The following is a 59,855-nucleotide window of genomic DNA, read 5'->3' on the forward strand; positions in this document are numbered from 1 at the left end:
ACAAGACGAAGATGATTAAGTAAAGAACGTACTCCTCTCGGCTGGGTGCTGAGGAGAGGCTTGCTTCGGGCTCTAACGCGTGAAGTCACTGCAGTGAAATCGGAAGCAGGGCCCAGGGCAGGGCAGGCGCAGCGCCTGCTGTGCCCAAACAGCATCCGTTCAACTACACAAAAGATACACCCGACAGCTGAGGTTGAAGTTGGTCGTTTATTTACGAGTCTACACATTTTGTTGGCATCTTAAACGAGGTTGAAGGTGTCGAGACAGGTGCCGTCAGCTCTGAGTGACTGAGTCACCGGAAGCAGATGCCGGTAACCGTGCAAACTAACAGAGTATGTAAAGCATGTTTTTATTTTAAAAAACCTCAGCATTAAGGGTGAATTCAACCTTCTTTGAAGCCAGTCGCTTTCCTGTTAAAAACGACAGTCGAAAGAGCAGACACTGCACTCTTCACACAGAGAAGCTATGTTTTTACAGAATTCAAACAAACCTGTTCTCTCATCAGCCAGTGAACAAAACAAAGATGCTTCGGTAAATTCTATCAAGAAAAAATATCTTTCCCCCAAAGCATACCAATAAATATTTATATTAAAACCCACATAGTTATCTTCGTTTAATCAGATACAACAGAAGAAAAATTCATTTTTACGTTAATCTTTGTAGGTAAGTGTGATTTATGTGCATATTCCAACCCCGGTCTGGTTTTGAGGAACAATGGTATGAAGGGCTGTCCTGCCGGCTGTGCACCACGGGTGTGTCACAGGCACTGAGCGTCACAGCACACGGGCACAGGCTCCCCACGGCGGGGACGCTGTCCCCATCCCCACACCGAGCTCCCTGCCCAGAGCCTCGGACCTGAGGTCTGCGTCCCTGCACCTCAACACAGGATTAGCCCAAGGCAAGCCCGTGGCTCCTGCTTCAAAATCCTCGCGTGAACGACGGTCTGGAGCTCGTCTGCAGCCACGGCAAGCGTCTCTTTAGGGAGAAGGACTACAGTCTATGTACTGAACTGTTTACCTGAGGAAACGCGGTTTTCAGTTCCAGTATTAACCATTTCAAGGTTCTAACGCAAACTGGATTTTACCACCACTTACATGTCCCCCTTTCAAGGCTCAGTGAAGTAAACTTCTTGTCTCAGAAAAAGATGGACATAGATGACTGATGGACGCTATGTAGACAGAGAGAGAGAGATGGTTAGAGGACAGGTATACATTGTACATAGATGGCTGGAGATGACAGAGTGTAGACAGATGACTGATTGAGAAATGACAGATGACAGGCAGACAGTGTCACCCCCCGGAGTCCACAGAAATGCTAAATGACACCCCCTTACGTGGAACAGCACAGAACTGCTCACTGAACACTGAGGACAGTGGCTTTTAAAGAGAGGAATGCACAGTGTAACTGGAGGTTTTCGTTTTTAACCAAAAAACCCCTATACCTTCTCTGTGAAGCCACCATGACCTGAGATAGACACGTACTCCTGGGGATCGGAGGTGTCCTGCTGAGGACACACGTGCACGGGTACCCGACTAAGGGGCCAGTCTATCAGGGAGACAGAAAGCAAGTCTGGAGACACACGAGACGCCTCAGTGACGTGCCCAAACCAGCCAGTCTCTCATTTGGGAAAACAAAACCCTGGGTGTTAAAGAAGAGAGGCACTTTCATCATTTTACATACAGTTTTAACTCTTAACGAGCGAGTTATTATTTTCCAAACAAAATTAAGTGTCAAGTTACTAAAACTGATCCATGCTTTATAGCATTCTTTAATCTGCAATCAAAAACGGAGAACAAAGTTTTAGAAGAAAATAAGATCAATATTTAAAAGTTCAGGAGAAGTAAAAATAAAACCTCAAGGTAAGAACCACTGTCACCATCTAATGGGCTCACGGGAGGCTGGAGATGAAGATGCGTTTGCAGACAGTGTGTTCACACTGATCAGATACAGCCTTCGCTTCTCCAGGATTTATTCTGCTTGCATATTTTAAAATTTAGTACAAAAGAAGAGTTAACACAATGTAACACCACCTTTGGAAGATTCATTTTACACCTGGATTGCAGGTTTCTGGCAACAGAAGAGAATTGTGCAGCTGCTACATTCTTGCGTCATAGACTACACGTATGTGCTACATGCAGAGAAAGGGATCAAGCCACGGAACAAAGAACTGCAACCGAGGACACAGGAAGACGGTTTTGTGGCAAAATGCAAATTACCACTGCGCTTCTCCCAGACAGCAGAAACCTCACGCCCTCCAGTCTCAGCAACACGTGGACGACAGGAGGACGTTTCCACATAAGGCAGTCGACGTGTGGTCCCTGTTTGTGTCCACTGAGGAATTTCCTAAGTAAGCATTTGAAGAGGAGAGTCCAAATAAAACGGCACAGGGCAGATTCTCTGCACTTTTCATCTGGGAAGGACCAAACTTGATACTCTACTAAAAAAACACCATGATACAGCAAACTCTAGGAATCTGAATGAAATGAGATACGAAGGTGCAAAATTAGGCAGATTTTGGTTTGCGAACACGCGGGAGTTGGGGCCGTCACTCCAGCTCCTCCCAGTCGTCCGTCAGGTGGCCTCTGCTCTGCCGACGGATGCTGACCAGCTTCCCCGCTGACCTGAGGCTCCAGCGAGAGCTGTTCCCGGCGCCGGCCAGGCTGGTGTATTTGGTGGAGCCCCTGGCGTCCTCCTCCCAGCCCGGCCCAGACAGACGGTCACTCATGGGGTCGCCCGAGTCGGCTGCCACGTCTTCAAGAGCAAGTTTTGGAGGCTCCCAACCTTCGATCTCGTCTGGTTTCTTAGACTGTGTATTCTGTTTCAAAACCAAATTGTCCCAAAATCCAGACTTCTTCTCCGTCTTCAAGTCTTCTTTTAATCGTAAGTTAGCTCTACAGGAGACGGAAGAGTTAAGTGTTGGTGATCAATCATCTCAGAGCCTCAAGTTGTGTTTATTTTATAAAATAAAAGGTTCTTTTTAAAAAAAGTTTTGTTTGGAAAGCTCACAATTTATGTGTAAAACTTGAAATATTAATATTAATAAGGAAAAATCAGTCACTACACATGATTAGGGAAACTTGTGAACACTGTATTTAAGGTACCACACTTGGCAAAATGCAAAGTCACTCTCAGAAGAGAAAAAAGCGGACTGTCTCAAGGCCACACGGAAGGCTGAGCTTGTCTCTGAACAAACCTGAGAAAAGAAGCCCCAGGTCCAGATTCAGAAATGGGGGGTTACTCCATTTACCATGTCCGTTTTCCACAGGTTTATTCAGAGCTGCAGCCTCAGACGTTCAGAGCTCAGAGCGCCGTGCACTCTGAGGAAAACACGGCCGACTGCGGAGGCTCAGGGCTCTGGCCGCGGTCCCCCAGCCTGGCTGCCGGGAGCATCCCCAGGACACAGGGGTAAAAACGCCGGTGTCCAGGCCCAACCCCTTCAGAGTCTCATTTAATTGGACTGAGGGGCCAGGACACAGGCGTGTTTTCAGGCCCCCCGTGAGCTGCCACCCTGACATCCAGGAGGACTGACTTAAACAGTCCCTGCAGAGAGGGCGCGTGAGGTCACGACCACGGGGTCAGAGGCAGGGGAGGGCCAGACAGTGTTGGCAGGTCATGAGTGCTGCCGAGGCACTCGGTCCTCAGAGGAGAAGCCTCTCTACAGTCAGCCTCAACCAGGAGTCACCTGCTGCTGGCAATTCCACTAGGTCGTCACTGAATTTATATTCTCATCTTTAAAAACATTTTTTTGTTGTTGTTGGCCATGCCGCACAGCTTGTGGGATCTTAGTTCCCCAACCAGGGATCAAACCCGGGCTCAAAAGCGCAGAGTCCTAACCAGTGGACCGCCAGGGAACTCCCTAAATACATTTTTTAAACTTTCAAAATATTTATAATAAACTAGCAGCACTGTCAGCTTAAATATATTCAATTTTCTAAAATCTTTTTTTTTTTAATTTATTTATTTTTGGCTGTGTTGGGTTTTTGTTGCTGTGTACAGGCTTTCTCTTGTTGTGGCACGCAGGCTTCTCATTACGGTGGCTTCTCTTGTTGCAGAGCACGGGCTCTAGGCGCGTGGGCTTCAGTAGTTGTGGCTCATGGGCTCAGTAGTTGTGGCTCTCAGGCTCTAGAGCACAGGCTCAGTAGTTGTGGCGCACGGGCTTAGTTGCTCCGCGGCATGTGGGATCTTCCCGGACCAGGGCTCGAACCCATGTCCCCTACCTTAGCAGGCAGATTCTTAACCACTGCGCCACCAGGGAAGCCCCAATTTTCTAAAAATCTTTTACAGTTTACAATCAATCTTTGCATTTTTAACTGGTTTTTTTCCTTGATTTTCTGAAACTACTACACACCTTAAGCATGGCTACAAGCTGCTTTAAGACTCATAAGTTCTATTTCCTGTTAAGTTTGAGAGCTGGTCAGAGAAGCTTTTTTTCCACTTTTCCATAATCTTTCTAAGTGCTTACTGTCAAAATCAGTAGAGCTCATTTCTGTCTCCTCACACGGGGAAGGGAGCCCTCAGCGTCCCCGCACACAGCCCTGCTCTCCGCCGCCTCTGGAACGGCCGCCGTCCAGACAGCAGCTACTCACCCTCTGGACTTGGGGGATTTACATCTTTCCAGCAGGTGCTGCTCGTCATCCTTGTTAAACAGCGAAGTCACTTCTTTCCAGCCTCGGAAACTCGCTCCCTGAACCTAATAAAAGGTTAAGAAAAGATCACATCTGACATAGTAAATAAACAGGTCACAGCCGTATTCTGCAGTAACTGCGGGGCTGACATTCAGCACAGAAGCTGGCGCCGATTTCCTTACCTGCCGTATCCGCACACCGACTTTTCCCATCAGTTGCAGGTAATCTCCGTTACCCAGTGAGGACAGTGGGTAAACCCACCCACGTTTAATAACGGACGATCAGTTGACCACACTTCAGCCAAACCAGGTCGGGATGGTGGGGCTCCTGACACGAGGTGGGGGGCTGCACCAACCTCCAGGTGGACTTTGAGAAGAAACCACACGTTTTTGTTTATTCTAAGACAAATAATTTTGTACTTTTTCATTTCTGAAATCAGGATGTAATTAACGCCTGGCATCTTAGATTCAAAGAGATACAGTAATAAGGGAGGAATGGAGAAAAGGAAGTACATCTCCAGAAGTCTCGTGTCAAGTGCCTTTACCGTGAGCCACTCTGATGTCCCTGGAGCCCAAAATCACACCAACTGCAGCTGGTTTTCTTTGAAGGGGATGGAGGAGGGCATCTCCCATAGGGCAGACCTGGCTTTAAATGCTTTGAAATGTTAAAAATGCAGCAGCACTGAAACCTGAACCAGGAGGCCGCAAGCGAGCACTGGTTTGAGACCATCCACAGAACAGGAAACAAACAGCTTGCGACCCTGCCGCGCTCGCCCCTCCAGGGCTGATTATGTCTCGCTGAGGGCTCAGATGATGGTTGGCATGTTTTTTAGCAATTAAGCATTTTTTAATTAAGGTGTCTACGTTTTTAAAGACATAATACTACTGCACATTTAACAGACTACAATCTAGCATAAACACAACTTTAATACACGCTGGGAAATCAAAAACTTGGCATTACTTGCTTTATTGCAGTGATCTGGACGGAACCCACTCTCTGCCTGTGCAGCAAGGTTGTTAAGAGAGTACATCCTACGTTGTCATCACAAGGAGAAAAACCTATTTCCTTCTTTTTCCTGTATCTACACGAGATGATGGGTGGTAACTAACCCTAGCGTGGTCATCACTTCCTGACGTACGTCAGTCACAGCATCGTACTACACGTGTGGAATTTATACAGTGAGGCGTGTCAGTTACTTCTCAATAAAACTGGGGGGGAAAAAGAGTTCTAGGGCAACCACTCTGTAGCCTACAGGAGAAACTTACTACAGATCACTGAGATGGTACTACAAATCGTTGAGATGATCTAAATGAGATGGTAAGTCTTAGATGTGGGCCCCAGAGCTTGGGGGAAACTAGAGATAAAACCACCACCAAAAGGAGCATCTAAAAACGTTTAAAATAATAAAAACCTCAACACAAACCACCTGTGCCCTTCAGTCCAGGAGGCCCACACTGCAGGAACGTGTCACCGGCTTAGGGCATTCTCCCCCTTCTCCCCTCTCCTTTGCCTCTAAACCCTCCCTTCCCAGCTTCTTCTCACCTGTAATTGGGAAACACAGATGCGCTCGCCCTCTGGGCAGGTGCAGGGATGCACGTGAGGCGAAGAGCTCTCTGGGTGTCACCCACCACCTTTCCGTGGGGAGCATAAGGGCCCATGCCAGACCCTGAGCTCTAACAAACCTCAGACCCACACCTCCCACTGGACACTGCCCACCAGGCTTGCCTCCACCTCGCTGCCCCTCGAGAAGGGCAGCCTTCTTCCCGCCTCTCCCTCCACGGGCTGGCCTTGGTGCCCCTAGTCCGGCCGGGCTCAGAACCTGTAGGTGACCCCACCCCCTCGGATGCCACATCTGTCCCCAGTGTGTGAATCCAGGCCTCTGGTTGTGGGGACTCAGGACACCTGTCCCACTGCCACACGTCACTCAAGGGCTGGCAGTACCTTCCAGGTGACGTAAGAGCGAGGCTCCACGTCCCCAACGAGCAGACGTCCCAGGTCACAGCTGCCACAGCACCCGGAAGAGATCAGAGAGACCAGGTGCGAAAACCCCTCTCTGCTGGCAGGTGACTAGTAAGTGACAAGTGATGGCACGTCTACAGACAGGGCAGTGGGGGTTCTGAGTGGTGAGCGCTCACGTACAGCGTGGGGCGAACGGCCGGCTGGCAGCCTGAGGGAGACCCACCGGGCCAGGCACATCCTACAGGAGCGTGGCCGTCACACTAGGCTTAACGATCCCAAAAGAATGTGTCAAAGCCAGACCGCTCCTTCACTGACAAACCTGCTCTGCCTGCAGTGCCCACGTTTACACCTGAACTGTACCCCGAGAGGGACATGGGGATGTCACCCACAGACATGACTGCAGCCACCCAGCAGGTCCCAGCCCAAGGGCTCTGCCCCTGATCTCAGGGAGGCTGCCCTCCACAGGCGCCACATGAAGGGTGCCCATGGACACGGAAGCGCTCCTGAGCTCAACTGGAACCGTGGGCTGTGTGGAGTGCAAGTGCCGTTCGCAGTGTGGGGTGAGGAAGTTTCCATCCTCAGAGGGCAGAGGTGACAAACTCAAATGCTTCCTGCAGTCAGAAGGGCCAGGGTAAAAAATTCTTTATAAGTGAGATGAGAGCCAGGGAGAAAGGGACGGCCCCAAAATGAAGACAAACATGATACGCTATGAAACTCTGAGCGGTACCCGAGAAGCTGTCCAAAAGAGATGAGAAAGTGAATTTCAGCTCTGAACAAGGAAGAATTACTTTTCCTTGTGCCCATAACTCAGTTGAAAAAAGTACTTCACGCCCCATGGGAGGAAAACCTATGAAATCCTAGAAAGAAAGTTACCATCCATAACTTACCAAAACTCGTTCTCTTGGAGCAATTTAGCAGGAGGGTTTTGTCACACCTCGTCTACTGCCCCACGTGAGCACAAAGCCCAACTGGGATCTCCGGGCCTCCCGCTCTGCCTGGGCAGAAGGTGAATTCACAGCACTGCCCACGGCTGAGTAAAGCTCCCAGCCTTGCCAACCAGAGTCCAACAGGCAGAGCTGATCACCCACAAAGCGAAGCCAGCAGCACCATCTGACAAGGGAACTTGGGGCGTGGGTCAGCTTGAGTCAAGACCACAAAGAGCCTTACCATCTGCTGCTCCTGGGAGGGGAAACCAATCCACGGCCCGCCCACAGCTGAGTACAGCCTTCAGCCCACCTGACCAGGGGCCCTGGGCAGAGCACACAGGAGGCGGTGCTGTCTCTCCAGCAGCCCTGCTTATGGTGGCAGCTGAGTGCAGGGCACAGCCTGAGGTTCTTCCCTTCTGCAGAGCAAAACCGGTGGCCCTGTCTAGCCAGGGAGTTCAGGCACAGTCCAGTCTGATTTGGGATCCCAAACATTGAGCCGGGCAGACCCTGAGGCCCACCCTGCTGCCCCACCAGGGCACGGAAGCTAATGCACAGCCCCCTCTACTGCTGAGGATAGCGTCCCATCCTGGCTGTTTGTGAAGCCTAACCAGAGAACCCAGGCCCCTGCAGTCCCTCTTACAGTCTCACTTGGGCAGAGAACCAAGCCAGCCAACCTGTCTGAACACTGTCAGCCAGCAGCAATCCCCCCACCCAACACAACCTCAGGGCCCAGGGCTCAGACAGTGGCCTTGCCCCAAAGTAAACACACATAGCCCCATCAGCCCAAGCACGTTAGCAGCTGACAGGTCCAGAAACCAAACTAAGCTGGTCAAGAACTGTCTCTAGCAAAGAATCTATAAGGTCTGGAAGAGGAACCCACTCACTCAAAAGCGCAGAAAACAACGTAGGGAATCAAGCATCACAACAGCAGGTAAATGTCACACCACCAAAGGGAACTAATAAAGCTCCAATAACTGACCCTAAAGAAATGTGATATCTATGAACTATCAAAGAATTCAGAATAACCCTATTAAAGAAGTTTAGTGAACCACAATAACACAAAGACAACTAAATGAAATTAGAAAAACAACACATGAACAAAACAGGAAGTTCAACAAAGAAGTAGACACCATGAAAAACAAAGAAAACCACACACCAGAAATCTTGGAACTGAAAAACACAGTCACTGAACTGAAAAATTTCAATAGAGAGCTTCAAAACTAGCCTTCACAATACAGAGAAACAATTGAAATGATCAGTGACCTGGAAGACAGCTGAAATTATCCAGTCAGAGGAGCAAAAAAAAAGAAAGAATGAAGAAAGCCAGAGGGACTTGTGGAACACAGTCAGAAACAACAATATCTACATTACCGGAATTCCAGGAGAAGATAAAGGGACAGAAAGTATATTTAAAACAATAATGGCTGAAAATGTCTCAAGCCTGGGGAGAGAAATGGATATCCAGATCCATGAAACCCAAAGGATCCCAAATAGGTTGAACCCAAATACATCTACATTGACACACACAATTAAATTGTTAAAAGTCAAAGACAAACAATTCTGAAAGCAGCAAGAGAAAAGAGACAAGTTACATACAAGGGAACCCACTACCCTCCCCCAATAAAACTATGGAGAGATTTCTAAGAGAAACTTTTCAGGCCAGGAGAGGATGGGATGATATTCAAAATATTTTTTTAATTATTAAAATTTTTACTTTATTGAATTATAATTAACATACAATATTATAAAATGTTATAAAAGAGTAAAAGAAAAAACTGTCAACCAAGATTTCTATACCAGCAAAACTGTCCTTCAGAAATAAGGAGAGATAAAGACTCTGCCAAACAAACAAAAGCTGAGGGAGCTCATCAGCAAAATATAAGGACTCTAATTAACATCATAAAGACATATGAAGAGAGTGTAAAACTCACTAATACAGGTAAATTTATAGTCAGAGTTAGAGTCTGTACTATGGTAATAATGGTGGTGCATAAATCACAACTCTAGTTTAAAAGTAGAAAAAAAGTACTAAAAATAATCATAACTACAATAATCTGTCCTTGGATATACAACGTAAAAAATACGTAAACTATAATATCAGTAACCTAAGATGTGAGGGGGAAAAGAAACAGAAGTTAAATACCACCTGCCAATGCAGGGGACACAGGTTCGATCCCTGGTCCAGGAAGATCCCACATGCCACGGAGCAACTAAACCCGTGCACCACAACTACTGCGCTCTAGAGCACATGAGCCACAACTGCTGAAGCCCGTGTGCCACAACTACTGAACGCTGCACGCTTTAGGGCCTGCATGCTACAACTACTGAAGCCCATGCGCCTAGAGCCCATGCTCCGCAACAAGAGAAGCCACTGCAATGAGAAGCCCAAGCACCACAACGAAGAGTAGTCCCCACTCGCCGCAACTAGAGAAAGCCCGCACGCAGCAACTAAGACCCAAGGCAGCCAAAAAACAAACAAAAACCACAATAAAAGAGAGCAGGATAAAAAGCAAGGAACAATGGATCTATCACATAGCCAGAAATAAATTAACAAAGTGTCTTGCCTATCAATAATTAAATATAAATGCACTAAAGTTTCCAATCAAAAGACACAAAATGACTGAATGGAATAAAAAAACAAGACCCAACAATATGCTTCCTACAAAGAGACTCACTTTAGCCTTAAAGACACACAAAGGCTGAGAGTGAATGGATGGAAAAGGATACTTCAAGACAAAATAGACTTTACAAATGGTAAAGAGAGACAAAGAAAGCCATTATATAATGATAAAGGGGTCAATCCATCAAGAAGATACAATTAATATTTATGTACCCAACATTGGAGCACATAAATGTATAAAGTAAAAACTAACAGACCTAAGGGAATTCCCTGGTGGTCCAGTGAGTGGTTAGGACTCAGCTCTTTCACTGCTAAGGGCCTGGGTTTGATCCCTGGTTGGGGAACTAAGACCCCACAAGTCATGCAGTGTGACCAAAAAAGCAAAACAAAACTAACAGAGCTAAAAAGAGAAATAAACTGCAATACAGTAATAGCTGGGGAATTTAATACCCCACTCTCAACAGTGGATATAGATCAGACAGAGAATCAATATGGAAACAGTGAGTCTGAACAACACTATAGATGAAATGAACCTAACAGACACATGCAGAACATTCTATAGCATGACAGCAAAATACACGTTCTTTCAAGCACACATGGAACGTTTTCTATGACAGACCATATGTTAGGCCACAAAACAAGTCTGAGCAAATTCAAGAAGGCTGAAAGTACGGTAAGTATCTTCTCTGACCACAACATATACCATCAGTAAAAGGAGGAAAACTGGAAACTGCATGAATACATGGAGACTAAATAAACAAGGCTCTCCTGAACAACCCACAGGTCAAAGAAGATATTAAAGGGGAAATAAAACTTATCTCGAGACAAACAAAAATGGAAACACAGCATACTAAAACTTACAGATGCAATGAAAGCAGTTCTAAGAGACACGTTTACACAGAAACAAGGAAGATCCCAAATAACATAACTCTGTGCTTCAGGGAAGTAGAAAAAAAAGAACAAACTGAGCCCAAAGTTAGTAGAATAAAGAAAATGATAAAGAGAAGAAATAAATGAAATAGAGAACAAGAAAATGATAGAAAGATTTACAAAACTGAGAATTGGTTCTTTGAAAACAAACAAAATTGGCAAACCTTTAGCTGGACTCACCAAGGAAAACAACCAAAATCAAAATTCTAAATGAAAGAAACATTATAACTGATACCATGTAAATATAAGGATCATAAGAAGCTACTACGAAATTACAACTCATATCACAGAAAAGCAAACCACCATAAGAGAATACTATGAACAGTTACATGCCAACAAACTGGACTACCAAGATGAAATGGAAAGATTCTCAGAAACATATAACCTACTGAGACTGAATAAGAAGAAATTTAAAATCTGAACAGACCATTCACTAGTAAGGAAACTGAATCAGTAATTTTAAAAAATCTCCCAATGAAGGGAAGTCCAGGACCAGATAGCTTCACTGGTGAATTTTATCAAACATTTAAAGAAGAATTAACATTAATTCTTCTCAAACTCTTCCAGAAAATCGGAGAGGAAGGAACGCTCGTAAACTCATTTTTCAAGGCCAGAATTACCCTGATACCAAAGTCAGAAAAGAACAGTGCAAGAAAAGAAAAATTATAGGCAGGCCAATTTTCCTGATGAACACAGATGCAAAAATTCTCAATACTAGCAAACCAAATTCAGCAGCACATTAAAAGGATTATTCACCATGATCAAGTGGGATTTCCCTGGGATGCAAAGATGGTTGAAACACACAAATCAAATAAGTGTGATACATCACATTAATAGAACGAAAGAAAAGAAATATCTCAGTAGATGCAGAAAAGGCACTTGACAAAATTTTCAACATTCATGATAAAAACTCAAGTATGGAAGGAACATACCTCAACATAATAAAGACTACAGATGAAAAGCCCACAGCTAACATCATACTCAATGATGAAAGGTCAAAAACTTTTCCCCTAAGATCAGGAACGAGACAAGGATGTCCACTCTCACCACTCCTATTCAACACAGTACTTACTGGAAGTCCTAGGCAGAGCGGTCAGGCCAGAGAAATAAATAGAGGGTATCAGAATTGGAAAGGAAGAAGGAAAACTGTTTCTATTTGCAGAATCCATGATTTTATATACAGAAAATCCTAATGACTCCACCAAAAAAAACCTGTTAAAACTAATCAATAAATTCAATAAAGCTGCAGGTTACAAAATTAACATTCAGGACTTCCCTCATGGCGCAGTGGTTAATAATCTGCCTGCCAATGCAGGGGACATGGCTTTGAGCCCTGGTCCGGGAAGATCCCACATGCCACGGAACAACTAAGCCCATGCACCACAACTACTGAGCCTGTGCTCTAGAGCCTGTGAGCTCTAACTACTGAGCTCTCGTGCCACAACTACCAAAGCTGCATGCCTAGAGCCCGTGCTCTGCAACAAGAGAAGCCACTGCAATGAGAAGCCCACCACTGCAGCGAAGAGTAGCCCCCGCTCACCTCAACTAGAGAATGCCTGCGCACAGCAACAAAGACCCAACGCAGCCAAAAATAGAAATAAATAAATAAATAAATTTAAAACATTAATATTCAAAAATAGGTACCATTTCTACAAGCTAACAATAAATTATGTGAAAAAGAAATAAAATGATACCATTTACAACGGCATCTAAAACGTAAAATACTTAGGAATAAATTTAACCAAGGAAGTCAAAGATCACTGAAAACTGTAAGACGTTGATGAAAGAAACTGAAAAAGATACAAATAAATGGAAAGGTATCCCATGTTCATGGGTTGGAAGAATTAATATTGTTAAAATGTCCATACTACACAAAGCCATCTCTAGATTCAGTGCAATCCCTATTGAGATTCTAATGGCATTTTTTACAGAAGTGAAAAAAACAGAAACAATCCTAAAATGTGTATGGAACCATAAAAGACCCTGAATAGCTAAAGTAATCCTGAGAAAAAAGAACAAAGCAAAAGGCATCACACTTCTTGATTTCAAGCTATACTATAAAGCTATAGTCATCAAAACAGTATGGTACTGGCATAAAAACTGACACATAGATCAATGGAACAGAACTGAGAGCCCAGAAATATACCCATGCATATACGGTCAACTAATACTTGACAAGGGAGCCAAGAATATTCAATGGAGAAAAGACAGTCTCTTCAATAAATGGTCATGGGAAAGCCACACAGCCAAATACATGCAGAAGAATGAAATCGGACCCCTATCTTACACCATTCACAGAAATTAACTTGAAATAGATTAAAGACTTAAATGTAAGACTGGAAACCATAAAACTCCTAAAAGAAAACATAAGAAAATAAAGCTCTTTGACATAGGTCTTGGCAATGATTTTTTGGGGAAATCACCACTAAAGCACAAGCAACAAAATAAAAAATAAGTGGGATGACATCAGACAAATAAGCTTCTGCACAGCAAAAGAAACCATCAACAAAGTGAAAAGACAACCTACAGAATGAGAAAAAATATTTGCAAACTATATACCTGATAATATCCAAAATATCTGAAGAACTCATACGACTCAATAACAACAACAACAACAACAAAAAGCAAACAATATGGTGTAGAAATGGGCAGAGGATCTGACTAGAAAATTTTCAAAAGAAGACATACAGGTAGCCAACAGGTACATGAAAAGGTCCTCAACATCTCAAATCATCAGGGAAATGCAAATCAGAACCATAAGGAGATATATCACCTCACACCTGTCATAATGGCCATCATCAGACAGACAAGAAGTAACAAATGCTGGAGAGGGTGTGGAGAAAAGGGAGCCCTCGTGCACTGTTGGTGGGAATGTAGACTGGTGCAGCCACTGTGGAGAACAGTGTGGAGGTTCCTCAAAAATATTAAAAATAAAAACTACCATGTGACCCAGCAGGTTCCACTTCTGGGTATTGATCTAAAGGAAACAAAAATACTAACTCAAAAAGATATATGTACCCCCATGTTCACAGCAGCACTATTTACAACAGCCAAGATATGGAAACAACTAAGTGTCCGTTGGCAGATGAATGGATAAAATGTGGCATATATACAATGGAACATTACTCAGCCATAAAAAAATAAAATCCTGCCTTTTGTGACAACATGGATGGACCTGAGGACATTACGCTATGGAAAATAAGTGAGACAGAGAAAGACAAATGCCATATGATCTCAGCTATCAATGGAATCTTGAAAAAAAAATTGATTTGTGGTTACCAAAGGAGAGTGGGTGGAATTGGGGGAAGGTGGTCAAATGGCACAAACTTCCAGTTATAAGATAAACAAGTACTGGCCATGTGCAGCGTGATGACATGGTCAGCAATGCTGTAATGTGCATTCGAAAGCTGTCAAGAGAACGCTGTTAAGAGCTCATCACAAGGAAAATAATGTTCCCTTTTTCTGTATCTATGAGACCATGGATGTTAACTAAATTTATTGTTGTCCTCAAACTAAATTTATTGTTGTCCTCATTTCGAAATATATATAAGTCGTCACTGTGCTGTACATCTGAAAGTTATTCAGCGCTGTGTGTCAGTTATATCTCCTAAAACTGGAAAAAAGCAAACTAACTAGACCTGTGAACTTCGTCTCTTTGGATCTGGAAAAAAGAGCCTTATCTGACCAAGTTAAACACTCTAAGCTGCCATCCCTCCAACTCGGTCTCACAGTTTGTAATCTTAAAATATTGAACAAAATGTCCCAAAGTTAAAGACCAAAATATAGTATCATTTGCATTTACTCTTGTTTTTCCTCAAATATAAAGCTCTAGCTTTAAGTGCTTTAATTATCCAAATGTGACAGATGCAGGTTTCTCATCTCAAATTTTTCTGGCAAAGTGTGTAACTGAGTTATTAGAAGTGTCTGGTTATACGTGCACTGTGAGAAAGCAGGAGCTACCTGCCCCCAGGCTGCCAGGGCAACTCTTGGTCCAAAAGAGGATCAAAACACAAATTTTACCCAAACAAGAAAAATTACATGAAAACTGCATGGTGATAAATGAGATGAGCCATTTCAATGATGGGGGCGAAGGAAATATTATGCCAGAATATCTCTGAAAATCAGAAACTAATGCAAGGGACGAAGAGGAAGAATACAACACAGTGCTCTGGTGGCTTCTGTGGATGCCACGTGACCTGAGGGTACTGGTCCAGTCCAGATCCCATGGCATGTGAATGCTTTAATAAAAGCAATTATTTTTTAAAGGTATTTAAGGTCAAACATCAGGAAAAAATTGTTACTCTTCCTTAGGTCAGGCATCCCAATCTTTTAGCAGGAAAACACTGCTGTCACCCCGCAGGGGTGGAGTTCAGCTTCGGTGTCATGGTCGTCTGCACCAGGTGACGTTACTGCAGTGCTGTCACCCCACAGTCATCTGCCCAGGAGTGCGTTTCCTTGTGTGGATCAAAGAGGTCAAAGCATAGGGCCGGCCGCCTGAAGCCGGAGGCCATGCGCTGTGTCAGGGCAGAGCCCAACTCCAGAGTCATGCTGTCGGCGGGCTGAGGGCCACCACTGCTCCAGGAAGGGCTCGGATCCGTGTCGCGAAGCTGCTTCGGAGTGAGAAGTACTCAGGTTGGGCAGTGTGGGGTGGCTTGGGGCCGGGCGGGAGCCTCCCCAGAGCCCCCCCTCAGCACCCCAACTCTGCCCGGGGACTCTGGAGGCAGTGGGTGCTGTGGGCATGACTCAAGCCACAAACCGGGGCCGAGGCCCTGCCCTCAGTACCCCGCACGGGAAGGGGCTCAGTCTGGTGTGTCCCAAAGGACAGCGACGGCCAAGGTTCCGATTAAAATGTAATTAAAAAAGCCTAATTTCCTAACCCTTCTAAATTTTAGAACTCACAACCACTTTATGTTTAAACACTGAATTTATTGAGAAACTGGTAATCCTGGAGGAGACTGATTTCACAGCCCAGTCCAGGCCTCTAGGTCAAGCTGTGAAACCAAATCCCAGGCCCCGTCTCCAGACTAGAGCTCTCCGGCTCCGGGAAAACTGCTAGGGGGCCCTCACAGGCTCACAGACGCACGAGGTGAAGAGGTCTGAGAGGAAGGCGGTCCCGCCGCTGCTGGCAGAGACAGAAACGGGAGGGAGGGCGTGGGAGCGGCCCCTGGTGTGAAGGGGGACCAGGGGGACCGGGGCCGGCGTGAGGCCGAGGGGGCGCCCGGCCCTCAGCCCTGCCCATCAGACACTGTGCAGCACAGGGAATGCAGCCAGCATTTTATGATGACTATACATGGAGCATAACCTTTAAAAGCTGGGTCACTGTGTTGCACACCTGTAACGCATATAATATCGTACATCACCTGTATCTCAATTTAGAAAACCCTTCAGATGACACACACACACTTCAGGCACACTCTTCAGACCTGAGGCAGGACGACACCTGCTGAGGACCTGGGGGTAACAGAGGCACCTGCGCCCTCCCCGTCCCCATCCCCGTCCCGGGTAGAGTGAGGCACGCGTGCTGGCTTGACTGTGTCCCTGTGCTTTCCCTCTGCCCAACGCAGGGACACAGCGGTTCCCCCACTAGTGCACTGAGCTTTAGGGACGGCTGGGGTGAGCCGAGGGCCCTCCGTTCCCTGCACTGAACCCGACCAGAGGCAGCCACTCCGCAGCCGGGGGCTCTGCATCCATCCGGCTGACAGTCTTAATCTGTCGGGACGGCACTCACCAAAGAACTCTACACAAACTCCTTGGACTAAGTGGAGAAACAGCTAAGGCTTCACGTGGCTTGCTCTGAAAACTACATTCTGTACAACGGTCTGCTGTGGAAATGCTCCTTGGTGGGGACATGCACTCATTCTGGAGTGTGCAATGTTACAACTGCGTTCACTGATAGTAACAAATACATGTAGTAGTTTCTAAAATATGAAAAATGTTCCTGATCAACCACCAATTAAACTTTGGTTACTTGGTTTGTTTGGTCACTTGCTCAACTATGTTTAAATCTTTTAAATACCCTAATCATTTGACAGTCAACTAAATTATTCATGCTAATGGAAGAAAAGAGAGAGGTTCGTGATTCAAAGCAAAGTGCATCTTTGTACCGAAAGCATGAGCAGGAAAATACACTGCAGAGTCCCGAGGAGGGTGACCCGAACGCCTGTCTGCTGAGGCCTCCTTAGGCAGACACGGTGCATCCACACCTGGGGGCAGAAGGGGCCGCAGGACTAACACCAACCCCCCAGCAGGACGCCAGCGGTGCTACCAGCTGCCCGTACAGATCTGGGGACACACACACTCTGTGTACTTAGGACATCTGGGCGTGCATGTGTGTACTGACATGTCCTTCTGTGTTTATGTGTATTACATGCAGACAGGATCTCTGGAGGGAAGAGCAAAAACTGTGAACTGGAGAACTGGGTGGCAGGTAGACATGAGACGCAACGTGTCCCCTTTAGTACAGCTACAGTTGCAGACCGTGTGTCCTAGTCGGAGAGCGCAGGGAACAGGGCATCCCTGAAGGGCTGGCTGGCGGGGGCCAAGGCAGGAGGAGGCCCCAGGAAACTAAAGGGCAGACGGTGGACAGAAAGGGTGTGAGGTGTTACCGAGCAGATACTGAGTCTTCTGGGAGGAGGAGACCTCAGTGCGACAGGGCAAGTCGCCAGATAGAAACTGACGCAGGGCAGAGCTCAGCCAGAGTCAGGGTGCTACGCAGCTAAGATGGGTTTCATGAGGAAAAGCAAGAGCACGGCTGAGGGTTTTCCAGAATCAAAGACAGACACGCAGTGGCCACGGCAGCAGCCCCCAGTTAGAACAGAGCTCCCTGCTGGGGGGACCACGCCTCCCAGACGCCGCGGATAGGAACATGTGCAGCAGTGCATTCTCAGGTGTCGGAAAACGTCTGATCCGCAACAGAGGCCACTGAGGGCATGTGGGATTCTGCCCCGTAGGGGACAGGTCAAATAAAACACATCTCAACCCCGTGCCCGTGGGAAACGTCTCCCTAATGCTGCAGAAAAGGCTGCTCTGAAAAGTGCTTCCCTCTGAAACCCAGAAGCAAAGAGCAAACAGTTTATACACACAGGGGCCAGTCTCTACAGAGGCCGCTTTCTACAGAATCTCTCTGCAACGTACGATAAGCACTGAGCTTGGTAACCTGCAGGCAGGTATCTTGAGAGAGAGCTTCAACATTAAAAGGGGTAACTTCTGAGACCAGAACTCACGGTGGGGAGCGGAGAAATGAGTACTGCTTCTTTTATTTAATTATAAACTTTACAGTTCTTTCTGAATTTGAAAAACAAAAAAACAAGCTATTTTTCTAGGAAAGATTGCAAAAGTTTTTGGATTTTTAATGATAAAAATCCAAAGTCCTCAATATAAAGAGTTTTATAAAACAATAAAAAAAAAAAATCAAAACAACCTAGTAGGAAAATGGGCAAAACGAAAGAAAACAGGATCTTCTCTGACTAGGGAAGGCCGAGTGTATGGGAGAAGCTTGGTCATGTGACCAGGTCTTCAGCTCAGGAGACACAGGACCTGGTCAGGCGAGCCTTCTGTTCTACAGCCAGAGAGAAGGGGAGGACTCGTGGCCTGAAAGGACTCGGATCTTCTGTCATTAAACAGCTCCCAGCAGCTCTGTGGCCCCCGCCGTCGGCAGCCCTCGGCCTTTCCTGACACCCGAGACGCTGTCTTCTGCATAACATGCCCTTCTTTTCCTTCGGTTTTCTTTCGCTCATTTAGCCTTGGGGTGCAGCTATGAAGTGTTATTAAAAGTCCTGAAGCTAGAAACAAGTCCCCAAATGAGGTACAAATTGAGATCTCTTCAGGAGGCACAGGACCGTGGACGCTGTCCCCACAGAGGTGGCCCGGGTCTCTGCACCTGCCCTGGATCTGCACACACTTGGCCACCACCTTATTATCACCCAAAGCGTCTCAGGAGGAGAAGCTCAGCACTCGGCCCTCCTGCAAACACTACCCGTTCACACTCCCGGTTCACTGACTTCTTTGTGCTCTACTATCTCAGGAAGTGAACACAGAGATCTTGGAATGTTTAAATTCTAACACACCAAAAACTATTCAAACACAGACAATGGTTAAGACAAAAGAACTCTGCTCTTGGCTTTTGCACGTTTCGGAACCAAACGTAATAAATTCATTCAGAGCTTTTAAGCTGCATCTTTAATCATTTCCCATTCTGAAAAACTTCTACCTTATGTCCTTTTTAAAAGAGCTATTTGAAAACTAACTGGCTAATTGTATGTTATAGTGGTAATTACTTATTTAGAGCACGATTTAGAGAGTGGGGAAAAGGGAATTTTTCCTTGCCACACCAAATTTTTTAACAAAGTATTTACCCAAAATAAAAATTAACCTTAAATGATGACTTAAATACTCAATTTATGTAACCAATATAAATTATAACCTTCATATAATCTTGTAGGCCTGATGAAAACAAACTTTAATTAATACATGTGGAGTACTTATGTAACTGGAAAATCAAAACCCATACACACTGCCCACTACAACCTTCCTTGGTACAAACTGTGCAACAGGTTTGCCAAGTGCTGAAAACAACTAATCCAGTAGGAGCGTTAACTGTTCCATACAAATCCACGCACCCCAGGCGCTAAGTGCTAATCGGCTTTAATAACAGGCTCATTATGCAGGCCCTCTGGTTAAGACTCCGGGGCCGAAGGGCCTTCAGGAGGGAGAAATGCTGTTTGTCAGCACATGGAAGGCCATGGTCTAAATGTATTTTTCCCCCCAAAATTCACATGTTGGAATCCTAAACCCTGACATGATAGTATTAGGAGGGGGGTCTTTGGGAGGTGACCAGGTCCTGAGGGTGGAGCCCTCGTGATGGGATTAGTGCCCTTAGAAAAGAGACCCCGAGAGCTTCCTCAGCCCTTCCTCCACAGCAAGAAGCCTACAGCCAGGAAGGCGTCCTCACCAGAGCTGCGAGAAACGAATGTCTGTTGTTTAAGCCACCCAGTCTGTGGTGTTCAATTACAGCAGTCCGATCACACTAAGACAAAGACGCTTAAAAGAAACTGGAAGAAGCAATCCCAGTGAAGAAACATAATCCATCACTTTGCCAACCAAGATCCAAAATACGCGGATTTTTTTTGCTAGAAATATTTCAGACGGATGAACTTAACCTGTTGCCAGAAGCCAAAGGAAAATTCCATCTACTCCCACCCACTTCCAACAACCTTTGAATATCCTCTTCAATCACAGCAATGGGAATAAAAAAGCTGCCAAATCCAGTATCATCAGATAACCAATACGTCAACGAGGCTTAGGTTGAGAAAAAATAAAAATGATTATTCACAAACCCCAGCTTTCTGCATAGCAGCACAGAAATCATGCAAGGAAGTGTGCACACCCTCCAGTGAAGAGGCCTGGAAGGAGGAGGCCTCGCCAGGGAGCAGCGGTGCCAGGACAGCTAGAAACCTGAAACCAGGCCCCAAGTGGGGATGCTGCCCTCCTGCCCCTCTGCAGCTGGCCTTCCTGCCAGCCCCCCTCCCCCTGCCCACGGTCCCAGGAGGAGGGGCAGGCTCCAATGCACGTGGTCTCAGCTCCAGGTCTCCTCGGCCCAGAGGGTAGCCGTTCCCACGCTTCACCCTCGTGTGGCGAGGCCGCTGCCCCACCTTCACATGCGGGCACCAGGCTATTTGCACTTCCCTCCAGCCCCTGATAGCACCACCACCACCGCTGTCCCGGCCCTTCCTGCTCTGCCGCCGTGGGCCTCTGTCCTAGGAAAGGCGAGCTTGGCCACCTCCTCGAGACCGTTCAGCTCTCACCGCCAGAGAGGGGTGCCAGTGAGCCACCAGCAGCGGGCAGAGCAGGAAGGGAAGGCTGATGGGGGGCCCGGTTCCCCTCTTCCTCCCAGGCTCCCGTGCAGGTTACATGCGTGGTTTCCAGGGCAGAAGTGACAGAACAGCCCATAATCCTACCAGAAATTTAGATTCAGTTCTCCACTCCCACAGCGGGATGAGAAGCTAATCGTCGTTAACTGTATAACAATCACATAATCATCAGCTATTCTAAAATTTTAGGTATTTACAATCATACTACTAAAACTAGTAGTAAGAACCTAACTTGTTCTAAGTATCAAAACAGAGCAATTACAAATTGCATAAAGATGCCAATAAACACATGTAAAAATCAGACCAAAGGTAGCTAGTGTTTATAAGTCACGGCAGTATTCTAAGTTACTACTGCAAAAATAAACTTAAAGGTAGACACGTATATGTAAGAGCCAGAGATAAGAATCAATAGATAAAAGAAAAAAACTCTCATCTTAACTCAATCCCTCATTCCTTTTGAAAATTACTTGAGACACACAACTCACTAAATGGCACTGATCCTAAACACTGATTTTAAACAGTGGCTCCTGAACTGATGGTAAACGACGGGTGCAGCCTCGGAGCAGAGCTGCGCCCGCGATCACCACGTTGCTGTAGCGTGGCGGCTGCTGTGTCCTCTCTACACAGGCCTGGAGAACGCCAGAAACAGCAAAGGTAACACAGGACTTTTACCTCGCGCACTCCCACCCTCCATTCACTTCTGTACCACATACTTCCTATTAGAAGGAAGAGGAGGTGGAGGATTTGACTTCCGCCAAGAAATGAGCAAAACGAGAAATGGAGACAGCACCGGGGGTGGGTGGGTCATGCTGACCCTGCCCCTGCACAACGCGACACCTACTTAAGTGGGGTTTTAAAAATTAAAGCAAGTATCACCCTCCACCACGATGGCCTGAAGAGACCAGGACCCACTCCCCAGTGAAACTACTGAAATGTGTAAACAAACAGAACCACAACCATTAAAAGCCTCTGGAAATGCTCCTTAGGGTGAAGAGTAAACGAAGAAATATCTACTCAAGAAAATCGACGAATATTTGAAAATCCAGAAATTAAGAAAATGTACAAAAGGCAAGCAGGCATCGGTGGCATTTGAACCTGACCACGGCCCCTGGGCCCCCCAGCTGCAGCCGGCAGCACTGAGCCTGCTCTCCCCCAGGCCCCAGGCAGGGTTCAGGGCTCCTGCATTTCTCATCCCGAGGCGCCCGAGGAGTGGGCCCCGGAGGTGAGGCCTCCCTCCTTCCATCCAGCCCCCACTCCACAGACAGAGGCTCACCCTGGGTACGGAACACTGGAAACCCTGGACCCTGGCCTCCTGGTCCAGCTCACGCAGTGGCAGCTACTACACACCAGGAGACCCCAGGCTGCTCCCCACCCCCACTAGCGCTCAGCTCCTAGAGTGGGGTGCCACTCAGAGAGAAGCTTGTTGTGGTCTCCACCCCAGCTCCAGAGCCCTGGCTCAGAGACCCTGCCAGAGGAAAGCAGGACACGAGATGCTGTGAGCCAGCAAGAGCTTTGGAGCCATGGAAGGACTCCTCCCAAAGGCACCGACTTCATTTGTGACACAGCACAGGGGAGGGTGCTCTCAAGAGCAGGGGGTGGTGGAGAAAGGTAATCAAGAGAAGACTTGAGGTACAGCTAAGCTGAGCAGCGAGCTTGCAGGAGAGAAGCGGGGAGGAGAAGCCAGAAGGGGCCCCTTGAGGTCAGAGCGATGATCAACAGGGGCCTCAGAAATGCTTCCCTCAAAGGAGCCAGTCAGAGTGCATGCATCTGCAGAGCAATTTATGCCCCCGAGTATTACTGGAAATAACAGAGTAGCCAGCTGGCAGTCAGTGGAGTTTAACAGCTGGATGCTGTCAGGGCAAGAGGAAGGAAGGCCTGCCAAACCCACCGCAGCCCAGGCGATGTGGGTGCACCCAGAGAAGGGCTTCCCTGAGGGGCAACGCCCAACACTCAACATTGGGGGGCATGGGGCAGACCTCACTAAGATAATCCAGCGGGACACGAAACAAGGAGGCGACAAGTAAGTAAGTTACAAAGTAAGCAACAGGAATAGGGGGGTAGTGCCCAGATTTACTTACATACAGAACAAACGATCCTAAAATCTGCATGGAACCACAAAAGATCCCAAACAGCCAAAACAATCTTGAGAAGAAGAACAAAGCTGAAGGCAACATGCTCCCTGATTTCAGAGTATGTTATAAAGCTACAGTAATTAAAACAGCGTGTTACTGACATAAAAACAGACACATGGGTCAATGGAACAGAATAGAGAAGCCGGAAATAAATCCATGCATGCATGATCAGTTAATTTACAACAAAAGAGCCAAGAATATACAATGGGGATAGGACAGTCTCTTCCATAAATGGTGTTAGGAAAACTGGACAGCATATACGTGCAAAAGAATGAAACTGGACCACTACCTTACACCGTACACAAAAGTTAACTAAAAATGGATTAAAGACTTGAGTGTGAGACTGGAAACCATAGAAGAAAACACAGCTGGGTAAGCACTTGACATCAGTCTTAGTGATGACTTATTGGATTTTCTACCAAAAGCACAGACAACAAAAGCAAAAATAAACAAGCCAGACTAAATCAAACAAAAAAGCTTCTGCATAGCAAAGGAAACCATCAACAAAACAAAAAGGTAATCTACTGAATGGGTAAAAATATTCACAAATCATATATCTGATAAAGGGCTAATATCCAAAATACATAAAAAACTCATACAACTCAATAGAAAAAAACAATCCAATTAAAAAATGGGCAGAGGATCTCAACACTTTTTCAAAGAAGACATACAGATGGCCAACAGGTATGTGAAAAGATACTCAATATCACTAATCATCAGGGAAATGCAAATTAAAACCACAGTAAGATATCACCTCACACCTATGAGAATGGCTATTACCAAAAGACAAAAAATATCAGTAACAAGTGTTGCATGGTCGGTGGGAATGTAAATTGGTGCAGCCACTATGGAAAACAGTATAGAGAGTCCACAAAAAAAAATTAAATAGAACTACCATATGATCCAGCAATTCTACTTCTGTGAAAACACTAACTCAAAAAGATATATGTACCCCATGTCCAGTACAGCACTATTCACAATAGCTAAGACATAGAAACAACCTACACACACACACACACACACACACACACACACACACACACACAATGGACTATTATTCAGCCATAAAAAAGAATGAAATCTTGCCGTTTGCAACAACATGGATGGACCTTAGGGACATTATGTTCAGTGAAGTAAGTCAGACAGAGAAAGACAAATACTGTATGATCTCACTTATATTTGGAATCAAGAACAAAACAAAGCAAAACAAAAAAGAACCCAGTTCAGAGAGACAGAGACAGAGACAGATTGGTGGCTGCCCAAGGCAGAGGAGGGATGGAGGGAGTGGGTGAACAGGGTCAGAGGTACAAACTCACAGTTATAATAAGTTGTGCAGGTGTGATGTCCAGCATGGTGACCATAGCTAATAACACTGTGCTGTACTTCTGAAAGCTGCCAAGAGAGTAGATCTTAAAGTTCTCATCACAAGAGAAAAAATTTTAACTATGTGTGGTGATGGGTATTAACTAGACTTACTGTGCTGATCATCTGCAGTACACATATCAAATCATTATGCTGTACACCTGAAACTAATATAATGTTGTATCTTAGTTATACCTCAATTTTTAAAAATTTAAATAAAATAAAATGTCCATTTTCTAATGAAAAATTCTGAAGCAGCCAAAAAAGGGGGAAAGTATGACCCATAGACCCCTCCCCCCCAAAAACGTGGGCAATACAAACTGACTGTGAGAGCAAACCAGATGTTTGACTCAACAGAAAAACACTAGAAAATAGCCATCATAAACATGTTCACAGGATGAAAGGAAACACGATTAAAGAAGTAAATGAAGGCATGCTGGCACTGCTGCACCAAGGAGAAAACAGGAGTAAAGAGGCAGAAATGACCAAAAAGAATCAAGTGGAATTCTGAAGTTGGAAAGTACAATAAATAAAATTAAAAATGCACTACAGGGGCTCAACAGTAGGTCTTAATTTGGAGAATAAAGAATTATTGAACTTGAAGCCAAAAACCAGAGAGAAAAAAAGATGAAAAAAAAATGAAGAACCTCAGAGAAATGTGTGATACCATTAAGCACATCAACATATGCAAAATGGAGTACGAGAAGAAGAGAGAAATTAGCAACAACAACGAAAAAAATTCAAAGAAATAACAGAACATTTCCTAAATTCATTGAAAAACAAAAATCCATACATTCAGGAAGCTCTAGAAACTCCAAGTAGGATGAACACAGAGACCCACAAACACATACATCATAGTTAAACAAAGTCAGAGTCAACATCAGTTGTTTTACTGTAATACAATTCTGAGGCTAACTACCTGGAGTTAGTCTCAGACTCAACAAGTTCAAGGCTCAGTCCTCCTCAAGACTGTCTTTACTGAAGACACCAGCCTCATTTCAGTGGCCCCAAGCAATCAAATAGGTATAAATTCAGAGGCTGGGGGGAATGCAGAGCTTCCCTGCCCTCTGCCTGTGGATTCAGAGCCAGCTTCTCTCTCTCTCTCTCTCTCTCAAACACAAACACACACACACACACACACACACACACACACACACACACACACACCCCAATGTGTTTACCAACCATGAAGCTCCACTAAGTCTTTACTGGAATTTCATTCTGTTGGCATGATTCATTGATTAAATCATTGACCATGTGATAGAACTCAGTCTCTAGCCCTCTCCATTCCCTGGGGGTGACATGGCTGAAAATCCCAAACCTCTATTCCTACGCCTGGTCTTTCTGGTAACCAAGCCCCATCCTGATGCTGTGGAGGGGCACACTGTGAGTTCATGTCTTAGCGTAACAATGACTCCTGATCCTCAGGAATCCCAAGGGTTTGGAACCCCTGTGCTAGGAATGGGGGGGTGGGGATGGGAAAGACGAGACATTTTCTTTATTACACCACACGAAGACAAGGAGGAAGTCTTGAAAACTAGAAGGGAAAAACAACCAGTCACTTACCAAGGGACCTCCCCACCCAAGTAAGATTAGGAGCTGACTCTCAGAAGAAACAATGAAGGCCAGAGGCAGTGGAATAACATACTCAAAGTACTCCATGAAAAAACTGACAAACACAAATCCTGTATCCAACAAGCTGTCTCTCATAAATGAAGATGAAATAAAGACTTCCCCAGATAAGCAAACCTGAAAGAATTGCAGACGTGTCTTACAAGAAACACTAAAGGAAGGTCTTCGGACTAAAAGTAACTCCAAATGGTAATTCAAATCCACATGAAAAAACAAAGAGTACTGGTAAAAGTAATTATGTAATTATAAAACACAGTATAAATGCTTATTTTTTTACTTCTTATAACTAACTTAAAAAGTGTATACAATAACATGTATCTAATGTAATGTTGGGCTTATGTAACGCAAGTGTAATACATTTGCCAATAATAGCATAAAAAAGGCAGGTGCAGGTAAAACTGTATGGGACTGTGAAGATGACTACAGACGGTAAAGTAATAAGATATTAAGATGTTACATTAGAAAGTATACACTTAACACAAAAGAAAGTAGTAACGGAGGAACAGCGGAACAAAAAAGACATGAAGAAAACAAAAAATGGCAGATGTAAATTCAACTAAGCAATAATACTATTAAATGTAAACTGATTAAACAATCCAATCAAAGGCAGAGATTGTCATACTGGATTTTAAAAAGTGATGCAACTAAATGCTGCCTACATGAGACATACTTTAGATTCAAAGATAAAAACAGACAAAGTAAAAGGAAGGGAAAAGATAAATCATGCAAACAGCAACCACAAAAAAAGCTGGAGTGGCTATATTAATGAATAAGATAAACATTAAAAATTTTAAAGTTAATAAAGATAAAGAGATTATTTCATAATGATAAATGGCTCACCATCAGGAAGATATAACAATTAAAAACATATAGGCATATAATAACAGAAAAAAATACAAGAAGCAAAAATGTAGAGAAATAAAGAGAGAACTAGACAATCCAACAATAAAAGAGACTTCAGTATGCCACTACCAATAATGGATAGAACTAGACAGAAAAATAAACAACACGTGAAAAACACTACAAACTAACTAGACCTAATAGATCTCAATATAACACTCTGTCCAACAATAGAATACACATCCTTCTCAAGTTCACGTGGAGCATAGACCATATGCTAGGCCATAAAATAAACCTCAGTACATTTAATAGGATAAAATTATTCACATTAGAGCCTCTGACAACAGAGGAATGAAATTAAAAATCCATATCAGGAAAAACTCACGAGGTGGAAATTAAACAACGCATGCCTAAATAACCAATGAATCAAACAAGCACTCAAAAGGGAAATGAGAAATAGTTTGAAATGAATTAAAGTCAAGATACAACATTCAGGTTTCAAGTATAATTTACATATATTGTATAGTTATAATAGAACTGTCACTGTATGTTCTAAGCATGGTAGCAATAAGTTTTAAATGTTTGTTTTGCTTGTTATGCTATTTAAAAAATCAATGATTATTTTTTTTAAAAAAAGAGAACTTCCTCAGTCTGATAATGAGCATCCATGAAAAACTCACAGCTAACATCAGACTAAATGGTAAAATGTTGAAAGCTTTCCCCCTAAGATCAGGAATGAGTCAAGGATGCCTATCGCTATTCCACACTGTGTTGAGGTGCCAGCAAGGCAATTAGACAAGAAAAAGAAATAAAAAGCATCCAGATTGGAAAGGAAAAAGTACAATACTTCTATTTGCAGATGACATCATATTTTACATAGAAAATCCTAAGGAATGCCCTAAAAACCTATTAGAATAAACCAGTTCAATGTGGTGACACAATACACGATCAATATACAAAAATCAGTTGTGTTCCTATACACCAGCAATGAGCAATCAAAAAAATAACAATGCCGCATACAAACACATCAAAAAGAATATTTAGGGATACATTTTACAGAAGTTCAAAATTTCTTCTCTGAAAACCACAAAATATTGTTGAAATAAACTTTTAAAAGATCTGGATAAATGGAAAAATCATACAATGTTCACGGATCAGAATACATAACATGGTTACAGATTCAATGCAATGTAATCCTATCTGACTTCTTTGTAGACATTGATAAGCTGATGTCTTATCAAACCATGAAGCAACTGAACTTCATCAAAATTTAAAACTTCTGTGCTTCAAAGTACACAATCAAGAAAGGGATACAAATAGCCAATAAGTACACGAAAAGATGCTCAATACATCAGTCATCAGAGAAATACTGATACAAATCAAAACCACAATGAAATACTACTTCACTCCCACAAGGACGGCTAGAATCAAAAAGTCAGGTAATAATACGTGTATGTGCGGAATTGTAGAGATCAAACCCTCAAACACTACTGGTGGGAATGAAAAATGATGTCACTTGCAGGAAACAGTCAGCAGGTCTGTAAAACGATTTCACACAGAGAAACCATGTGATCCAGTGTCTTCCCCATGTGAGCTGCTGTAACAGAACACCATGGACTGGGGTGGCTTATAAACAATGGAAATTTATTGCTCACAGTCTGGAGGGTGGGAAGTTCAAGACCAAGGTGCCAGCAGAGTCGGTGTCTGATGAGGGCCCACTTCTTGGCTCACTGATGGCTAAGCTCAGCGCACTCCCACGTGATGGAAGAGGCAGCGAACTCTCGGGGGTCCCTTTTATAGGAGCACTAATCCCATTCATTAGGCTTCTGACACCCGACCTAATTCACACTGGGGGTTAGGATTTAACATGAATTTGGGGGGCATAAACATTCAGTCTGAGGCACCTAGAAATTCCACTCCTAGATATATACCCATCGGAAATGAAAAATAGGTCCACACAAAATCTTTTCCACAACTGTTTATAGCAGCATTCATAATAGCCAAAAAGTGGAAACAACCCAAACGTGTGTGGTAAATTGATAAAATGGAATATTATTCAGCCATAAAAAGTAACAAAATACTGACACATGCTATAACATAGATGAACCTTTTAAAATATTATGCTCAGTGAAAGCGGCCAGTCACAAAAGTCCACACATTACATGGTCTGTGAAAGTCCAAAATAGTGAAATCTGTAGTAATACAAAGTAGATCAGCAGTTGCTGGGGAGGGAAAATAGGCGGGGTGGAGAGCTACAGGGCACAGGGTTTCTTTCTGAGGTCCTGAAAATGTCCTAAAATTGGCAGTTGCACATATCTGTGAATACACTAAAAACCATTTAATTGTACCATTTAAGTGAATGAATTCACTGTTATATGAATGACGTCTCAATAAAGCTGTTTAAAGAGAAAAAGGTAGGTGGTTATATTTGAAAATACTGTGGAAGGGGCGCAGATCACACTCAGAAGCCCAGAGAGAGCTTATTCCTACCACCTCTTACCAGCCTTGGCCCAACAATGGAGGAAAATGCCTGAAATATCTGGTCACATCACAAAAGTAGACTCTTAATAGTAGTTTTACAGCTGAAACAGTTCATAGCAAAGGCATGGTATGCACTACCCTTTTCACGCCTGTGTAAAGATGCCTGAGCGCAGATGCCAACTGCCATGACTGATCTTCACGGGTTCCAATCCTGGGAGCAGCACACCCAGGGCCCACAGAGCTTGGTACAGACAATTAACAGCAGCCACTATTTAACTCACATACAGAGATTTAATACAGAAAAATACAGCTGCACGTCCAGCTGCTGAAAGACTGAAGGATGGGGCGCCACACTGAGCCTGCAGGAAGGACCCCCAGCAAACGGGGCCAGAGCTGACCTGCCAGGGAACAGCCACGGATTCACAACCACAACACGGGAGTGGGGGGGCCGCCGTCCTCCACGCTTCTCTGGATCAACGTTCTCTGCAACAATCCAGGGTCCAGGATGCCTCAGCCTGACCTGCTACCCCTCAGCTCACACGTGTAAACACAAGGAACCCTTTGGTTACAAAGCCCCTCGGTGACCAGAAGGTCCCCATCGGTACACTGGACTGTTTTCTGTAAGTGGCTACAGGGAAGGGTAGTCTCCGCTGACACTGGGAAACGGCAAAATCAGCTTTCCAGCTCCGGGGGAGTCCCACCCAAAGACCGTGGGGACACATGCTGAATGAGCTGATTTGCAGCTCTCACATGCCATCCTACCCTCGCCCCCAGAGGCTGGCACTAACAGGTTGAGAGTATTTGCTTCTGGCCTTGAAGGGCTACCTAAAATAAAGATTCTCATTTTGTATGTCGAATGAACTGGATATTGATGGAATTTATCCTGAAAAAAAATCTAGAAAAGGAAAAGTTTTACAATTCAGACTTCATTACACTTCAGCTAATATCTCTGAATAAAGATACCACAAATACTGGGAATGCAGGTCAGGTCAGGTCCCCACTTGCCATCTGCAACCTAGTGGAAATGACCTAGTGCCTACTCAGCCTGAACTTCATTAAATTCGGACAACACTGGACTCTGCATACTGAGACAGCGGTGGGACTGAATCTGACAGGTCCCTCCTCCACCCTCACTTTAAATATATTTTCTGCTCTACATTTTCTATGATTTTTAAATTCTCACTAATCTCTTGGCCAGCCAAAAAAACTATATCTATGAAACTATGAAATCTCCCTCTCTGATTAAAACTACAAACACAGGCATTCAAAATATTGTGTACATGAGTATGCTTAAAGTACTATCAAAATAAATGATATTCTAGCCGGCATAACGCAAAATAAAGTCAGAAAAAAGATATGGCAGCCCTCCCACATTATTACCCAGTATTATTCTGTAAGTTCTAATCAGTACAAGGCATAAAACAGAAATGAGTTAAAACAACTGGAAAGGAAAATACAATTATTATGATTTAGGCAAAGACCATATAACTAGAAAATGGAAAAGCATCAAATGAAGAACCATTAGACCTAATGAAATGGCTAAATATAAAATAAATGTATAAAACTAAATAGGTTTATTGCAGTTAAAGACAATAGAAAAAATGCTATTCTCAAGACAAGAACATTTAAGATGTCCAGAAAAAAGTTACATGTTACCTTGACAATTATATTTCAAAAATAACTTGAATAAATGAAGATAAAAAAATCATTACCTGAATGACAAGAATAAATATTAGGAAATATAATTTCTTCTCAAATTACTGGTCTGGTAGTATGATTTCTACCTGGGATGGGGGTAGAATATGTGGCAGCTCTAAGTCCTAAGGGCCTCAGAAGATGCAGGTCTAAGCCCCTTGCTTCTCCCCAAGTCCCTCCAAACAGTGAGCTGCTGCCCCCAGCGGCATCAAATCATGGTCCTTAGGAATGTGGAATACAACAAGGTGAAAATTCAAGAGAGTGAGAAGAAAATCCATAGACCTGAAGAAAATATTTGCAAAAGACATACCTACCAGGTATTTGACTATTGTCCAAAACATACAAAGAACTCTTAAATCTCAACAACAAGAAAATGAAAACCCAATATAAAAATGGGCAAAAGACCTGAACATACCCCTCACCAAAGACGATATACAGGGTGAAACCAAAAAGGTGAATTCCTATTTTCTCATACAAAAACAAACCTGTTTTCCACTTTCACATGCAAAAGTGAATAATCAAAGATGTCAGCTGTAACTGGTGTCCCAGCCAGAGTGAACCTGTGTACACTCATTAAATATCAGGGGGTCCACAGCACATTTATTTCATGGAGAACAATTAAGCATTAACTAAAACATGTATAGACAGACAGTGACTAAGCATATGAAAAGGTGACAAACAACATATGTTATCAGGAAACTGCAAATTAAAACAACAGTTAGATACCACTATGCAACTATGAAAATGGCCAAAATGCAAAACACTGACAACACCAAGTGCCGGTGAGGATGTGGACCAACAGAACCCTCATCATTACTGGCAGGAATACAAAACGGAAAAGTCACTTTGGAGGACAGGCTGGCAGTTTCTTATACGAATAAACATACTCTAACCATAAGGTCCAGCAATCACACGCCTTAGTATTTACCCAAAGGAGTCAAAAAGCTATGATCACACATAAACCTGCATGTGGATGTTTATACAGAAGCTTCATTCATAATATCCAAATCTTGGAAGCAACCAAGATGTCCTTCAGCAGTTGAATGGATAAATAAACTTGGTCCATCCAGACAATGGGGATATTATTCAGCTAAAAAGAAATGAGCTATCAAGTCATGAAAAGACATGACAAAACATTAAATGCATTTAACTGAGTGAAAGAAGCCCATCTGAGAAGGCTACAGACTGTGTGATTCAACTCTATGACATTCTGGAAAAGGCAAAACTGTGGGGACAGTAAAAAGATCAGGGTTTGGGGGAGGGAGGAACAGGTGGAGCACAGAGGTCTTTTAGGGCAGTGAAACTACTCTCTATGACTCTATAATGGTGGACGCCTGTCATTAAACATTTGTCAAACCCACAGAATGTTCAACGCCAAGAGTGAGCCCTGATGTAAGCCAGGGACTCTGGGTGGTCATGATGTATCAGTGCAGGTTCATGGATTGTAATGAATGTCCCATCTGGTGAGGATGGTGACAGTGGGCTGGGGGAGGGGTGGGGGGAGGGGTACATGGGAAATCTCTGTGCCCCACCCACAATTTTGCTGTGAACCTAAAACTGCTCTAAAACATAAAGTCGTATTAAAAACAAAAAAAGAAGATAATAACCTAGCTCAATAAGACACATACATACAAAAAGTAAACAGGAAAGGGTCGACTGAAAAAAAAAAAAAGCACAACCTAAAAGTTGACAATTGTTTTATTTCTGCGGACTTCAAGCCTGGGATGCAGCCTCTTAGATGGCTCTGAGGGACTGCTCTGAAGAGGTAAGGGAGGAGCTAGGATACACAGAAGTTTTTCCAACAAAGACCAGGTAGTGGGAACATCCAAAGAGTACTGTTAATTAAAGAAAACCAAGTTAAGGAATTTAGTGCTTTTCTGTGCATGGCAAGATGCAAGAGTCAGGACTCACTGAAATCATTCCTTTGCTATGCACCTCAGCTCTCTGGGGCCAGCATCCTGTGCTTTCCCACCCTGAGTTCCCTCAGGGTGCACAGTTTGGGGGGAGCGGGTGGGAGGGGGGGAAGGGCTGCAGTGGCTGAGTCAGCCCATCTGTCTCCAGCCTGAGTCCCCTCAGGGCTCACCATCAGGAGCGGCTGTAGTGGTTTGCTGGCTGCAACATCCTTTTTTCAGGATGTGGCAGGCAACAGTTTTCATTCACAAAAAGGAAGACATTTTAAAAAGTCTACTAAAAGGCAATTTGTGCCACCAGTTATTAAACATATTATAAAACTTCAGCAAGTAAACTGGAAATGTAACAAGAATAGGCAGAATTCAAGAGAACAGAATGGAAAAACCCAACAAACCGTAACACACAGCAATTTTAATAAGAGTGATGTGTCAAAGAGGGTAAAAGAACAATGATTAAAAAAAAAAAAGATTTAGAACAACTGGTTATCTACTTTGAGAGAAAAAAACTTAAGTTCTTATTTTCACAACAGAGAGCAAAATAAATTCCACACAGATGAAAGAGTTTTTCCTTTTAAATGAAGCCATAAAGGAACTAAGGAGAATCTGATCTCAAGGAAGGAAATGCCTTTCTCAGCATAAAAGCAAAAGGAAAAACACAGAGAAAAACTGAGAGATTTTATCATTTTTTAAAGTTTTTTAAGAAAACATTTACATATTTTAATAAAAAGTCTAGTTTGAAATCCATATACATTTACAACAAATCAAATATTGGGGATTTGGTAAAGATAAATATTCGGTCTTTGTCTCTGCTTCCTGGCACAAAGCCCCCTAAAGCCTTGGAATTTACAGTCTTTTGTATGCTAATAAGATGACGCACGGGGGTCTTGGGGGCGGGGCTAGAGAACTTCAGGATGGGGGCTGGTCACCAGAAAAGCAAACTCCTATAGTTAGAACTTTCCGTCTGTCCGTCCGTCCATCCATCCGTCCGTCCCACCACCACCCCCTCCCTTGACCTCTGGGAAAGGCTAAAATTGACTCAGTGACCAATGCCAGTGATTTAATCTATCCTGCCTGATAGGAGGAAACAGAACCTCCAGATAACAGGTTCAGGAGCCTCCAGGCTGGTGAGGGCACGTGCGGGGAAGACAGCAGGTCCACAGAGGTCGAGGAGGCCCCTCCCCACGCACCTGGCTCCATGCATCTCTTCCATCTGGTTGTTCCTGAGTTTTATCCTTTACAATATACCTGTAATTCTAAGTAAAGTGCTTTCTTGAATTTCTGTAAGCTTTCCTAGTTAATTACTGAAACCAATGGGAGATCATGGAACCCCTGACTTGTAGTCAGCTAGAGAGAAGTGTGGGTAGCCTGGGCACCCCACTTTTTTATTATGATAAAAAACACATAACACAAAATTTACCACTTTAACCATTTCTAAGTATATAGTACTGTCTTAGGCAGTTTGGGATTACCATACACAATACAATAGACTAGGTGTCTTATAAACAACAGAAATTTATTTCTCATAGTTCTGGAGGCTGGAAATATAAGATGAAGGGGCCTGCAGATTCAGTGTATGGTGAGACCCATTTCCTGGTTCACAATGGCACTTTTTCCCCTATGTCCTCAGATGGCAGAAGAGGGAAGAGAGCTCTCTGGTGCTTCCTTTCTAAGGGCACTAATCCCATTCATGAGGGTTCCATCCTCATGACCTATGACCTCCCAAAGGCCCCACCTCCTAACACCATCCCCTTGGGGATTAGGTTTCAACATATGAATTTCTGAGGAGACACAAACATTCAGTCTATAGCAAGTACAGTACTAACTATAAGCACATTGTTGTGCAAGAGAGCTCTAGGATTTTTTTCATCCTGCAAAACTGTAACTCCTAACCACCAAACAGTAGCTCCCTGTTTTCTGCCTTCCCTAGCCCTGGGCACTCCAATTCTACGTCCTGTGTCTGAGACTTTGATTATTTCAAGACCTCATATAAGTGGAATCATATATATTCATCTTTTTGTGGTTAGCTTGTTTCACTTAGCATAATATCCCCAAGGTTCATCAATGTTGGAGCATGACAGGATTTCCCTCTTTTTAAAGGCTAAGCATTATTCCATTCTGTGCATGGACCCCATTTTCTTTATGGAAGGAAGGAGTGGGACTACTGAATCATATGGTACTTCTCTATATTTAAAACATTTTCGAAAACTCCAGGCTGTTTTCCATAGTGGCTGCACCATTTTACATTCCCACCAACAGTGCACAGGGTTTCAATTTCTTCAATTTCAATTTCATCTTTACCAACACTTGTTATTTTCTGGGTTTTTTTTGATAGTGGCCATCCTAACATGTGTGAGCTGATACTGTGGTTTTGATTTGCATTTCCATGCAAACAGAATATAGTAAATTTGCACAGTTCTTTGGAAAAATGTATACTCAAGTTCTTTGCCCATTTTTAAAATCAGGTTTGTTTCCTTGTTTGTTTTTGGTGTTGAGCTGTAGGAGTTCATTTCTTTATTCTGGATATTAACCCCAAACCTCAGGTATGAGGTTTGCAAATATTTTCTCACATTCCATAGGCTGCCCTTTTTACTGTTGTTTCCTTCGCTGCACAGAAGTTTTTAAGTTTCATGTAGCCTCACTTGTCAATTTTTGCTTTTATTGGCTGTGTTCTGGTGGCATATCCAAGAAATCATTGCCAAGACCAATATGAAGAAGATTTTTGCCTGTTTTCTTCTAGGAGTCTTATGATTTCAGGTCTTATATTTAGGTCTTTAATTCATTTTAAGTTATCTTTTGTATATGGTATAATGTCAGGGTTCAACTTCATTTTTTTGCATGTGGATAACCAGTTTTCTACATTTCATTTGCTGAACAGACTGTTCTTTCCCCATCATGTGTTCTTGTCACCCTTGTCATAGACCATTTGACCATATAAGTGAGAGTTTATTTCTGGGCTCTCTAGTCTGTTTCACAGGTCTGTATGTCTGTCTTTATGCCAGTGCCATACTGCTTATATTACTGTAGTCTGTAATATGCTTTGAGGTCAGAAAGTGTGAGGTCTCCAGCTTTTTCTTTCTCCAGAAAAAAATTGGGGGCTAGTCAGAAAGTATTTTGACTATTCATAGTTCTTTAGGATTCCATATGAATTTTAAGATGGATTTTTCTATTTCTGCAAAAACTGCCACTGAATCTGGTAGGGATTGCAGCAAATCCATAGATCACTTTGGGTAGTGTGGATATTTTAACAATATCAAGTCTTCCACTCCATGAACATAGGATGTCTTTCTACTTATTTGTGTCTTCTTTAATTTCTTTCAGCAATGTTTTCTAGTTTCAGTGCATAGCATTTTTGTCCCCGTGGTTAAATTTATTCCAAGTTTTTTATTCTTTATTATGCTACTGTAAATGGGATTTTTTTCTTAATCTAATCTCCTTTTTGGAATTTTCACTGTAGTGTATAGAAACAAACCTGATTATGTATCCAGCAACTTTTCTAAATTTGCTCATTAGTTATAACAAGCTTTTTTGTGGAATCTCTAAGTTTTCTATGTATAAGATCGTGTCATCTGCAAAAAGAGATAGTTTTACTTCTTTCTTTCCAATTTGGATGCCTTTTATTTCTTTTTCTTGCCTAATCTGCTCTGGCTAGGACTTCCAGTACTACATGGAACAGAAGTGGCAAGAATGGGCATCCTTGCATTATTACTGATCTTCGAGAAAAAGCTTTCAATTTTTCACCACTGAGTAGGATGTTAGCTGTGGGCTTTTCATATATGGTCTTAATTATGTTGTGGTATTTTCCCTCTGTTTATAATTAGTTAAATGCTTTGTCATGATAAGGTGCTGAATTTTATGAAATTCTTTTTCTATATCAATTGAGATAATTATGTGGTTTTTCTCCTTCAATATGTTAATGTGGCATGTTACACATAGATTTTCGAATCTTGAACCATCCTTGGGTTCCAGGAATAAATCCCACTTGGTCATAGTGTATCATCCTTTTAATGTGTTGCTGAATTTGGTTTGCTAGTATTTTGTTGAGGATTTTTGTATCAATATTCATCAAAGATACTGTTCTATACTTTTCTTGTAGCATCTTTTTCTTTTTTTTTGGCCACGCCACGCAGCATGTGGGATCTTAGTCGCCCAACCAGGGATCAAACCCACGCCCCCTGCAGTGGGAGCATGAAGTCTTAACCACAGGACCGCCAGGGAAGTCTGCTTGTAGTATCTTTTTCTGGCTTTGCTATTAGAGTAATGCTGGCCTCATAAAATGAGTTTGGAAATGTTTCTTCCTCTTCAATTTTTGGGAAGAGTTTAAGAAGGACTGGTGTTAATTTTCTTTAAATGTTCAAAAGAATTTTCCAGTGAAGCCATCTGGTCCTAGGTTTTTCTTTGTTGGGAGGTTTCTGATTACTGATTCAAACTCCTTACTAGTTATATATCTGTTCATATTTTTATTTCTTCATGTTCAGTCTTGGTTGGTTGTATGCTTCTAGAAATCTATTCATATCTTCCAGTTTATCAAATTTGTTAGTGTATAATTGTTCATAGCAATCTCTTGTAATCCTTTTTATTTCTATGACATCAGTTTTAATACCACCTTTCATTTCTGATTTTTCTTTTTTTTCCTCTGAGAGTTTGTCAATTTTGTTAATCTTTTCAAAAAACCAACTTTTAGTTTCACTGACTTTTTTTCTATTGTTTTTCTACTATCTAATCATTTCTCTCTGCTCTATTCTTTATGATTTCCCTCTTTCTGCTAAGTTTGAGTTTAGTTTGTTCTTTTTCTAGTTCCTTAAAGTGTAAATATATTGACTTGAGGTCTAATTTTTTTTTTGAGGTCTAATTTTTAATGTAAGCATCTGCCACTATAAACTCCTTCTTGGTACTGCTTTGCTACATCCCATAAATTTGGGTGTCTTGGGTTTTTGTTTTCATTTGTCTCAAGATATTTTCCAATTTCTCTGGTGATTTTAGCCTACTGGTTGTTCAAGAATGTCTTACTATCTACATACCTATGAATTTCCAGTTTTCCTTTAGCTATTGATTTCTAGTTTCATTCCATTGTGGTTCAAAAGATCCTCAGTATGATTTCAAACTTACTAAATTTATTAAGACTTGTTTTGTGGCCTAACATGACTTCCCTTGGAGAATGTTCTTTGTAAATCTGAGAAGAACATGTATTCTGCTGTTGTTGGGAATGTTCTATATAGTCTGGTTAGGTCCATTTGGTCTATAGTGTTGTTCAAATTTGCTGTTTGCTTACTGATCTTCTGTATGTTGTTCTACTCATTACTGGAAGTGGGGTATTCAAGTTTCCTACTATTATTATGTTGTTGTCTATTTCTGTCCTTAATTCTGTCAATGTTTGCTTCATGTATTTGGGAGCTGTGATATATGTATTACATATATAATATATAATATATATAATTATATGATGACCCACTTTGTCTCTTGTGACAAATTTTTGACTTATTTTTTATCTGATGTACTTGCATACTTATTTTTAAAAATCTATTCAGCTACTTTGTATCTTTTGATTGGGGAGTTTAATACATTTACACTGAAAGTAATTACTGATAGGGAAGCACTTACTATTTCCATTTTGTTGATTGTTTTTTGTATGTCTTATTACAGTTTATTTGTTCCTCTTTTCTGTTCTTGCTTCCTTCCTTTGTTTCACTGGTTTTCTATAGGGACATGCTTTGATCCCTTTCTCATTTTCTTTTGTGTATATTCTATGGGTATTTTTTTGTGGGGGTTACATAATATATTTTATAGTTACAACAATCTTTTAAACTAATAACAACTTCAATCACATACAAAAACTCTACTCCTTTACATCTCCCCTCCACTTGTTATCAATATCACAAATTACATCTTTTTACATTTATTTATAGTTACTATATTTATGCTTTTATCTTTTAAGTTCTATACTCAAATTAAAAGTGATTTACGTACCAGTATTACAGATTTTAAACCTGTCTATATATTCACCTTTAACAAAAAAGCATTATGTTTTCATGTGCTTTTATGTTACATCAAGCATCCTTTCATTTCAACGTGAAGGAACTCCCTTTAGTATTTCTGGTAAAGCAAGTCTAGTGACAATGTAATTACTCCCTCAGCTTTTATTTCTCTGGGAAGGTCTTATTTCTCCTTCATTTTTGAAGGACGGTTTTGCCAGATAGTTTTCCTGGTTGGCATTTTTATTTTCTTTCAGCACTTTGACTATATCATCCCACTTCCTCCTGGCCTGTAACGTTACTGCTAAGATATTCACTGAGAATCTTATGGGTGCTCCCTTGTATGTGACAACTCGCTTTTTTCTTGCTGTTTTCAAGATTCTCTCTTTGGCTTTGCCTTGTGACAGTTTTATTATAATATGTCTTGGTTTGGGCCTCTTTTGAGCAACTTGAATTTGGATATTTATCTCCTTCCTCAGGTTTGGGAAGCTTCCTGCCCTTTTCTCCTAGTTCTCTGACACTGCATGTATTGGTCCACTTATTCGTGTCCCATAAGTCTCTTAGGCCTTCTACACTCTTTGTCATTCTTTTTCCTTTTTGTTCCTGACTCGGTAATTTCAAGTGACTTGTCTTCAAACTCACTGATTCTTTCTTCTACTTGGTCGATTCTGTTGTTGAACCCCCTAGAGAAATTTTCAATTTAGCTATTGTATTCTTCAGCTCCAGAATTTGGTCTTTTTTATACTTCCTCTTTGTTGACATTTACATTTTGTTCATGCATCATTTTCACAATTGCAGTTAGTTCTCTATGCTCTCTTGTAGCATACTGAGTTTAATACAATTAATTTGAATTTTTAGGTAATTCACAGATCTCAACTTCTTTAGGGTCAATTTCTGGATATTTATTTTGTTCCTATGACTAGGCCATATTTACCTGTTTCTTCATGTGCCTCATTATTTTTTGCTGTGATTTGGGCATTTGAAAAAACTGCCACCTCTCCCAGTCTTTATGGACTGGCTTCATACAGGGAAAGACCTTCACCAATCATGCTGGCTAGAGATTCTGGGAGCCTCTAAATCTTTTCTGGGGATGTGTCTCCTCTGAGGTTGTGCATGTAATTTCCCAATTAGAGAGTTTTCTCAGTTTCTCCTTCCAGAGCTTGTAACCTCTTTTTCCTCTGGCATCTGTCTGTGGGACTGTAGGTTCTCTGGCACTGCAACAAGCAGCTGAACTCTCATTTGTTCTCAGTGGCCCCAGGTGTGCCAAGTATGCCAGTCAGGTGAGACAAACTAGTCCCTTGGGCAGCTTCTCAAAAAGCCAGAACGTAGGGCACATGCTCCACTCTTCTATTACCTTCCTGACAAAGAAGTCATGAGTTTGGCGTTTACTACCAATTGTGCTAAGGTACACTTGTGGGAATGGCTACTGTGAGTGAAATGAAGCAGCCTCCTTACCCATTTCAATGCAGCTGTTCTCAGCTTTGTGCTTGCCTGGCTTACTGCAACTTCTTAACTGGTTTCTGGAGTCATAAAGGCTTTTTTGGACCATATATGGTTAAGGCAGTGTCTCCGAGGGGAAATAGGTTTGGGGCTTCCTTTCCACCATCTTGCTGGCATCACTCATCTTATGTTTGCCTGGGCACCCAATTTGCGACTGACTTCTGACATGGCAGCAGTCCTGTGGGACTGAGCCCCTTCACTTGTGGGGTCTGTGCTAACTTCAGGTAGTGTCAGAACTGAAATGAATCGCAGAACACCCACTTGGTGTCAGAAAATTGGAGAACTACTTGGTATCAGGAAAAAACAACATGGAGATATATATATTCCTCATGATAAAAATGGAAAGGTGTGGAGATGATCAGTCTTTTTTTTTTTTTTTTTTAGTTTCTTTAGGAGTTTTTTTGTTTAAATTCCTCTACTTTTTTTTTTTAAATTTATTTATTTATTATTTTTATGGGTGTGTTGGGTCTTCGTTTCTGTGCAAGGGCTTTCTCTAGTTGCGGCAAGCGGGGGCCACTCTTCATCGCGGTGCACGGGTCTCTCATTATCGCGGCCTCTCTTGTTGCGGAGCACAGGCTCCAGACGCGCAGGCTCAGTAATTGTGGCTCACGGGCCTAGTTGCTCCGCGGCATATGGGATCTTCCCAGACCGGGGCTCGAACCCGTGTCCCCTGCATTGGCAGGCAGATTCTCAACCACTGCGCCACCAGGGAAGCCCAATCAGTCTTAATTATAGTTACAGACTGTTTTTTCTCTGTAAAATTTCTTAGCACACTTTCTTGCCACATCGATCAATGTCTATAATTACATCTTGGGGCAAAACTTCTCCATTTATTGTTTAAAACACCATCACTATAAAACTTTGTTTTTAAAAAGTATTATTGGTCTTCAGTCAACAAACTTAGTATTTAGCTATAGCCAAATACCTGGCAAAGAAGATCTAAAAAGAGATATAAATAGTTACAAGGAAGCACTAAATCACATCAGGTATTATTTTAAAGTTTAACTGATACAGAAGAGGGAGAATGAAGTAACTGGTACATGACTTACAGTAGGTCACTGGGGGTAATTGTGTAATAAAGCCTCTTGGTTGTAATAAAATTTGCTGCTGTAACACAACACAACACACCACACAACCTCTGGGGTGGAAGACAGCCCGCCACCACTGACCTATGTGACGAGGCAAAGAGAGGAAGCACGGTAGGTGCACACACGGCTTCCTCTCACATGACAGGCCAGAACCTGGACACAGAGCCCCTGCTGGTGCAAACGATGCTCTCTGGTTAGGGAGCTGTACACCCAATGAACACATGGTACTAGGGGAAAGTCAGCAGTCTCCCCAGAAGGGCACCTGCTGGCCCCCAGGCTCCACAGAACTAAGATGAACACCATTACACACACAGTTCTTACTGTCTACAAAACACCTCCCGGTTCCTTTGGCCTCCACGCTCCATCTGGGTTAAGATGATGTGGACGATTCTTAATGTCATCTCCTTGACCATAAAAGCATGACTCATTTCATCATGGAATGAGATAAAGGACCAAACTAGACAATTAATTTATGTGAAAGCATGGAAAGCTATACAAATGCACACTTGTTAATTAATAAAATGTAAGCCCAGGAAGAATATAAATGAGCTCTAGCACCCTGCCATTTATTTCCAAGTTTAGCAATTAAGACTTCCTACTTGTACCCGAAATCACAACAAATTCCACACTGCAAACCTCTAATGAATCAAGTTGCCTTAGAATTAGAAGAGACTTCAAAGATCCTTTAGTCTAAACCAGGGGTCAGCAAAGGATGGCCCAGCCCTGTTTGTGTAAATACAGTTCTATTGGAACGCAGCCACACTTGTTCACTTACACACGTCATAGCTGTTTGCACAGGACAGCTGCAAAGTTGGGCAGCTGTGATGGAGACTGTATAGCCCGCAAAGCCCAATTCCTGCTCTAAACCTCTCACTGAGAACAGGGATTCTGGAGACGGAGTAACTGACTCATCTGCCCCTAGTCACACAATTAGTGACAGGTGGGCCCAGGTCTGCCTGCTGACACCGGGCTACCTACTCCCTTTCCCCTGGTCCCAGTTCATTCATCATCTGCCCTGTAAGTTCTGAAATGGAGAGCCAGGTCCTTGCGGTTTTTCACAAATGATGAGCCCTTCAGCTCCTCCCCCAGCAGCGCACCTGCGCAGCTCGTCCATCAGGATGTGCAACGCCGTCCCCAAGTCACGCGTGCACAGTCAACTCGCTAAGCTGTTCCCAAAGCCACAGCGCCCTGGGCTTCCCTGCTGCTCAGAGGTGACATCTTCGTCCTGATCACTCCGACTGCCCTTCAGCCTTTGACCTTCACCTCGAAAGGCAACAGCTCTCTTCCATCGGCTTTGGCAAGCTCACTTCTTCCCGCTTGTCCTGATACTAATCCATCTAGAATTCAGGCTCTTATTTCACGTCCGAACTCCTACACCAGAATCCTGTTTTAAATGCACCTTGCCTCTAACCCCTCCTCCTCCTCAGACAAGTATTCCCTGTCAAGTAGCATGAAGCCCTGACTCAAAGGCCTTCAATATTTGTCTAAAAGATGAAGTCTGAAACCCTTAATGGGGCTTCCCAACCTCCCGTGCCAGTTAAATTGGTTTGTTCTCTATCTCCCAAACCTCTTTCCGATCCAAAGCTACGCCATTTCCCCCCTTTCTCACTGTCTTTCCTCAAGAACCGGCTTAAAGTCTACCTGCTCTTCCTCCAATAATTAAGTTGAAAAGGAGGTGAATAAAGAAAAGGGAGCGTGTATGTGTGACAGCTCTGCTTTTCTCACAACGTTCTAGTACTTTTCACCTGCTAATTCACCAGAGAACCATCTACCTCCCATAGTAAGACTTCGATAAATACACTCATTATTACAATACTTAAGCATAGCAAAAAGTAAAAGCATCCTAGGGTGTTTGTTTTGTTGAAATTTGAGCCAAGACACAATTTTATCAATGCTTTTTAAGGCACTAATTGTTGAAGCCCTAGAATTTGTTGAATATAAAATATGAATGTTTGGAAAGTGAAGAAAAATATCACAAATTTATGATAACCTGTAAGGTAAGAGAAAGAGGGTAGAAAAAAAAAAAAAAAAAAAAAAAAAAAAAAAAAAAACCTCAAGAGAAACCCGGATTCAAATTCCTATTAGTGGCTACATAACTCTACACAAGTTTCTTAGCTTCCTTAAGTTCCTCAAATGTGAAATACAGTTGATTCTCATTACTCAAGGCAGCTGCGCTGTAAAAGTTGCCACGGACAATGAATCAGCACATACTGAATCACTGCTCTTACAGGAAATACGGGGTCAGGTTCCTGTGAGCCTCTGTCACATTTTCATCAATCATTCAATACATAACCTTGTTTTGTGTGTGTTTCTGTATAAAGACACTTTATTTAATATGTATTGTATAATCATTAACATTGACCTCACGCCTGAACAAAGCTCACCTAACATGCATCTTCTCCTTAAGGTACATCACAATCTTCTGTGATGCAATTTTTAATGAGTAGCAATTTTTAAAGAATATTCTAAGTCATACGACCTTAAGCTCTAGTAAAATCAGTAAAAGTGAATCTTATGAACTAGGATTTTAAACTCTTAGGAATAACAATTTCAATCTAAATGCTTAATATTAGCATTGACGGGTGAACATTATACAGAGTAGTGTGCTGGGGCCTGGGGCCTGAGACGGACACCAAGCCTTAACCATTTCCATCCTCAAGTGGCCACTGTGCTAACAGGACAGGGCGGGGGACCTTGGAATTCGACCAGCTCATGCCTAGAGAGGTTCACAGGCCCAGGCACGTACAAGCATCCGCAAACCTGAGATGAGCTGATCTGAATCTGAGGGAAAAGTCCAGAACTATGCCATCCAATTCACTAACCAGCAGCTAAACACAGTTGCCAGGGAGCTGGAACAGGGCTAGCATGACTGAGGAAACGCATTTTAAATTATTTATGTATCAATTCAAAAAAAAGACACTCAATTCAGTTATTAGAAAACTTTTATGTATGTTCAGAACAACTTGGGTAAAACAATCTACTTCTTCAACTGCAAATTTTATAAAATCTAAATACTGACCACGTATTTCTGAGGAAAAGTGAGTATACAAATTGAGATGTGCTAGTAAATGTAAAATACACACCAGATTTCAAAGACTTAGTATGAAAAAAAGTGAAAGTAAAGTAACTCCTTAACAAATTTTTATATTGGCTACATATTGATATAATTAATATTTTGGATATATTTAACTTAGAATATTGCATTGAAATTAATTTCACCTTTTTAAAAAACATTTTTAATGTGGCTACCAGAACATTTTTGCACTGTATTTCTATTGGACTGTGCTACTCTGTCTCATAAACAGGAGAAACTTCAGGCCTCCTTTGAGATGCCTTAAATGAATCTAGAGGGAAGGAGTATTTTACCTCTGATCTTTTATCTTCTCCTCCTCTTCCTCCCCTTCCCTCAACTAAATGTCTGCTTTTATTTGATGAAAGGAGTTCTGCGGACTAAACATCAGATTTATCATGGGAATGTCCAATAAGACTAACCCCACAAAGAAGTATCTGCCTAGTCCCAAATGAACCTGTATCCAGGAAGAAATCAGATCTTCTAGGCTAGATGACTCCCACTCATCCTTCCAGGCCGGTGAAAAGAAAACAGACGCTGCGATTCCTTCCCTGACGACCTGCACTGACCCCCTCAGCACTTTACACACAACCCCAGTTCCCACACCTGGTGGTGCCGACACTCCTGCGCCCAGTCCCTTCACTTCACAAGCACGGACAGCACCTCCAGCCCTTTCTCGGCGTGAGGGTCACAGCAGTGGACATAAAATCCTTCTCTGTGGAGCCTCTGGACTAGAATCTAGATGACTCTCAGGAAGAGAGTTAAGTGCTCTCTAAGCTATCAAATCAGTAAGATGCAGGAGGTCGGTGTCACTGGTAGGACCGCAGCCGGGCTGATGCTGGGACCACTGTCGCCGCCACCCTCAAAGCTCCTGTCAATCTGCAGCCTCCCACCCCCACCCTGGCCAGGCCACATGGGCAGCAAGAAGATTCCAGAGCTGCTGACAAAGATTCTCAGGGTCAAGACTCATTGACATTGATCAGAAACAGGGCACAAGGGAGCCTGACTCCTTTCTGGCCAAGTAGAGAGTCTCTGTCACCACCTAGTAGTAGCTGTCACCCTCCTGCTTTGTGACTGGTTTACACATCTGGCACATGGTGGCACTAACCCAGTCAAGGGCTTTTAACAGTGTCTAAGGACAACAGACAATACACGGTAGAGTAGCTTCACCTTATCCCAATTTCACAGATGAAAAACAAACCTGAAGCTTGTCTGGATCGGGGGGCCTGCACAAGGGCATCTGGCTAACAAGTAGCAGGGGTGGGACTCAACCAAGGCATATGGATATGGACACCAGAGACAACGTCCATATCTGAACCACCAGGCTGTATCTGCACATAAATGCAGTTATTTTGACTCCAGTTTAATCCATCTAGTGACACGGTAACAGGACTGATGGGGAAGATTTTAGAAGTCTTCATTTAGGCTTATAAACATAGGAAAAGCTATTTAATATCATCCACGAGGGAAACACAAATTAAAACCACATTAAGGTAGTACTTTTCACCCATCAGATCTAAAACTCTGCAGACATACTGCATCGTATCATATCGGCCAGCCCATCCTGAAAGCCAGTTGCACACATGGCTGGTTGACGCATACATTCATGCAACCTCTTTGGGAGCACAGTTTCGAGACATCTATCAAAATTACAAAGGGAGATTTTCTGATGATGCCCATTCTAACCAGTGTGAGGTGATACCTCATTGTAGTTTTGATTTGCATTTCTCTAATAATTAGTGATGTTGAGTAGCTTTTCATGTGCCTCTTGGCCAACTGCAGGTCTTCTTTGGAGAAATGTCTATTTAGGTTTTCTGCCCATTTTTTGATTGGGTTGTTTGTGTTTTTGATATTGAGCTCTATGAACTGTTTATATATTTGGGAGATTAATCCTTTGTCTGTTGATTTGTTTGCAAATATTTTCTCCCATTCTGAGGGTTGTCTTTTTGTCTTGTTTATAGTTTCCTTTGCTGTACAAAAGCTCTTAAGTTTCATTAGGTCCCATTTGTTTATTTTTGTTTTTATTTCCATTACTCCAGGAGGTAGGTCAAAAAAGATCTTGCTGTGATTTATGTCAAAGAGTGTTTTTGCTATGTTTTCCTCTAAGAGTTTTATAATTGGTCTTACATTTAGGTCTTTCACCCATTTTGAGTTTATTTTTGTGTATGGTGTTGGGGAGTGTTCTAATTTCATTCTTTTACACATAGCTGTCCAGTTTTCCCAGCATCACTTATTGAAGACTGTCTTTTCTCCATTGTATGTCCTTGCCTCCTTTGTCACAGATTAGTTGACCATAGGTGTGTGGCTTTATCTCTGGGCTTTCTATCCTCTTCCATTGATCTATATTTCTGTTTTTGTGCCAGTACCATATTGTCTTGATTACTGTAGCTTTGTAGTATAGTCTGAAGTCAGGGAGTCTGATTCCTCCAGCTCCGTTTTTTTTTTTCTCAAAACTTCTTTGGCTATTCGGGGTCTTTTGTGTCTCCATACAAATGCTGGAGAGGGTGCGGAGAAAAGGGAACCCTCTTGCACTGTTGGTGGGAATGTAAATTGATACAGCCACTATGGAGAACAGTATGGAGGTTCCTTAAAAAACTAAAGTAGAATTACCATATGACCCAGCAATCCCACTACTGGGCATATACCCAGAGAAAACCATAATTCTAAAAGACACATGGGGCTTCCCTGGTGGCACAGTGGTTAAGAATCTGCCTGCCAATGCAGGGGACACGGGTTCGAGCGCTGGTCTGGGAAGATCCCACGTGCCACGGAGCAACTAAGCCCGTGCGCCACAACTACGGAGCCTGCACTCTAGAGCCTGCGAGCCACAACTACTGAAGCCCATGCACCGCAATGAAGAGTAGTCCCCACTCACTGCAACTAGAGAAAGCCCCCGCACGGCAACAAAGACCCAACACAGCCAAAAATAAATAAAATAAAATTAATTAATTAAAAAAAAAAGCTTTAAAAGAAAAAAAAAGACACACGTACCCCAATGTTCACTGCAACACTATTTACAATAGCCAGGTCATGGAAGCAACCTAAATGCCCATCGACAGATGAATGGATAAAGATGTGGTACCTATATACAATGGAATATTACTCAGCCATAAAAAGGAACGAAATTGGGTCACTTGTAGAGACATGGATGGACCTAGAGGCTGTCATACAGAGTGAAATAAGTCAGAAAGAGAAAAACAAATATCGTATATTAACACATATATGTGGAATCTAGAAAAATGGTACAGATGAACTGGTTTGCAAGGCAGAAATAGAAACATAGATATAGAGAACAAACGCATGGACACCAAGGGGGGAAAGCCGGGGCAGGGGGTGTATGAATTGGGAGATTGGGATTGACATGTACACACTAATATGTATAAAATAGATAACTAATAAGAAAAAAAAAATAAGCTAATAAATGATAAATGTTTAATTAAAAAAAAATTACAAAGGGAGGTGCCCTTGGACTCAGCAGCTCCACTTCTAGACATCTATCGTCAGATATGTGAAATGATTTATGCTCATGTTTGTAATAGAAAGAGACTAGAAATAACCTCCTAAAGGTCACCAATAGAGGTCTGGCATTTAAAGTCTATATATCCATACCAGGAAATACCATACAACACTGAAACACATACAAACACTGGAAAGAATAAAGCAGCTCTTCACATAACAGTCGGATCCAAAATGTATTGCTAAGTGGAAAAAGCAAGCGGTAAGTGTCTTAAAGTTGTTAATTAAAGTCCAGTCTATCCTCAAAGCCCATGCTCCTCCCAGTATATCACCCCCAAGAACGAGTGTGAGGCCTTAGAGCATTTACTTTCTCAACTAAAGCGCTCCCATAAACCTTCAAGCATCTACTTCACTCCTTTCTTCCCATCACCATAAAGCAAACTTAAACAGAGCTCTCACAGTACCCCACAAGAAAGATTTGGTGTCATCTCAACTAAGACTTACTACCCCTTGGTTCTTCCTATCTTCAGAGCAGAGTAAAAAGCACCTGAAATGTTCCCTGAATTTTTTTTTGGAATGCCTACAGAATATGTCTAAGCCTTTTAAAATTTTAACATGAAAATAGGCCAAAAATGCCGTGAGTTTTGTTTTTAAGGACATTAAAGTACAGCTAGCTAACTCCCAGTGCAGTGCAGCTCAAAGCAAGTGAAGGCCGGCCCAAACCTCAGCATGCGGATCTCATCGCAGACCCCCATTTCCTTCTCACCGCTCACAGACCCCGGAGCAGGGCCTAAAGAAGACTCAGCAACTCCATATCCACCAGAAGGAGCCCAATTAGATTTAATAATACACAGGCTTAAAGATGATTTTTTTTCAGCTGCAGTGCTAAGACAGGAAGTGCTCCATGATACACATATTATTTATCGAGGGAACAATTCAAAGTGCAGAAAAATATTTGTAGTGGGAAAACAAATGCATGATTTTAAACATACATTTATGTATATGCTTAAATGTTTCATGGATAGCTATATAAAAAAAGGTAACAATACTTCCCACTGGAAAGAGGAAGAAGTTAAGACCCAGCATTTAATATCCAGAAATCTTTTACCATATGCACAGCAGATTTGTTTTTTTTTTTTAATTAGACTCATTAAAACTTGTAAGTCTCTCTTTTTTAAATGATTACAATAAATGATTCACCTTAAAAACCCCACTGTTATACTTTAACACAAAATAGATGTGTATTCATGACAAAAAAGGCCAACTGCCTAAAGAAATGCTCAGAGAAATTTATTTTCTATAATGTTAAAGCTATTTTAGTAACAGTCAAGTGTTCCTTAAATCCAAGTAATGACTGAATGCCTCACATTTCAAACTTATTAGAACCTAACACTAAGCTATTTTTTTCTTTTTTAAAAAACAACACAGATTACAGCCATGTGACCTGATTTTCAAGTAGGTCGAACAGACCAGATTTGAATACAAACTAAATGCCTTTCTAGAATAAGACAAAGTGTACTCTGAGCCTACATGTTTAATATGAACGGGCTGACAGGGGTGGAGGGGTGGTGGCGGGCCGCTGGAGACTGAAAATGAAACAGAATGAGACCATCTTTCTAATGAGACACAATTTAACAGATCCATTAAATTCTTCTCGTATTATTTCCTACCTCTTTCAACTTTAAAATAAAATTTTGCCAGCAGAAGTTTTATGGTAGACTTGTCGTGAATTTTAAAGTTTAATGCTAAGAGAAGCTGGCTTTGGGATAAAGATCAATCTACCTGATGAAATGAACTAAATTTAGAGTATGACTGACTTGCCACAAAAAGTCTGCTTTTCTATAGCAAAGTTTTCAACACATCAAACTATAGATACCCTTAATAAAGTAACACAGAAGCTGCAGTCAAATCTCACTCCTAGAAGATAACGCAGGATAAAATCCAGATGACTTTGGGTGTGCTGATGACTTTGGGGAAACACCACCAAAGACATGATCTATGAAAGAAATAACTGATAACCTGGACTTCATTAAAATTAAAAACTTCTGCTCTGTGAAATATAATGTTAAGAAAATGAAAAGACAAGCCACAGACTGGGAGAAAATATTTGGAAAAGACACATCTGATAAAGGACTGTTAGCCAAAATACACAAAGAACTCTTAAAACTCAACAATAAGGAGAAAAAGCAACTCAATTAAAAAATGGGGCAAAAAAATCTGACCAGACATCTCACCAAAGAAGACATACAGATGGCAAATGAGCAATATAAAGAGATGCTCCACATCACATGTCATCAGGAAAATGCAAATTAAATGAGATACCACTACAGACGTATAGAATGACCAAAATCCAGAACACTGATATCGAATGCTGGAATGCAAGAACAGGAAGCAAGAGGAACTCTCGTTTATTGCTGGTGGGCACACAGATTGGTACAGTCACTTTGGAGAGTCTGGTTTCTTACAAAGCAAAACATACTCTTAGCCTATGATCCAGGAATCACACTCCTTGGTATTTATCCAAGTGAGTTAAAAACTAATGTCCAGGGCTTCCCTGGTGGCGCAGTGGTTGAGAATCTGCCTGCCGATGCAGGGGACACGGGTTCAAGCCCTGGTCTGGGAAGATCCCACATGCCGCGGAGCAGCTGGGCCCGTGAGCCACAATTACTGAGCCTGCGCATCTGGAGCCTGTGCTCCACAACAAGAGAGGCCGCGATAGTGGGGGACCCGTGCACCGCGATGAAGAGTGGCCCTCGCTCGCTGCAACTGGAGAGAGCCCTCGCACAGAAACGAGGACCCAACACAGCCATAAATAAATAAATTTTTAAAAAACTGTTAAAAAACAAAAAAACAAAACAAAAAAAACTAATGTCCACACAAAACCCTGCACATGATGTTTTATAGCAGCTTTATATACAACTGCCAAAACTTGGAAGCAACCAAGATGCCCTTCTGTAGGTGAACAGGTAAACTGGTACTTGCAGACAATGGAATATTACTCAGCGTTAAAAAGAAATAAATTGGGGGCTTCCCTGGTGGCGCAGTGGTTGAGAATCTGCCTGCCGATGCAGGGGACACGGGTTCGAGCCCTGGTCTGGGAAGATCCCACATGCCGCGGAGCCACTAGGCCCGTGAGCCACAATTACTGAGCCTGCGCGTCTGGAGCCTGTGCTCCGCAACAAGAGAGGCCGCGATAGTGAGAGGCCTGCGCACCGCGATGAAGAGTGGCCCCCACTTGCCACAACTAGAGAAAGCCCTCGCACAGAAACGAAGACCCAACACAGCCATAAATAAATAAATAATTAATTAATTTTAAAAAAAAAGTCCTTTCCCATTCCCTTTAAAAAATAATAATAATAATAAATGAATTACCAAGCCGTGAAAAGACAGGGAGGACCCTTAAATATACTGCTCAGTGAGTAAGAGAAACCAATCCATAAAAGCTGCATATTTTATGATTCAACTCTGACATTCTGGAGAAGACAAAACTACGGAGACTAAAAAGATCAGTGGTTGTGGGGCTGTAGGAAGGGGTGAACAGGCAGAGCACAGAGGGTTTTTCGGGCAGTGAACCTCCTATGTATGGCACTATAATGGTGAGTTCATGTCATTACACATTTGTTCAGACCCACAGAACAAACACCACCAAGAGGGAACCCTAATGTAAATTGTGGACTCTGGGTGATAATGATGTGTCCGTGGAGGTTCACTGGTTGTAACAAACGGGATTTTGCTAGTATCAGGGGAAGGCTGTGTCTGTATGGGGGACAGGGGTATATGAGAACTCTGCATTTTCCACTCAATTGCTGGGTACCTAAAAATAAAGTCTATTAAAACACACACACAAATACACAGTGAGAAAAAAAGGTATAGATTGTAATTCTGTAAACTTGAATATCGAGAAAAAAGTTTTAATAAATGTGTCACTAATGGTTGAGTCTAGGAAGTCTATATGTGGGTGTTCAATCTCCTATCCTTCCAACTTTTCCCTGTTAGTAATTTAACTTAAGAGGAAAAAAGGTGTTTTAGGATTCATTAGGAGAAATAGAAGCAGAACATAGGAAGAATCAATTTAAAAATTTTAAGAGTTTGTTCAGAAACAACAAATATTGCTTATCTTTGACCAATAAATTATTTACAAAATTAAGTAACTCTGTAACCACACTTAAACTGCATATAAATTCTCAACATTATATTTAAGAGAGCTGCTGTTTAAAGTAACCATAAAGGGCTTCCCTGATGGCACAGCCGTTAAGAATCCACCTGCCAATGCAGGGGACACGGGTTGCAGCCCTGGTCCGGGAAGATCCCACATGTCCCGGAGCAGCTAAGCCCGTGCGCCACAACTACTGAGCCTGAGCTCTAGAGCCTGTGAGCCACAACTACTGAGCCCGCGCTCCGCAACAAGAGAAGCCACCGCGATGAGCAGCCCCCGCTCGCCGCAACTAGAGAAAGCCTGCGTGCAGCAATGAAGACCCAATGCAGCCAAAAATAAATAAATAATTTATAAAGTAACCATAAAATTTTGAGATTTAAAAAATAAATAGTAGGGTGAGCACTAAGACCACCAAAACTTGATTTCTGAAAGACACTTCAGATAGGGACCATATTTAAATGCTTAATCAAGGGCATTTAACTCCTATTAAAAAAATGTCTTATCAAGATGAGACAACTTCAGTTCCAAGGGAAGTTATTTAGAACCAACTAGGAAAGAAACAATCTGGTGAACTATTTACAAGTCCTGAGAAGAAAGATACAGATCCCCATTAACTTCCGTTACAGGCCACAAGCAACAGGAGAGTTTCCAAACATTTAACAAACAAGAAACTGTATGACCACCGTCATTTTAAAAATAAAATAAAGAGCTGAATTTCACTGCACATGGAAAGGAGCGCTGCGTTGGGGGTGAGGTGGAGGGAAGCATTTGTAGCGCAGACAGGATCCACCTGGGATCCTTTTTAATTAAAAAATTCTAAACATTCCAGGCACATCTCTGAACTTGTAAGGCCAGTGTCTTTCTGCATAAAGGACATCCGCCTTCTTCCTCCAGCCAAAGGTTTAAACTCAGGTGAAGCTCTGCTGGTTATCCAAACAAGTATTTAGCACACTTAGCGCGCTGCTTTGGCCCCCACCGGTCCAGGCCTTGCCCGTGAGTCCGCCCCGGCGTGGCGCGGTCCCGGACTCGCCGCGGAGAGGACGGCCCGGGCACCATCCACCCGGCAGGCAGGTCCCCGTCCGCAGCAAGGCCACGGCCCGACGTTTCTGGGTGCGCGCCCCGCGCCCTCCCACCTCCCGGGACTGCGCCCGCGGTCCCGAACCCGCACGAGGGGGGTGGCGGGGCGCGGGGTTCAGTCACTCCTAACGTGGGGGGTCACCACGAGCCACGCGGTGGCCCCCAGACCAGCTTCAGGATCCTAACGGGCCGCGCGGCGCGGGCCTCACCTGTGCACCCCACCTGTGCGCCTCTCCAACCTCGCAGCGCAGGCCTCACCTGCGCCTTCCCCCACCCGCGCCCTCCCCCACCCGCGCCCCCTCACCTGCGCGGCGGCGGCGGCAGCGGCGGGGGCGACGGAGGGCGGCGGCCCCGCCCGCAGGCCATCCTCCTCCTCGGGGGGCTCGTCCAGGAGCACCCGGCTCCGGCCCAGCTTCCACATGCTCCCGGGCGGGCGCCGGCGTCCGTGCGTCCGTGCGCGCCCCTCCTCGGTCGGCCCGCAGCACGGACGCACCGGCTGCGGCTCCTGCAAGGCCGGACGCGGCCAGTGGGGCCGGGCGGGGCCGGCCTGTGGGGCGGGCCCACCTCCAGGATCGGGACCTCCCCACCCCCGCCCCGCCCCGCCCCGGCCCCTCCCGGACCGGACCCGGTCCCCGCACCGAACGAGACCCACCGTACGCCCGGGACCGGGCCCACCTCCGGGTCGAGCCACACCCCCCGGGCCCCATTTCCCCTGTTTGCGGTCCCCCCCACCCAAGTCACCGCCCCTCCTGCCAGGCCCTGACCCCGACCGACCCTCCCACACCTCCAACGAGGCTCCTCCTCCTTCCAGAGAGCTCCCCGCCCCCCACATCACTCCACGAGGTACTTACCTCGGGTCGCCACCCCAAGCTGAGCCCCCCTCACACCTCACCCCCACCACGGGCCCCCCAACACCCCGGGATGATCCCCAAACCCCCGGCCGACCCCCTCACTCTCCACCCGGGATCACCTCTCACCCGGGCCCCCTTCACCTGGGCCCCACTCATCTCGGACCGCCCCCGCTCACCCCTCAGGCCGAGGGCCCCGCAACCCGGGCGGACCTCCTCACCCCTCACCCCGGGATCCCCCCCACCCCGAGCTGACCCCCTCACCCCTCACCCCGCGGGGGGCCGCGGCCAGGTCTGCGGGGCAGCGGCGCGGGGGGCGGGGCGGCCGGGGCTCCGGTCACCATGGCGACAGCCGCCGGACGCGGAGCGGGCATAGTGCGCATGCGCACACCCCTGGGTCCGCGGCTCGAGGGCGCGGTGGGCGGGACTGGAAGCGCCAGGGCAGTTCCCGCCAGGGCGCCCCGCCCCCGCGCTTGGTGGTGCCGGGGCTGCGCACCAGCCCCGCCGTTCGGGTGGGAAACTTCGCGAATGGTGGCAGGGACCCCCGAGGGCGGAGGCGCTGGGCACGTGGACCTGCCGGGGGGAGGGTGCAGCCGAGCCCCAGGATGGGCAGCAGGCGGTGGGCTCGGCCGGGGCGGGTGCAGGGACCGTGTTCAGCCATAGGCAGGGGGAGGGACGCGAGCTTCCAACGTCTCCACGTTAGGAGCCCAGGGGCCGAGGGAAAAGTGGGCAGCTGCGCTGGCCAGGCCACCTTGGAACCCGCCGTGGTGCTCGCTGGTCCCTCGCATTCGGGGAGCTTTACGTTGACGAGCAAGTAAGATGTGGCACACGTGGTGTAGTTCACAGGCAGTTGAAGGGACTTTGACGGCTAATTATGACAGCCGAAAATTGTTACTTTTTGTAGGTAAGATAGGCTACAGCCACAGTCATGGCGAACGTGGCAGGGCCCCCGCCCTAACCCCAGGCTGGGGCAGAGGAGGACCGGCCCGAAGCGTCCTCTGGTCTCTCACCAAAACTCAGAAGCAGGAGAGGTAACCTCACACATTCCCAAGTACAAGATGACTTTGATTTCATGTCACACAAAAGAGCCAAACAAAATATAAAAAGATATTCAACTCCATTGTAATGAGGGAAATGCAAATAAACATGAAATGCCCTTTTCCGCCTATCAAAGTGGTAAACATTTGCAAAGCTGTACCCAGTGTTGGGAAGCACCTAGGGAAACTGGTAGCTGTGCAGGGAAATAAGCTGCTTGTGGCGTGTAAACAGTACAACGCTTTCGGAAGGCATCCATTTGTTAGTATCCATCACAATTTTAACGTGCAAACGCTCTGCCCAGCAAATTACCATCCATAGAGAAACTTTTTACTCGGTATACGTCAGTACTGCTTATGTTTTCACACCAAACGTGTATTACTTGAGGGATTTAAAAGTACGTTTTATAAAAAGAATCCAGAACTGTAGGCGTCTATAAACATTTTCTTAAGCTTTGTATCTTTACTACTCTGAAAAAGAAAAAAAATCAACTGTACCTGTTGGGGTTTTCCAGAAATGATTAGCAGCAAAATTTTTAAAATGAAAAGAGGCTCTGAGTCTGTCTTTGGAAGAGGCCTGCAGGAGCCCCGAGAACAGACCCAGTGGTGACAGGCACGGGGGCCCTGTCAGGGTTAATGGTTAGGGCATGGAGGGGGAAAGCCAAATTTTACATACCAACCAGCTACCTGGGAAGCAAGGCCGTGGCAAGAAGCCCAGTGGTCCCCACCTTCCCTTCTCAGTGAGTCACGAGGGTCAGGAGATAAACATACAGGCACACAAATATCTCTGGGCCCACCAGGCACAAATATTACAAACTGATGTGAAACCCCAGCACACCCGCTGAAGAATAATCTACCCAGTAGAAATTAAAGAACTCCTTCTTCATGGGAATATATAAGAATGATAAAATTATATATCTACACACCTTTTCAAACCAGGTCAAATAAGCTTGGTCTTCTGGACTGGAAAGACTTCAGGATGGAAATACTGAATGTAGACATGGTGATGGTTCTAAGATGTGCTACCTACACAAGATGAATTTGTACCTGGGGCCCACCGGGTTCTGTCAAAATAAACATGCTGCAAGCACAAACATTGATAAAAATCAGAAACAATAAAGTAGAGGTTACAAAACAAAGCCAGGATCCAAACACAGCCCCTTCAAGGTCACTATAAACAAAACAGAACACTAACTCAGAACACTTCAACAAATAACAGGGATGCCTTTATTCTCACCAAGAGAGCACGGGGCCTGTGCCGGACCACTGGCTTCCTTTGTCTGGCATATCCGCATTTCTCTGCTTTGAAATTTTTCTTTATAAATTAATCTGTAACCTCCTGCAAATCCAGGCCGATCTGGAATAAGAAGGCCAGGGTAACTAAATAAAAAAGCTAAATTCCAGTATATTTAAACAATGTTTTGCATTATTTCTAGGAGAGCTCAGGAGGGAAGACCTGCAACCCAAAGCACAGCGCCTGAGGCGAGCAGGAGGGGGCCGGTGACTGAGCTTTAGGCATCCTGGAATTCTGAGCACTTCTCGGGAGTTCTTGGAATTTGGCCCTAGTCATTCATTTACTCATTTATGAGTTTTATAAAATTAAGTCATGCTATTGTTAAAGTTCCGCAAGAGGTGTGCTTGACACAATCCAGTGTCACAAAAATACAATGCTTATGGGGCTTCCCTGGTGGCGCAGTGGTTGAGAATCCACCTGCCAATGCAGGGGACACGGGTTCAAGCCCTGGTCCGGGAAGATCCCACATGCCGCGGAGCAACGAAGCCCGTTCGCCACAACTACTGAGCCCACATGCCACCACTACTGAGCCCACATGCCACAACTACCGAAGCCCACGTGCCTAGAGCCCGTGCTCCGCAACAAGAGAAGCCACCGCAATGAGAAGCCCGTGCACCGCAATGAAGAGTAGCCCCCGCTCGCCACAACTAGAGAAAGCCCGCGCGCAGCAACAAAGACCAACACAGCCAAAAATTAATTAATTAATTATTTAAAAGTACAATGCTTACACATAAGAATCCATTTCTAGATCTAGAAAGACATGGTTACAGAACCTTTCATTTACTGAGCTCTCCTTGGAGGAAGCTACTAATTTTAGCCTGAATTGCTCTTACTGGCTAATAGAGTCCTGAAAATTCACTGGTGTAGGAACTCTGTTAACAAAGATCAAGTGTGCCATCCCTGTTGGAAGGCTCAACTCAGTGAGATTTTACCCCGGCAAAATTAGTTTTAAAGGAGAGTGCTGTCTGGGGCACCACACAGAAGCTTCTAGCAACCAGAACTTGAGTGAACTAAGCGGCCTCCAGAGACAGGTCCGCACCCCGGGAGGGGATGGTGCAGAGGCGGATCTGAGCAGCAAAGGCAGCTAGATTTGAAGTCGTTATTCCAGTTACGTGGGCCATGAAGCCAGGCATATCCGATGGAGTTCGAGCCTCCACAGGCTGGTGGTTTTGTTACCCAGAAACTGGGTTCGCCTCTTGGTGGCTGGCGAGCCAACAACCAAGCTGAAGATGGAGAGAAGGAGGGATTTACTATTACTTGCAGCAAGTAAAGAGAACACTGGGGATCTCAAGGCAGTGTCTCCCCGACAGCAAAACTGAGGAAGTTTTAAGCTAGGGTACACGCATATTCATGAGGGGCTTGAGCAGAGGAAAACTCAGCATAGAATTGGGGCAAAGGTCGACAGAGTCCAAGCTCTAGTTGATTGAAGTCAGGAGGGTCACCGTCATTGTTCCAACCTCCACTGGGGAGGGGGCCTTAGTTCCCTCAGAGCTCAAGGATGTATTATTAGGCCTATCCCTTGAAGAGGAGCTAGGACTCTGCTTATTACTGCATTACTTTTGACTGCCTCTTCTCTGTTCCTGCATTCTTTGTTCCCTTAAGATTAATGACTGAGACCCGTTCAAGGGCAAGCACTGTGGCCAGGCTTAGATCACAAAATGGGTTCTCTTATGTCAAGAAAGCCATTCCTAGTTCTCTCTCTCTGGGGACCCCCTAACCTATCTGCTTACAGTTACATTCGCCACATCGAAGGCCCACGTGGAAACTGCCATACGCCTGCAATGCGTTTTTATCAAAAGCGAGGGAACGGTCATTGACAACACCTGGAGGATTAAGGGGTACGATCACTGTGGCCTTGAAGGTCAGCCTTCACGCCCTGCTCTGTTACCAGGTTACCTAGTATCCTCCCGGCCAGGCTTCTGTCTGGACTCCCTTACCTGTAGGTATTATTAAAATGACATTCTGTACCCTTCACACCTTCTCAAGTACATCCTATACCCAGTGTGGTACTGAGAACAAAACTTGCACCAAGAATTCACTGATTTGATCACTAATTCCATTCAGCGGTGTTAACAGAAGTGAAACAAAACTACAGTTTACTGAGTGCTTACTACACACCAGGCATTTGCTGGTACTTTACACACATTATCTCACTTAATGGAAAGAACACAGAATTTGGAGCACATTGACCTGGATTACAATTTTAGCTCTACTTAAAAAAAAATAGAGCCTGAAAGGATTTGCACCGAACTTCAGTACTGGTTACCTGTGGGAAGTAAGCTTGAGAATCAGAGTAAGAAAATTCCACTCTGGTTTATGTAGTTATATATATGAATTTTGACACATATAGACAACAAATTATGTATAGGTCATATATATTATGTATCTAGTATGTAAGCAAGGTGATCAAAAAGTATTTGCTGTTTTGAATTTTTAAGAAATTTGCTACTCTAAAATATAAACAATCTACACATTGCAACAGATAGGGAATTTACAACAAACTTAAATGATTGATTTGTTCTAATTTATCTTATTTTGCATGTTAAAACCCTATGATAACCTCAGTGACTATATCCAAATGTATACATAATGATGGTGAAAACATAAAAGCTCACATTCCTGCAATTAAACATAATATACAGCATGTTACTAACAATCACATGTCTGTTTATGGGAACTTTGTTTTCTGTTTTTGTACTCTTCTGTATTTTTCTAATTAAAAGGTTCCTTGGGGAATATAAATAGTTCAGCTCTTTGACTTACTAACTCTGTGACTCTGGAAAGTCATTTTAGCATCTTGAGCTATTATTCTCTGGTCAGCTAGTGATGGGAAGACTTCACAGATGAGGTGAGGATGGTAGGGCTCGTCTTCAGCATAAAGACGCAATGTGCGTTCACTGTGAAGCTTTGCAAGAGTTCCTTGCCCTCTCTGAGCCTCAGTGTTCCAGGTCTTTAACCTGAACGGGATTCCTCTTCCACTTGTAGAGCCCGATCAGCACGGGTTCTAACCACAGCCAGACCGCATCTCTGGATAAACGCGGTGCGTGAAGCACCTGCTTCCGTGACCTGGGTCCGAGCTCCCTTCCCCCTTCCACAACAAGCCCTCTGTGAGGCGCACAAACCCTCCGGGCCCACACTCAGCCCCTCCAGGCTCGACCTCCAGTGTCTGACCGTCAGCGTCGGTCCAGCTGGCCTGCGTCGCCCAGTCTCAGCAAGACCCCTGCTGGGTCAGCTTAGCCGGAGCTCGTGCTGACCACCCAGGGGAGCCTGACCCCCTAGCCTGCCTCCAGAAAGAATCCCCTGGCCCCTGATGTTTTCCATCATGACCCCGCCCCACTCCTGGGCTGGAAGCCCCGCCCGCCCAGGCCCAGCTGCAGCGCCC

At 43.8% G+C, this 59,855-nt stretch overlaps 1 protein-coding gene across 3 annotated transcripts; it reads right to left on the reverse strand.

The window, feature by feature from the left end:
• Positions 1–449: 449 nt before the first annotated feature.
• On the reverse strand, positions 450–54,477 carry TDRP (testis development related protein). Of its 3 annotated transcripts, none has more exons than XM_057537454.1 (4): positions 54,410–54,477; positions 53,602–53,802; positions 4,587–4,690; positions 450–2,891 (listed from the first exon to the last, which is right to left on the reverse strand). In XM_057537454.1, the coding sequence occupies exons 2-4, from the start codon at positions 53,716–53,718 to the stop codon at positions 2,546–2,548; spliced, it is 567 nt and encodes a 188-aa protein (XP_057393437.1). In that variant the 5' UTR covers positions 53,719–53,802; positions 54,410–54,477; the 3' UTR covers positions 450–2,545. The 3 variants fall into 3 exon arrangements, with proteins under 3 accessions (XP_057393437.1, XP_057393438.1, XP_057393439.1); XM_057537455.1 differs by having other exon boundaries at positions 54,417–54,434; XM_057537456.1 differs by lacking the exon at positions 54,410–54,477 and adding an exon at positions 4,808–4,991 and having other exon boundaries at positions 53,602–53,735.
• Between the last annotated feature and the right edge of the window lie 5,378 nt (positions 54,478–59,855).

The sequence above is a fragment of the Balaenoptera acutorostrata genome, chromosome 21, assembly GCF_949987535.1.
Source record: "Balaenoptera acutorostrata chromosome 21, mBalAcu1.1, whole genome shotgun sequence".
Classification (NCBI taxonomy): Eukaryota; Metazoa; Chordata; class Mammalia; order Artiodactyla; family Balaenopteridae; genus Balaenoptera; species Balaenoptera acutorostrata.

Bases quoted from the DNA above. Each gene is read 5' to 3' on its own strand.
- TDRP (XM_057537454.1), bottom strand. From the start codon at position 53,718: ATGTGGAAGCTGGGCCGGAGCCGGGTGCTCCTGGACGAGCCCCCCGAG. The intron at 4,691-53,601 runs GTGAGGGGGCGC...ACCTTTTATTAG, and splicing joins CTGCCGCCGCCGCCGCGCAG to GTTCAGGGAGCGAGTTTCCG. The intron at 2,892-4,586 runs GTGAGTAGCTGC...CGTCTCCTGTAG, and splicing joins AAATCCCCCAAGTCCAGAGG to AGCTAACTTACGATTAAAAG.